The sequence below is a fragment of the Scomber scombrus genome, chromosome 7 (genome assembly GCF_963691925.1).
Source record: "Scomber scombrus chromosome 7, fScoSco1.1, whole genome shotgun sequence".
NCBI lineage: Eukaryota > Metazoa > Chordata > Actinopteri > Scombriformes > Scombridae > Scomber > Scomber scombrus.
In genome coordinates this window covers 2,482,616-2,550,451 of record NC_084976.1, presented here as the reverse complement: position 1 = coordinate 2,550,451, position 67,836 = coordinate 2,482,616, and the positions used below count along the sequence as shown (strand labels likewise).

Genomic DNA, 67,836 nt, shown 5'->3' with positions numbered 1-67,836 from the left:
ACCTGATAATCGTACTACAACAGTTATTTCTGAAAAACATGTTTTTGTTTATTTTTGGGGAATTTTATTGTGAAAAATCGTCAATAGCGTTGATATTATACCGTGTAGGATGACCAAAATCATGCTACACAACAAGGGTCACCTGATAATCGTACTACAACATTTTTTTTGGGGAAATTAGTTTTAATAAAATTTTGGAGATTTTTTATATTCAAAAATCGTCAATAGCGTTAATATTATAAAGTGTAATATTACCAAAATCATGCTACACAACAAGGGTCATCTGATAATCGTACTACAACAGTTATTTTTGAAAAATGTGTTTTTGCATATTTTTGGGGAATTTTAATGTGAAAAATCGTCAATAGCGTTAATATTATACAGTGTAGGATGACCAAAATCATGCTACACAACAAGGGTCACCTGATAATCGTAATACAACATTTTTTTGGGGGAAATTTGTTTTGATATAATTTTGGAGATTTTTTATATTCAAAAATCGTCAATAGCGTTAATATTATACAGTGTAATATGACCAAAATCATGATACACAACAAGGGTCACCTGATAATCATACTACAACAGTCATTTCAGAAAAAAAATCGTTTTGCATATTTTTGGGGAATTTTATTGTGAAAAATCGTCAATAGCGTTAATATTATACAGTGTAGAATTACCAAAATCATGCTACACAACAAGGGTCACCTGATAATCGTACTACAACAGTTATTTTTGAAAAATGTGTTTTTGCATTTTTTTGGGAAATTTTAATGTGAAAAATCGTCAATAGCGTTAATATTATACAGTGTAGGATGACCAAAATCATGCTACACAACAAGGGTCACCTGATAATCATACTACAACAGTCATTTCAGAAAAAAAATATTTTTGCATATTTTTGGGGAATTTTATCGTGAAATATCGTCAATAGCGTTAATATTATACAGTGTAGAATGACCAAAATCATGATACACAACAAGGGTCACCTGATAATCGTACTACAACAGTTATTTTTGAAAAATGTGTTTTTGCATATTTTTGGGGAATTTTAATGTGAAAAATTGTCAATAGCGTTAATATTATACAGTGTAGGATGACCAAAATCATGCTACACAACAAGGGTCACCTGATAATCGTAGTACAACAGTTATTTTTGAAAAATGTGTTTTTGCATATTTTTGGGGAATTTTAATGTGAAAAATCGTCAATAGCGTTAATATTATACAGTGTAGAATGACCAAAATCATGATACACAACAAAGGTCACCTGATAATCGTACTACAACAGTTATTTCTGAAAAATGTGTTTTTGCATTTTTTTGGGGAATTTTATTGTGAAAAATCGTCAATAGCGTTAATATTATACAGTGTAGGATGACCAAAATCATGATACACAACAAGGGTCACCTGATAATTGTACTGCAACAGTTTTTTTGGGGAAATTAGTTTTGATATAATTTTGGAGATTTTTTATATTCAAAAATCGTCAATAGCGTTAATATTATACCGTGTAGGATGACCAAAATCATGCTACACAACAATGGTCACCTGATAATCGTACTACAACAGTTATTTTTGAAAAATGTGTTTTTGCATATTTTTGGGGAATTTTAATGTGAAAAATCGTCAATAGCGTTAATATTATACAGTGTAGGATGACCAAAATCATGATACACAACAAGGGTCACCTGATAATCATACTACAACAGTCATTTCAGAAAAAAAATCGTTTTGCATATTTTTGGGCAATTTTATTGTGAAAAATCGTCAATAGCGTTAATATTATACAGTGTAGGATGACCAAAATCATGCTACACAACAATGGTCACCTGATAATCATACTACAACAGTTATTTCTGAAAAATGTGTTTTTGCATTTTTTTGGGGAATTTTATTGTGAAAAATCGTCAATAGCGTTAATATTATACAGTGTAGGATGACCAAAATCATGCTACACAACAAGGGTCACCTGATAATCGTACTACAACATTTTTTTTGGGGAAATTTGTTTTGATATAATTTTGGAGATTTTTTATATTCAAAAATCGTCAATAGCGTTAATATTATACAGTGTAATATGACCAAAATCATGATACACAACAAGGGTCACCTGATAATCATACTACAACAGTCATTTCAGAAAAAAAAATTGTTTTGCATATTTTTGGGGAATTTTATTGTGAAAAATCGTCAATAGCGTTAATATTATACAGTGTAGGATGACCAAAATCATGCTAAACAACAATGGTCACCTGATAATCATACTACAACAGTTATTTCTGAAAAATGTGTTTTTGCATTTTTTTGGGGAATTTTATTGTGAAAAATCGTCAATAGCGTTAATATTATACAGTGTAGGATGACCAAAATCATGCTACACAACAAGGGTCACCTGATAATCGTACTACAACATTTTTTTTGGGGAAATTAGTTTTAATAAAATTTTGGAGATTTTTTATATTCAAAAATCGTCAATAGCGTTAATATTATAAAGTGTAATATTACCAAAATCATGATACACAACAAGGGTCACCTGATAATCGTACTACAACAGTTATTTCTGAAAAACATGTTTTTGTTTATTTTTGGGGAATTTTATTGTGAAAAATCGTCAATAGCGTTGATATTATACAGTGTAGGATGACCAAAATCATGCTACACAACAAGGGTCACCTGATAATCATACTACAACAGTCATTTCAGAAAAAAAATATTTTTGCATTTTTTTGGGGAATTTTATCGTGAAAAATCGTCAATAGCGTTAATATTATACAGTGTAGGATGACCAAAATCATGATACACAACAAGGGTCACCTGATAATCATACTACAACAGTTATTTCTGAAAAATATGTTTTTGCATATTTTTGGCGAATTTTATTGTGAAAAATCGTCAATAGCGTTAATATTATACAGTGTAGGATGACCAAAATCATGCTACACAACAAGGGTCACCTAATAATCATACTACAACAGTTATTTCTGAAAAATGTGTTTTTGCATTTTTTTGGGGAATTTTATTGTGAAAAATCGTCAATAGCGTTAATATTATACAGTGTAGGATGACCAAAATCATGATACACAACAAGGGTCACCTGATAATCATACTACAACAGTTATTTCTGAAAAATGTGTTTTTGCATTTTTTTGGGGAATTTTATTGTGAAAAATCGTCAATAGCGTTGATATTATAGAGTGTAGGATGACCAAAATCATGCTACACAACAAGGGTCACCTGATAATCGTACTACAACATTTTTTTTGGGGAAATTAGTTTTGATATAATTTTGGAGATTTTTTATATTCAAAAATCGTCAATAGCGTTAATATTATAAAGTGTAATATTACCAAAATCATGATACACAACAAGGGTCACCTGATAATAGTACTACAACAGTTATTTCTGAAAAACATGTTTTTGTTTAATTTTGGGGAATTTTATTGTGAAAAATCGTCAATAGCGTTAATATTATACAGTGTAGGATGACCAAAATCATGATACACAACAAGGGTCATCTGATAATTATACTACAACATTTATTTTGGGGAAATTAGTTTTGATATAATTTTGGAGATTTTTTATATTCAAAAATCGTCAATAGCGTTAATATTATACAGTGTAGGATGACCAAAATCATGCTACACAACAAGGGTCACCTGATAATCGTACTGCAACAGTTTTTTTGGGGAAATTAGTTTTGATATAATTTTGAAGATTTTTTATATTCAAAAATCGTCATTAGCGTTAATATTATAAAGTGTAATATGACCAAAATCATGATACACAACAAGGGTCACCTGATAATCATACTACAACAGTCATTTCAGAAAAAAATTGTTTTGCATATTTTTGGGGAATTTTATTGTGAAAAATCATCAATAGCGTTAATATTATACAGTGTAGGATGACCAAAATCATGCTACACAACAAGGGTCACCTGATAATCATACTACAACAGTTATTTCTGAAAAATGTGTTTTTGCATTTTTTTGGGGAATTTTATTGTGAAAAATCGTGAATAGCGTTAATATTATACAGTGTAGGATGATCAAAATCATGCTACACAACAAGGGTCACCTGATAATCATACTATAACAGTCATTTCAGAAAAATGTGTTTTTGCATATTTTTGGGGAAATTTATTGTGAAAAATCGTCAATAGCGTTAATATTATACAGTGTAGGATGACCAAAATCATGATACACAACAAGGGTCACCTGATAATTGTACTGCAACAGTTTTTTTGGGGAAATTAGTTTTGATATAATTTTGGAGATTTTTTATATTCAAAAATCGTCAATAGCGTTGATATTATACAGTGTAGGATGACCAAAATCATGCTACACAACAAGGGTCACCTGATAATCGTACTACAACAGTTATTTTTGAAAAATTTGTTTTTGCATTTTTTTGGGGAATTTTATTGTGAAAAATCGTCAATAGCGTTAATATTATACAGTGTAGGATGACCAAAATCATGCTACACAACAAGGGTCACCTGATAATCATACTACAATAGTCATTTCAGAAAAAAAATATTTTTGCATATTTTTGGGGAATTTTATCGTGAAATATCGTCAATAGCGTTAATATTATACAGTGTAGAATGACCAAAATCATGATACACAACAAGGGTCACCTGATAATCGTACTACAACAGTTATTTTTGAAAAATGTGTTTTTGCATATTTTTGGGGAATTTTAATGTGAAAAATCGTCAATAGCGTTAATATTATACAGTGTAGGATGACCAAAATCATGCTACACAACAAGGGTCACCTGATAATTGTACTGCAACAGTTTTTTTGGGGAAATTGGTTTTGATATAATTTTGGAGATTTTTTATATTCAAAAATCGTCAATAGCGTTGATATTATACCGTGTAGGATGACCAAAATCATGCTACACAACAAGGGTCACCTGATAATCGTACTACAACAGTTATTTTTGAAAAATGTTTTTTTGCATATTTTTGGGGAATTTTAATGTGAAAAATCGTCAATAGCGTTAATATTATACAGTGTAGGATGACCAAAATCATGCTAAACAACAATGGTCACCTGATAATCATACTACAACAGTTATTTCTGAAAAATGTGTTTTTGCATTTTTTTGGGGAATTTTATTGTGAAAAATCGTCAATAGCGTTAATATTATACAGTGTAGGATGACCAAAATCATGCTACACAACAAGGGTCACCTGATAATCGTACTACAACATTTTTTTGGGGGAAATTAGTTTTAATATAATTTTGGAGATTTTTTATATTCAAAAATCGTCAATAGCGTTAATATTATAAAGTGTAATATTACCAAAATCATGATACACAACAAGGGTCACCTGATAATCGTACTACAACAGTTATTTCTGAAAAACATGTTTTTGTTTATTTTTGGGGAATTTTATTGTGAAAAATCGTCAATAGCGTTGATATTATACCGTGTAGGATGATCAAAATCATGCTACACAACAAGGGTCACCTGATAATCGTACTACAACAGTTATTTTTGAAAAATGTGTTTTTGCATATTTTTGGGGAATTTTAATGTGAAAAATCGTCAATAGCGTTAATATTATACAGTGTAGGATGACCAAAATCATGCTACACAACAAGGGTCACCTGATAATCGTACTACAACATTTTTTTTGGGGAAATTTGTTTTGATATAATTTTGGAGATTTTTTATATTCAAAAATCGTCAATAGCGTTATTATTATACAGTGTAATATGACCAAAATCATGATACACAACAAAGGTCACCTGATAATCATACTACAACAGTCATTTCAGAAAAAAAATCGTTTTGCATATTTTTGGGGAATTTTATTGTGAAAAATCGTCAATAGCGTTAATATTATACAGTGTAGGATGACCAAAATCATGCTACACAACAAGGGTCACCTTATAATCATACTACAACAGTCATTTCAGAAAAATATGTTTTTGCATATTTTTGGCGAATTTTATTGTGAAAAATCGTCAATAGCGTTAATATTATACAGTGTAGGATGACCAAAATCATGCTACACAACAAGGGTCATCTGATAATCGTACTACAAAATTTTTTTTGGGGAAATTAGTTTTGATATAATTTTGGAGATTTTTTATATTCAAAAATCGTCAATAGCGTTAATATTATACAGTGTAGGATGACCAAAATCATGCTACACAACAAGGGTCACCTGATAATCGTACTACAACATTTTTTTTGTGGAAATTAGTTTTAATATAATTTTGGAGATTTTTTATATTCAAAAATCGTCAATAGCGTTAATATTATAAAGTGTAATATTACCAAAATCATGATACACAACAAGGGTCACCTGATAATCGTACTACAACAGTTATTTCTGAAAAACATGTTTTTGTTTATTTTTGGGGAATTTTATTGTGAAAAATCGTCAATAGCGTTAATATTATACAGTGTAGGATGACCAAAATCATGATACACAACAAGGGTCACCTGATAATCATACTACAACAGTCATTTCAGAAAAAAAATCGTTTTGCATTTTTTTGGGGAATTTTATTGTGAAAAATCGTCAATAGCGTTAATATTATACAGTGTAGGATGACCAAGATCATGCTACACAACAAGGGTCACCTGATAATCATACTACAACAGTCATTTCAGAAAAAAAATCGTTTTGCATATTTTTGGGGAATTTTATTGTGAAAAATCGTCAATAGCGTTAATATTATACAGTGTAGAATTACCAAAATCATGCTACACAACAAGGGTCACCTGATAATCGTACTACAACAGTTATTTTTGAAAAACGTGTTTTTGCATTTTTTTGGGGAATTTTAATGTGAAAAATCGTCAATAGCGTTAATATTATACAGTGTAGGATGACCAAAATCATGCTACACAACAAGGGTCACCTGATAATCATACTACAACAGTCATTTCAGAAAAAAAATATTTTTGCATATTTTTGGGGAATTTTATCGTGAAATATCGTCAATAGCGTTAATATTATACAGTGTAGAATGACCAAAATCATGATACACAACAAGGGTCACCTGATAATCGTACTACAACAGTTATTTTTGAAAAATGTGTTTTTGCATATTTTTGGGGAATTTTAATGTGAAAAATCGTCAATAGCGTTAATATTATACAGTGTAGGATGACCAAAATCATGCTACACAACAAGGGTCACCTGATAATCGTAGTACAACAGTTATTTTTGAAAAATGTGTTTTTGCATATTTTTGGGGAATTTTAATGTGAAAAATCGTCAATAGCGTTAATATTATACAGTGTAGAATGACCAAAATCATGATACACAACAAAGGTCACCTGATAATCGTACTACAACAGTTATTTCTGAAAAATGTGTTTTTGCATTTTTTTGGGGAATTTTATTGTGAAAAATCGTCAATAGCGTTAATATTATACAGTGTAGGATGACCAAAATCATGATACACAACAAGGGTCACCTGATAATTGTACTGCAACAGTTTTTTTGGGGAAATTAGTTTTGATATAATTTTGGAGATTTTTTATATTCAAAAATCGTCAATAGCGTTAATATTATACCGTGTAGGATGACCAAAATCATGCTACACAACAAGGGTCACCTGATAATCGTACTACAACAGTTATTTTTGAAAAATGTGTTTTTGCATATTTTTGGGGAATTTTAATGTGAAAAATCGTCAATAGCGTTAATATTATACAGTGTAGGATGACCAAAATCATGATACACAACAAGGGTCACCTGATAATCATACTACAACAGTCATTTCAGAAAAAAAATCGTTTTGCATATTTTTGGGCAATTTTATTGTGAAAAATCGTCAATAGCGTTAATATTATACAGTGTAGGATGACCAAAATCATGCTACACAACAATGGTCACCTGATAATCATACTACAACAGTTATTTCTGAAAAATGTGTTTTTGCATTTTTTTGGGGAATTTTATTGTGAAAAATCGTCAATAGCGTTAATATTATACAGTGTAGGATGACCAAAATCATGCTACACAACAAGGGTCACCTGATAATCGTACTGCAACAGTTTTTTTGGGGAAATTAGTTTTGATATAATTTTGAAGATTTTTTATATTCAAAAATCGTCATTAGCGTTAATATTATAAAGTGTAATATGACCAAAATCATGATACACAACAAGGGTCACCTGATAATCATACTACAACAGTCATTTCAGAAAAAAATTGTTTTGCATATTTTTGGGGAATTTTATTGTGAAAAATCATCAATAGCGTTAATATTATACAGTGTAGGATGACCAAAATCATGCTACACAACAAGGGTCACCTGATAATCATACTACAACAGTTATTTCTGAAAAATGTGTTTTTGCATTTTTTTGGGGAATTTTATTGTGAAAAATCGTGAATAGCGTTAATATTATACAGTGTAGGATGATCAAAATCATGCTACACAACAAGGGTCACCTGATAATCATACTATAACAGTCATTTCAGAAAAATGTGTTTTTGCATATTTTTGGGGAAATTTATTGTGAAAAATCGTCAATAGCGTTAATATTATACAGTGTAGGATGACCAAAATCATGATACACAACAAGGGTCACCTGATAATTGTACTGCAACAGTTTTTTTGGGGAAATTAGTTTTGATATAATTTTGGAGATTTTTTATATTCAAAAATCGTCAATAGCGTTGATATTATACAGTGTAGGATGACCAAAATCATGCTACACAACAAGGGTCACCTGATAATCGTACTACAACAGTTATTTTTGAAAAATTTGTTTTTGCATATTTTTGGGGAATTTTATTGTGAAAAATCGTCAATAGCGTTAATATTATACAGTGTAGGATGACCAAAATCATGCTACACAACAAGGGTCACCTGATAATCATACTACAACAGTCATTTCAGAAAAAAAATATTTTTGCATATTTTTGGGGAATTTTATCGTGAAATATCGTCAATAGCGTTAATATTATACAGTGTAGAATGACCAAAATCATGATACACAACAAGGGTCACCTGATAATCGTACTACAACAGTTATTTTTGAAAAATGTGTTTTTGCATATTTTTGGGGAATTTTAATGTGAAAAATCGTCAATAGCGTTAATATTATACAGTGTAGGATGACCAAAATCATGCTACACAACAAGGGTCACCTGATAATCGTACTACAACAGTTATTTTTGAAAAATGTGTTTTTGCATATTTTTGGGGAATTTTAATGTGAAAAATCGTCAATAGCGTTAATATTATACAGTGTAGAATGACCAAAATCATGATACACAACAAGGGTCACCTGATAATCGTACTACAACAGTTATTTCTGAAAAATGTGTTTTTGCATTTTTTGGGGGAATTTTATTGTGAAAAATCGTCAATAGCGTTAATATTATACAGTGTAGGATGACCAAAATCATGATACACAACAAGGGTCACCTGATAATTGTACTGCAACAGTTTTTTTGGGGAAATTAGTTTTGATGTAATTTTGGAGATTTTTTATATTCAAAAATCGTCAATAGCGTTGATATTATACCGTGTAGGATGACCAAAATCATGCTACACAACAAGGGTCACCTGATAATCGTACTACAACAGTTATTTTTGAAAAATGTTTTTTTGCATATTTTTGGGGAATTTTAATGTGAAAAATCGTCAATAGCGTTAATATTATACAGTGTAGGATGACCAAAATCATGCTAAACAACAATGGTCACCTGATAATCATACTACAACAGTTATTTCTGAAAAATGTGTTTTTGCATTTTTTTGGGGAATTTTATTGTGAAAAATCGTCAATAGCGTTAATATTATACAGTGTAGGATGACCAAAATCATGCTACACAACAAGGGTCACCTGATAATCGTACTACAACATTTTTTTTGGGGAAATTAGTTTTAATATAATTTTGGAGATTTTTTATATTCAAAAATCGTCAATAGCGTTAATATTATAAAGTGTAATATTACCAAAATCATGATACACAACAAGGGTCACCTGATAATCGTACTACAACAGTTATTTCTGAAAAACATGTTTTTGTTTATTTTTGGGGAATTTTATTGTGAAAAATCGTCAATAGCGTTGATATTATACCATGTAGGATGATCAAAATCATGCTACACAACAAGGGTCACCTGATAATCGTACTACAACAGTTATTTTTGAAAAATGTGTTTTTGCATATTTTTGGGGAATTTTAATGTGAAAAATCGTCAATAGCGTTAATATTATACAGTGTAGGATGACCAAAATCATGCTACACAACAAGGGTCACCTGATAATCGTACTACAACATTTTTTTTGGGGAAATTTGTTTTGATATAATTTTGGAGATTTTTTATATTCAAAAATCGTCAATAGCGTTATTATTATACAGTGTAATATGACCAAAATCATGATACACAACAAGGGTCACCTGATAATCATACTACAACAGTCATTTCAGAAAAAAAATAGTTTTGCATATTTTTGGGGAATTTTATTGTGAAAAATCGTCAATAGCGTTAATATTATACAGTGTAGGATGACCAAAATCATGCTACACAACAAGGGTCACCTTATAATCATACTACAACAGTCATTTCAGAAAAATATGTTTTTGCATATTTTTGGCGAATTTTATTGTGAAAAATCGTCAATAGCGTTAATATTATACAGTGTAGGATGACCAAAATCATGCTACACACCAAGGGTCACCTGATAATCATACTACAACAGTCATTTCAGAAAAAGAATTGTTTTGCATATTTTTGGGGAATTTTATTGTGAAAAATCATCAATAGCGTTAATATTATACAGTGTAGGATGACCAAGATCATGCTACACAACAAGGGTCATCTGATAATCATACTACAACAGTCATTTCAGAAAAAAAATCGTTTTGCATATTTTTGGGGAAATTTATTGTGAAAAATCGTCAATAGCGTTAATATTATACAGTGTAGGATGACCAAAATCATGCTACACAACAAGGGTCACCTGATAATTGTACTGCAACAGTTTTTTTGGGGAAATTAGTTTTGATAAAATTTTGGAGATTTTTTATATTCAAAAATCGTCAATAGCGTTAATATTATACAGTGTAGGATGACCAAAATCATGATACACAACAAGGGTCATCTGATAATTATACTACAACAGTCATTTCAGAAAAAAAATTGTTTTGCATATTTTTGGGGAATTTTATTGTGAAAAATCGTCAATAGCGTTAATATTATGCAGTGTAGGATGACCAAAATCATGCTACACAACAAGGGTCATCTGATAATCGTACTACAAAATTTTTTTTGGGGAAATTAGTTTTGATATAATTTTGGAGATTTTTTATATTCAAAAATCGTCAATAGCGTTAATATTATACAGTGTAGGATGACCAAAATCATGCTACACAACAAGGGTCACCTGATAATCGTACTACAACATTTTTTTTGTGGAAATTAGTTTTAATATAATTTTGGAGATTTTTTATATTCAAAAATCGTCAATAGCGTTAATATTATAAAGTGTAATATTACCAAAATCATGATACACAACAAGGGTCACCTGATAATCGTACTACAACAGTTATTTCTGAAAAACATGTTTTTGTTTATTTTTGGGGAATTTTATTGTGAAAAATCGTCAATAGCGTTAATATTATACAGTGTAGGATGACCAAAATCATGATACACAACAAGGGTCACCTGATAATCGTACTACAACAGTCATTTCAGAAAAAAAATCGTTTTGCATTTTTTTGGGGAATTTTATTGTGAAAAATCGTCAATAGCGTTAATATTATACAGTGTAGGATGACCAAGATCATGCTACACAACAAGGGTCACCTGATAATCATACTACAACAGTCATTTCAGAAAAAAAATCGTTTTGCATATTTTTGGGGAAATTTATTGTGAAAAATCGTCAATAGCGTTAATATTATACAGTGTAGGATGACCAAAATCATGCTACACAACAAGGGTCACCTGATAATTGTACTGCAACAGTTTTTTTGGGGAAATTAGTTTTGATAAAATTTTGGAGATTTTTTATATTCAAAAATCGTCAATAGCGTTAATATTATACAGTGTAGGATGACCAAAATCATGATACACAACAAGGGTCATCTGATAATTATACTACAACAGTTATTTCTGAAAAACATGTTTTTGTTTAATTTTGGGGAATTTTATTGTGAAAAATCGTCAATAGCGTTAATATTATACAGTGTAGGATGACCAAAATCATGCTACACAACAAGGGTCACCTGATAATCGTACTACAACATTTTTTTGGGGGAAATTAGTTTTGATATAATTTTGGAGATTTTTTATATTCAAAAATCGTCAATAGCGTTAATATTATACAGTGTAATATGACAAAAATCATGATACACAACAAGGGTCACCTGAGAATCATACTACAACAGTCATTTCAGAAAAAAAATCGTTTTGCATTTTTTTGGGGAATTTTATTGTGAAAAATCGTCAATAGCGTTAATATTATACAGTGTAGGATGACCAAAATCATGCTACACAACAAGGGTCACCTGATAATCGTACTACAACAGTTATTTTTGAAAAATGTGTTTTTGCATATTTTTGGGGATTTTTAATGTGAAAAATCGTCAATAGCGTTAATATTATACAGTGTAGGATGACCAAAATCATGCTACACAACAAGGGTCATCTGATTATCGTACTACAAAATTTTTTTTGGGGAAATTAGTTTTGATATAATTTTGGAGATTTTTTATATTCAAAAATCGTCAATAGCGTTAATATTATACAGTGTAGGATGACCAAAATCATGCTACACAACAAGGGTCACCTGATAATCATACTACAACAGTCATTTCAGAAAAAAAATATTTTTGCATATTTTTGGGGAATTTTATCGTGAAATATCGTCAATAGCGTTAATATTATACAGTGTAGAATGACCAAAATCATGATACACAACAAGGGTCACCTGATAATCGTACTACAACAGTTATTTTTGAAAAATGTGTTTTTGCATATTTTTGGGGAATTTTAATGTGAAAAATCGTCAATAGCGTTAATATTATACAGTGTAGGATGACCAAAATCATGCTACACAACAAGGGTCACCTGATAATCGTACTACAACAGTTATTTTTGAAAAATGTGTTTTTGCATATTTTTGGGGAATTTTAATGTGAAAAATCGTCAATAGCGTTAATATTATACAGTGTAGAATGACCAAAATCATGATACACAACAAGGGTCACCTGATAATCGTACTACAACAGTTATTTTTGAAAAATGTGTTTTTGGATATTTCTGGGGAATTTTATTGTGAAAAATCGTCAATAGCGTTAATATTATACAGTGTAGGATGACCAAAATCATGCTACACAACAAGGGTCACCTGATAATTGTACTGCAACAGTTTTTTTGGGGAAATTAGTTTTGATAAAATTTTGGAGATTTTTTATATTCAAAAATCGTCAATAGCGTTAATATTATACAGTGTAGGATGACCAAAATCATGATACACAACAAGGGTCATCTGATAATTATACTACAACAGTCATTTCAGAAAAAAAATTGTTTTGCATATTTTTGGGGAATTTTATTGTGAAAAATCGTCAATAGCGTTAATATTATGCAGTGTAGGATGACCAAAATCATGCTACACAACAAGGGTCATCTGATAATCGTACTACAACATTTTTTTTGGGGAAATTAGTTTTGATATGATTTTGGAGATTTTTTATATTCAAAAATCGTCAATAGCGTTAATATTATACAGTGTAGGATGACCAAAATCATGCTACACAACAAGGGTCACCTGATAATCATACTACAACAGTCATTTCAGAAAAAAAATATTTTTGCATATTTTTGGGGAATTTTATCGTGAAAAATTGTCAATAGCGTTAATATTATACAGTGTAGAATTACCAAAATCATGCTACACAACAAGGGTCACCTGATAATCGTACTACAACAGTTATTTTTGAAAAATGTGTTTTTGCATTTTTTTGGGGAATTTTAATGTGAAAAATCATCAATAGAGTTAATATTATACAGTGTAGGATGACCAAAATCATGCTACACAACAAGGGTCACCTGATAATCGTACTACAACAGTTATTTTTGAAAAATGTGTTTTTGCATATTTTTGGGGAATTTTAATGTGAAAAATCGTCAATAGCGTTAATATTATACAGTGTAGGATGACCAAAATCATGCTACACAACAAGGGTCACCTGATAATCGTACTACAACAGTTATTTTTGAAAAATGTGTTTTTGCATATTTTTGGGGAATTTTAATGTGAAAAATCGTCAATAGCGTTAATATTATACAGTGTAGAATGACCAAAATCATGATACACAACAAGGGTCACCTGATAATCGTACTACAACAGTTATTTTTGAAAAATGTGTTTTTGCATATTTTTGGGGAATTTTATTGTGAAAAATCGTCAATAGCGTTAATATTATACAGTGTAGGATGACCAAAATCATGCTACACAACAAGGGTCACCTGATAATCGTACTACAACATTTTTTTTGGGGAAATTAGTTTTGATATAATTTTGGAGATTTTTTATATTCAAAAATCGTCAATAGCGTTAATATTATACAGTGTAATATGACCAAAATCATGATACACAACAAGGGTCACCTGATAATCATACTACAACAGTCATTTCAGAAAAAAAATCGTTTTGCATTTTTTTGGGGAATTTTATTGTGAAAAATCGTCAATAGCGTTAATATTATACAGTGTAGGATGACCAAGATCATGCTACACAACAAGGGTCACCTGATAATCATACTACAACAGTCATTTCAGAAAAAAAATCGTTTTGCATATTTTTGGGGAAATTTATTGTGAAAAATCGTCAATAGCGTTAATATTATACAGTGTAGGATGACCAAAATCATGCTACACAACAAGGGTCACCTGATAATTGTACTGCAACATTTTTTTTGGGGAAATTAGTTTTGATAAAATTTTGGAGATTTTTTATATTCAAAAATCGTCAATAGCGTTAATATTATACAGTGTAGGATGACCAAAATCATGATACACAACAAGGGTCATCTGATAATTATACTACAACAGTCATTTCAGAAAAAAAATCGTTTTGCATATTTTTGGGGAATTTTATTGTGAAAAATCGTCAATAGCGTTAATATTATACAGTGTAGGATGACCAAAATCATGATACACAACAAGGGTCATCTGATAATTATACTACAACAGTCATTTCAGAAAAAAAATCGTTTTGCATATTTTTGGGGAATTTTATTGTGAAAAATCGTCAATAGCGTTAATATTATACAGTGTAGGATGACCAAAATCATGATACACAACAAGGGTCACCTGATAATCATACTACAACAGTTATTTCTGAAAAATGTGTTTTTGCATTTTTTTGGGGAATTTTATTGTGAAAAATCGTCAATAGCGTTAATATTATACAGTGTAGGATGACCAAAATCATGCTACACAACAAGGGTCACCTGATAATCATACTACAACAGTCATTTCAGAAAAATATGTTTTTGCATATTTTTGGCGAATTTTATTGTGAAAAATCGTCAATAGCGTTAATATTATATAGTGTAGGATGACCATAATCATGCTACACAACAAGGGTCATCTGATAATCATACTACAACAGTCAGTTCAGAAAAAAAATCGTTTTGCATATTTTTGGGGAAATTTATTGTGAAAAATCGTCAATAGCGTTAATATTATACAGTGTAGGATGACCAAAATCATGCTACACAACAAGGGTCACCTGATAATTGTACTGCAACAGTTTTTTTGGGGAAATTAGTTTTGATAAAATTTTGGAGATTTTTTATATTCAAAAATCGTCAATAGCGTTAATATTATACAGTGTAGGATGACCAAAATCATGCTACACAACAAGGGTCACCTGATAATCGTACTACAACAGTCATTTCAGAAAAAAAATATTTTTGCATTTTTTTGGGGAATTTCATCGTGAAAAATCGTCAATAGCGTTAATATTATACAGTGTAGGATGACCAAAATCATGATACACAACAAGGGTCACCTGATAATCATACTACAACAGTTATTTCTGAAAAATATGTTTTTGCATATTTTTGGCGAATTTTATTGTGAAAAATCGTCAATAGCGTTAATATTATACAGTGCAGGATGACCAAAATCATGCTACACAACAAGGGTCACCTGATAATCATACTACAACAGTCATTTCAGAAAAAAAATCGTTTTGCATATTTTTGGGGAATTTTATTGTGAAAAATCATCAATAGCGTTAATATTATACAGTGCAGGATGACCAAAATCATGATACACAACAAGGGTCACCTGATAATCATACTACAACAGTTATTTCTGAAAAATGTGTTTTTGCATTTTTTTGGGGAATTTTATTGTGAAAAATCGTCAATAGCGTTGATATTATACAGTGTAGGATGACCAAAATCATGCTACACAACAAGGGTCACCTGATAATCGTACTACAACATTTTTTTTGGGGAAATTAGTTTTGATATAATTTTGGAGATTTTTTATATTCAAAAATCGTCAATAGCGTTAATATTATAAAGTGTAATATTACCAAAATCATGATACACAACAAGGGTCACCTGATAATCGTACTACAACAGTTATTTCTGAAAAACATGTTTTTGTTTAATTTTGGGGAATTTTATTGTGAAAAATCGTCAATAGCGTTAATATTATACAGTGTAGGATGACCAAAATCATGATACACAACAAGGGTCATCTGATAATTATACTACAACATTTATTTTGGGGAAATTAGTTTTGATATAATTTTGGAGATTTTTTATATTCAAAAATCGTCAATAGCGTTAATATTATACAGTGTAGGATGACCAAAATCATGCTACACAACAAGGGTCACCTGATAATCGTACTGCAACAGTTTTTTTGGGGAAATTAGTTTTGATATAATTTTGGAGATTTTTTATATTCAAAAATCGTCAATAGCGTTAATATTATACAGTGTAGGATGACCAAAATCATGCTACACAACAAGGGTCACCTGATAATCATACTACAACAGTTATTTCTGAAAAATGTGTTTTTGCATATTTTTGGGGAATGTTATTGTGAAAAATCGTCAATAGCGTTAATATTATACAGTGTAGGATGACCAAAATCATGATACACAACAAGGCTCACCTGATAATCATACTACAACAGTTATTTCAGAAAAACGTGTTTTTGTTTATTTTTGGGGAAGTTTATTGTGAAAAATCGTCAATAACGTTAATATTTTACAGTGTAGGATGACCAAAATCATGTTACACAACAAGGGTCACCTGATAATCATACTATAACATTTTTTTTGGGGAAATTAGTTTTGATATAATTTTGGAGATTTTTTATATTCAAAAATCGTCAATAGCGTTAATATTATACAGTGTAGAATGACCAAAATCATGCTACACAACAAGGGTCACCTGATAATCATACTACAACAGTTATTTCAGAAAAACGTGTTTTTGTTTATTTTTGGGAAATTTTATTGTGAAAAATCGCCAATAACGTTAATATTTTACAGTGTAGGATGACCAAAATCATGCTACACAACAAGGGTCACCTGATAATCGTACTATAACAGTTATTTCTGAAAAATGTGTTTTTGCATATTTTTGGGGGATTTTATTGTGAAAAATCGTCAATAGCGTTAATATTATACAGTGTAGGACAGTGGTCTCCAACCCTGCTCCTGGAGAGCTACTGCCCTGCATGTTTTAGGTATCTCCTCACTCTAACTCGTTATCAAGCAGCTGAGGCTCGTCAAAGGGCTTGATAACGAGTTGATTATTAGAATCAGGTGTGTTAGAGTGAGGAGATACCTAAAACATGCAGGGCAGTAGCTCTCCAGGAGCAGGGTTGGAGACCACTGGTGTAGGATGACCAAAATCATGCTACACAACAAGGGTCACCTGATAATCGTACTACAACATTTTTTTTGGGGAAATTTGTTTTGATATAATTTTGGAGATTTTTTATATTCAAAAATCGTCAATAGCGTTAATATTATACAGTGTAATATGACCAAAATCATGATACACAACAAGGGTCACCTGATAATCATACTACAACAGTCATTTCAGAAAAAAAATCGTTTTGCATATTTTTGGGGAATTTTATTGTGAAAAATCATCAATAGCGTTAATATTATACAGTGTAGGATGACCAAAATCATGCTACACAACAATGGTCACCTGATAATCATACTACAACAGTTATTTCTGAAAAATGTGTTTTTGCATTTTTTTGGGGAATTTTATTGTGAAAAATCGTCAATAGCGTTAATATTATACAGTGTAGGATGACCAAAACCATGCTACACAACAAGGGTCACCTGATAATCATACTACAACAGTTATTTCAGAAAAAAAATTGTTTTGCATATTTTTGGGGAATTTTATTGTGAAAAATCATCAATAGCGTTAATATTATGCAGTGTAGGATGACCAAAATCATGCTACACAACAAGGGTCATCTGATAATTATACTACAACAGTTATTTCAGAAAAATGTGTTTTTGCATTTTTTTGGGGAATTTTATTGTGAAAAATCGTCAATAGCGTTAATATTATACAGTGTAGGATGACCAAAATCATGATACACAACAAGGGTCACCTGATAATCATACTACAACAATAATATACAGTGTAGGATGACCAAAATCATGATACACAACAAGGGTCACGTGATAATCATACTACAACAGTTATTTCAGAAAAACGTGTCTTTGTTTTTTTTGGGGGAATTTTATTGTGAAATATCGTCAATAGCGTTAATATTATACAGTGTAGAATAACCAAAATCATGATACACAACAAGCGTCACCTGATAATCATACTACAACAGTTATTTCTGAAAAATGTGTTTTTGCATATTTTTGGGGAATTTTATTGTGAAAAATCATCAATAACGTTAATATTATACAGTGTAGGATGACCAAAATCATACTACACAACAAGGGTCACCTGATCATCGTACTACAACAGTTTTTTTGGGGAAATTAGTTTTGATATAATTTTGGAGATTTTTTATATTAAAAAATCTTCAATATCGTCAATATTATACAGTGTAGGATGACCAAAATCATGATACACAACAAGGGTCACCTGATAATCATACTACAACAGTTATTTCAGGAAAATGTGTTTTTGTTTATTTTTGGTGAATTTTATTATGAAAAATCGTCAATAGCGTTAATATTATACACTGTATACTCACCAAAATCATGCTACACAACAAGGGTCACCTGATAATCATACTACAAGACTTATTTCAGGGGGGAAAAAAATTGAATATTTTTGGGGAATTTTATTGTGAAAAATCATCAATAGCGTTAATATTATACACCGTATGCTCACCAAAATCATGCTACATTTGCACAACTGAAACATCTGTACATAGTTTTTCATCATTTGATAGGTGATGGCAATCTAACCATTTATTAAGCTTTTCAAAGGACTCTGACACAGGTGTGAGCTCCTTTTACAGTATTGACAGTATTGTCTGAAACAATAAACTTTTTTTTTTTTTCAGAACTGGTTATATATTTGAGCGATTTAAATATTTGCAACATGGGCATTGGTGTTCTCCTTAGGTGTACTATATTTTCTTATTGGTGGATAACATTTGACTTTGAATATAAAAAAATAGCTTGAGGAAAAATTATTGATATATATTCTAACATATGTTCTATATCGTGTCAAGACTATCTCTCTATCCTACATATTCCATATGCGTGCGGGGGGGGGGGGGGTGGTTAGACGGCTTGTGTGCACAATATCGACTTACTTTGAGTTTGGGAGAGCTGGTCTACGGGCCCCTCTCTGGATTGCTGCGACTGTCTTTGCTACCCGGGCTGGTGAAAGCGTGGCGGCTCGTGACACCGGTTTGCCGGTCACACAAGAGATGTCTGGTATGCTCCGGCGGGGCCGGTACCAGCCCCACAGCCAAGACCACCTCAATTAGGTTCTGCTGCTTCTAGTGATCTACAGGTCCTTTTGGAGGCCGGCCAACGTGTGTGCTCGCTCGGAGGGGCAGTGCCGCAGAGATGAGGCAGCACTTAGAGTACCTAGGCCTGCACCTCAACAGGAAGAAGAGCAGGCTCCAGCCCTCACAGTCCACGGAGTTCCTAGGCATGTGTTTGGATGCCAGGGCAGGGACTCTTTACTTGACTCCTGTGAGACAGGCCACCCTCAGGGCTTGCTTGTCCCAGTTCCGGCTTGGGGCCAGGGTGACCTGGAGGCTATGTCTCCGCCTCTTGGGGTTAATGGCAGCCACAGTGCATGTCATACCCCTGGCACTTCTGAACATGCCCCCAGTGCGGCGCTGCGTCCTGGGCCTTGGATTTTGGGGAGTGGCAGCTGCATCCAGAGGTTGTGAGCGGAATATGGGATCGCTACAGCACAGCCGTGGCAGATCTTTTTGCATCCAGGGAGAACACTCATTGTCCCCTCTTTTTCTCCATGGGGAGGGACAATCCTCCCTTAAGGACGGATTTGATGGCACATCAGTGGCCACTGGGCCTCCTGTATGCCTTCCCTCCCTTCCTCCTCCTGCACCAACTCCTACAGAGAGTCCAGTCCAACTCTTTTTCATCCTTTTCCCCACGGCCTCAGGCTTTGGGCCTGGCCCCTGAGAGGGCCTGTAGTGGGTACTTTGCAGGGGGCCCGGGCTCCCTCGACCAGGGTTGCTTATTCCTATCGTTGGGGGGTGTTTCAATCATGGTGTGCCTCACGACACGTGGATCCCCTCTCCTGTATGGCCCCTGGTATCCTTCAGTTCCTTCAGGAGCTGTTAGAGGCAGGCAAGTCTCCCTCGATGTTGAGGGGGGCGGTGGCTGCCATAAAGGCGGCCCATGTTGGGCCTTGTAAACTGGCACAGGGTTGTTGTGACCTTATTGCTCAGTTCTTTAGGGGGGCTTGTAGGGTTGCTCCCTCTCCCAGGAGGCCGGGTGTACCCCCATGGGATTCGGAGATGGTTTTGTCAGCCTTGCGGCATGGGCCGTTCGAGCCTCTGGAAACGGTTGAGCTGAAATGGCTTTCGCTCAAGACTACATTCTTGTTGGCTATTGTGTCGACAAAAAGGGTGGGTGAGCTTGCCCTTTCTGTGCATGAAGAGTGCTGCCGCTTCTTGCCTGGGAATGCTGGAGTGCTGCTGCGCCCTGATCCTGCATTCCATCCTAAGGTCTGGTCTGAGTCCCACGCCAACCAATCTCTTGAGCTGCGCCCTTTCCGCCCTCCTCAGGATGGGGTATACAGTGTATAATATTAACGCTATTGATGATTTTTCACAATAAAATTACCCAAAAATAAACAAACACATTTTTCTGAAATAACTGTTGTAGTATGATTATCAGGGGACCCTGCCAATCTCTTTCTACGATACATTCCTGAGATTATACAATATTAATTCATTTCTCTCTTAAGCGCTCCTCTAACGGTCCGCGCACCAATGTTGACAGGATCTTCTATGAATGGGCAGGCCATTTTCCAAGAGGACTGATTGGAGCAGGTTAGCCGTTCAGCATAAGTTACCATGGTGATTTACCCCGGTAAGAAGTGAACCAGCGTCGTAGGACAGAAAACCACAGAGTTAACCCTGAAGTTACCTCGATAAGAGAAAATCCAGCTTCGTGGTATGCTACAGGCCTCTGGAGTCTATCTATTGGAGAATTTCATAGTTTCATTACAGCCCTAACCAGAACAGCATGCAGATGAAGGAAGGAGCATACATCCTCATCACAGATGGTTCCAATGACACGGGTATCTCACTAACTGAATACTGAGCATGTTTTTCTCCTCCATCCACATCATTTATTTTTGTAACCATTTATTTATAGACATGTGGGTGGGAGGAAGGGGTGGGGGTTAAGCTAATGGCTTCATATGCTGTCATTGCAGGAAGAGAGAAGATGAACCCCATTATAATCCTGATCTTCAATAGAAATAAAGTAGCTCACTGTTTCCTCTGTCTGTGCACACCAAGCAGCCCAAAGTCTTCTTTAACATGATCAATGCCATCTTGCAAGAAAATGAAACAAATCATCCTTAAAAGTTTTAAAGATGTCCAAACAGCTGTGTTGGTCTCTCCATTGAAAATGCTTCTGTCAACACAGAAACACGAAATTCCACCGACTCCAGAATCCTGAATGAAAACCCAACTATTACATTCCTGGTTGCCCATGTCATGTAGTGTACAACACTGCAACTCAGTTTAACCTCTTACTGCAAGAGCTTCTTTTTAAAAAGCTTAATTGTAACTGCTATTAAATCTATTTGATTTCATGTTGAAATAAAAAGTTATTATTTACCCATCTAAATGTATTAGAAATCATAATTTTATACTTCTAAAGCCAAGAATACACTTGACAGTAAATAACTGAGTCTAACACAAAATCAGTTTGTTGCTTCTTTATAAATGTGCTGCAGGAAGTCATAATTCAAACATTTACCACATTTTAGCAAGAATAATATTAGTATAATAGAGGCTATTCATAAGGAAACAAATACACTCCTTTAATAACTTTACAGTATCTTTGCTACACATATTCAGTCGTTTAATGTTAAGTTACATTTTATTAACCCTTACATACTGTTCGGGTCAAATTTGACTCATTTTGACATTTGGCAGCTGTAAAAACACCCCAAAAGTCTTTTATTCTGAAATGTGATGACTTTTCCTAAAGTGGCCCAAAATGCACAACAATGAACATTTTTAAAAATGTTTTACTTTTGTATAGGTGCTACAAATGTTTTACCATTGAGGCTGTTCTGGGTCAAATTATCTCCGTATCTATTGACATGTGTTTTAGGTAAATGAATAGTTAATAGTTTTAATAAGATAGTAGTTTTTATGATGTAGCTCTAATGGTTATACAATAAACCCCACACTTCCATAAAGTTCTTGTTATTTTCACTTTACATAAAATACATTTCCATCATTATTGCTATGTTATATTTTCATGTCTTAGGTAAAATAGGACATGATATTGTGTGATAGTAGCTGTTAGTAAATGAGTGATGTAAAAGCTAAAACATACACTCTCTCTGCTCTATGAAACATGAATCAAGGTTTAATCACATTTATTGATCAGTCAGATCCACTATTGATGCTTTCTTAATAGATCTGTGGTTCAAAATGTATTTATTTTATTATGTATTTATTTATTTATGAGGGGATTCTTAGAAGGGGGTCAAAATTGGTGTAGAATATGAACAGTATGTAAGGGTTAACTGAATTCATTACTTCTGTCCTTTAGGCCATCAGGCAATGAGTCCAACCACTTCAAATACTACAAAATCCATTTCCATCTTTAACATGTTGGTCATTCAGACTAGCAATCATGTTCTCACAGTATGTTCTGGGTATAGAGTGCTGTGGCCTCGGTCTTTGTCAATGCTACTTCAGTCACAAAGCACCAACATAGGGACAGAGCAGGTTACATAATCAATACAAAGAAGAAAATGTTCTATTTCCATCTAAGTGGAATGAATATAGGCTGAACATGGAAAAAAAAAAAAAAAAATCTTCAAATGTCAGGAAAAAAACTCACAGCTATGGATGACGTCACATTATATTATTTCTTTTACAGTTTTTTACAAACCTGTGATTCTCAACCAGATGTCCTGATAGGCCAGAAGAAGTTGAAAGTGACGTTATTCTGGTGAGCACAGACTCCCTGGTTAGGTAATACGTGTATTTTGTGACCAGTCAGTGGATATTTTCATTGTTGTAGGTCTAAAACTTGTCATCCACTCTGGTTTTGTCAGAATGACCTGAGCCTACCTGCTCTCCTCTCTCCAGTCTCAGGTGAAGTCATCGTTGTCTTCGTGCTTCCTGATCATGCCTCTCTGATCCCTCTCTCTCAGCAGCAGGTCGTCCTCTCCTATTGTCAAACTCTGCTCTGAGTTCACAAAGTTAGGGATGTTGAAGTGAGCCAGCAGGATGGGTTCATTCTCCATCCTGTTAGCCGTCACTGCTAGTTCCTGCAGGAGTGTAGTGTCCACCTCCTCCTCCTCCTCATCCTCCTCTTCTTCTTCTTCCTGGCTGCTGCTGGGCCTCATGTGTCCTCCTGATGCTCCTCCACCTACACCTCCAGGTGTGGTCCACAGGGCCGTGCAGCTCCCCTGAACGTCCTTGGACACATAGCACTGGAAGAGAGAACGAGACGAGTCCAGACCACAAGGGTGGAAGGGAGGGGCTCCTTTGTCCAGGTTGGTATCCATGTAGCCAATCAGACGAGGACGTTTCTCACATGGCTGTCCACTGATGCACACACGGAGAGAGGAAAAGAGACAGAGATTACAGAAGAGACAGTGCTGCCTTTTTTTCTTGAGTTTAAGAAAAACACGTGCACACCAAGCATCGTGATACATGCTAAAACATCCTGTAGGAAGCATCAATGTCTCTATACAGTTTTATGGAAATATCAGTCTTATTCTAATAAAGTTATATTGTCCATCTGTGGTTAGCTGAGCCTGAAACAGACCTTAACTAGGCTCCAAAGGATCAATAATACCATCTAAAGATTCCATTTAACATGTTTTAACAATGCAAAGAATAAATGAATATATCTTATATATACAGTATAAGTTATTTGACTCATCACTGAATAACTGTCTTACAGTGTGGGACATACTTGAGACAGTTTGATCTATGCCAGGTTATTATTGAGAGCTGTTGTGTTTTCTGGGTTTTGGTTTACTGTGTGTGTTCCTTCACTCCTCCTGTGTTCATGCTCACCTCCTCACCTCCTCACACCTGCCCTGCATCAGGTTCATTAGCCCTGCTCTGCCTGCACACCTGTCCTGCTTCAGTCTCATCAGCCCTGCCGTGTCTTCAACGTCCTCCCAGCCGATCAACTCCCAGCTTGCCTTTGTCTAGTCACCTGTTCCCCCATCATTGCATTAGATCCGTCTTGGTTTTGCTCTTCACTTTTGTTGGATCCTTTGTCAAGTTTGTTCTCCTCAGCTCAGCCTACTTGTAGTTTATTTTACATGCAATGTCCAAGAATAAAGATTCTGCTTTTGCCTCCAGTCTCTGCATTTGGGTCCACCTGCTCTACTATCACTTACACTACGATGCATTCAAATGAAACAATGTATCTACAAAATATAAATGTGTCAAATATAAACTAGATTGTTTTTCACAAGTCTTTGATCACAAATTAAAGTATTGTAATAGTAGAAATTTTAAATTTGGACCTGATGGTGAATCTGGATGAAAATGATAGAAATAGTCTGATTTCATAGATATGACATTATGTTAATCTGATGACTGCTGAATTATATCCTGAACAAGTTACAGACAAAATACAAAAAATGGCATTGCAGTGTGCAGCTTTCTCCTCTTGTTGTTGTGTTCATAGACCAGGTACAGTATCAGTGGGATGTATGTGCAAACAGAACTTATCAAAGCCCAAACAAGTTCATCTAACATTAATGTTGTTCTATACTACAAGTGTTGCTGGAGCTTTGACTTTTTTTTCCCTTTCTCTGTGCACCTTAGGAGTAGGTGAAGTTGTGCCAGAATCCTCTTCAACAGTTATACTTCATCCATCCATTTTCCAAACCACTTATCCTACAGAGGGTCGTGGGGGGAGCTTGAGCCAATCCCAGCTGTCATTAGGAAAGAGGCGGGGCGGGGTACACCATGGACGGGTCACCAGTCAATCACAGGGCTCACATATAGAGACAAACAACCATTCACACTCACACTCACACTCACATTCACACCGACGGGCAATTTAGAGTGACCAGTTGATCTAACCTGCATGTAATTGGTCTGTGGGAGGAAGCTGTACCTAGACAGAACCCACGCAGGCACCAGGAGAACATGCAACTCCACACAGAAGGACCCCAGCTGGCCAGCTTGAAACCCAGAACCCTCTTGCTGCACCACTTTGCTGCCCTAATTATACTCAATTATACTCATTTCATCAAATACTCCAACACTTGAAGTCACTTTCCTTGAATGACAAATGGCAATTTTGTGTTGTGAATGATGAATAATGAATGTAAGATGGGAAAAATGATGAAACATGACTGTTTTCATTAAATCACTCAATCATGTATCACTATTTTTCATTTCACATCAATTTTTTCCCTCTATTTTAAGATTCACCCCCATTTTTGATCAGTTACTATTTCTTAGTTCCAGCCCTCACAGTCAGCAGCCAGCAGGCAGAGTCAATATTGACTCATTTTTTGTAGATGCTCTGGTAACCACAGCTCTTAATAAGCCAGCAGGATGATGTCATTCCTTCCAAATAACCCAACGTGCTGTTATTTCCACCACTAACACAAACACAGCACAGCAGTGTGTGTGGACCAACTGTATGAGCTCAGAATGAATATTATATGAACATTTCTGAGGTATAATATAAACCTATATATATATATATATATATATATATATATATATATATATATATATATATATATATGCAAAGGAGGCTGAGCTTATTGTTGTAGCTTAATATTTCTGTTGAATTTTTAACTCTTGGTTTATAGAACACAACATATCCAGAAATATGCTTACACATTCTTTTCATCAGGTTTATAGAGCTATACGTCTGCATGGTTCTGTTTTATAAATCTTAATCATTGAGGAATAGGAGGCACGTACACAAGCCTCATTTCCACTCCCACAGTGATCCAAAAATGGATGAAGACACCCTGAACCAGCTGCTTTCATATTAATTCAACACCTGCTCAACCTGTCGTACACCTGTCAATCAAACAAGATGACGCCATACAGTTCCACAGGTTGTGTTACACTGTTGATGTTCTCCAACAGCAGAACACTCATTACACACAGCTGTGGGGCTACTTATAGTATCCATATCATTAATTCATCACATGGACTGTAAACTATCATCAGCAGTGATATCTCAGTTTGTTGGGCTCATATCTAAACCAGCGTTATAGGTGTGACACAACTAAGGATCAAATAAAAAAAGATATTAACAGAAAAATGAAATATTGACTCCTGTGTACATTTAAAAAATAAGATAAGTAATGATTAATGTGACACATAGATCTTTGTCTGAATGCAAAAAGAAAGAATCGCATCACTCACCTTATAATTACCTCCACCTCATCACATCAGCCTCAGATCACTTTAATAAACATATACGGTGCACACCTGGTCTGTAGAATGTGTGAGGTGTGCACATTCTCTCTCACTCATTCTGTGTCTATATGTTTATGTGTGTACACATCATTTACGCATCTGGCCCCTGGGGCTCTGGAACTCCACAAAGTGTCTCAAGTTAAATCTAGGGGGTCACATGATGATTAAAGTTCTTCTAGTTCCTGCAGCTCGATGTTTGAGCTTCACTGTGCAGAATGATGTATGTTCACAGTTTGATCATAGAAAGCTGTTTTCACATTCAGGTGGAAAGCTCACTAAAAATCTGATTTTAAGCAGCAGGACTACGAGCGAGATTTGTGACATCACAACTAGTTTGAAAACCAATCCTGGTCCAATGTAGATAGACGTTGACATTTTAATGAGGGAGAAGAAGGAGATTTCATTTTCAAGATTTTGTGGAAAACTCATTAATTCCCATTCAGATTGAACTGCTCATAGATCATGTCCACACTAATAAGGGTCTGTTACATCATAAGTAGACATGACTTGTTTTAAAGATTAAGGCTGGTGTTATTCTAGTACCAAGGCTGTATTAGTACCCACAGGGGCCCCTGGGCATTGAAGCTCATGTCCCCCAAACCACTTTTATTTCATTCTGATTGGATAACGCTGCTGTGGAGTGGAAACCTTGTAACTCCATATTTAGCTTTGGACCTACTAGGCTTCTGACAGTGACCATAATTATCCACATCAAGAGAAATTTATTTTTGTAAATAAAAAAGATAAAATAAAATAGAATAAAATTGCATAATATTCTCCCATACTTGAGAGCTGCTTTCTGCTCAAGGGCCCCTGAGCACTTGCCCAGATTGCCTGTATGGTAGATCCAGCCATGACTAATACATGCATACAGTCATTAATATTTTCTTCCTGACTCAGCTCAAAGCCCATTGGTTCCTACTGATGATGTAAATCTTTAAAAACACCTTACAAATATATAGCTGCATGTTTTGTTTTTTTTAAAAGCATCAGTTTCCTAGTGTGAAGTGTTGTTGTGAAGAATTAATTTGAAGAATATATAATATATGATTTTGGTATTGGTTGGATGTTTTGTATGATTTGAATGGTGGTTCATGATTTAATGGATATATCCTTTATATTGTTATTTAAATTAGGAACTACTTCCTACTATGTAGTTTGTCCGTAGTGTTTAGTTTAGATTGGGCGGAGTGATACGCTGCTCAGTGAAGTGATGTATCAAGTTTGTTGTTGGGGTGCCACTTGTCTTGTTCTCAAGTGGACATTAAAAGTACACAAGTTGCTCTAAAGAAGCTGTCCTTGTGCTGTTTCTTACTCATAACCCAGAGTAGATTTAATAGAGGTGGCACTAACCTACACCCAGCGTTACATGTGTTGGGGACTATTTTCAGGCATATTAATCCACAGTAGGTTTTCTGGTGAGACATGTTCAATGACATGTTTCTAAATAGATCTTTGGACAACAGTGGACACAAAGGAATAAGAGACCTTGATACACACACAATACAGAACACTAAAAAGAGTAGTTATTGTTAACTACTGCAATGATACATCCTCATCTTGACTTCTCGACTGCTTCTGCCCGAGCTTCCGGGTTCTTGAAGCCATTCTTCTGAACATTCTTATCTAACTGTATTTAAGCACATTGAGCATAGTTGAATTGCAATGACTCACTCGGGATGTGGAGCTCCAGTCTTGGTCAGAAGAGTGAGCAGAAAGAACATAAAGATGACAAAGACAGCCAGGCCGACCCAGAAGCCGATCACTATAGAGTCTGCGAAATAAAATAAAAAATAAAAAAGATAGAGGAGATGATAAATGCTCTCAATATATTCTGCCAACACAGCCTCAGTATAGAATTCATAAGACTAGCAGGAATGATATATATTTTAAGACAAAGACTGTCCAAACATCAGATTATATTGGTGTGTCTTATCCTACAGCAGTATTACAATCTTATCATGAGAGGTAATAATACAACACACTTGTCCCCAAAGGATATGACAGTCATATTATACACACACACACACACACACACACACACACACACACACACACACACACACACACACACACACACACACACACACACACACACACACACACACACACACACACACACACACACACACACACACACACACAGTAGGAGACTTCCTTGGTTGGAATCCACCCCCACTTACTTGACTAAAGTGTGGAGTTTGACAGCTAGTCTGAAGGGTTTATAGGAAATCTGAGAAAATGTCAGGCCAGTCGGTGTATTGTATTAATAACTGTCCTCTGTTCTGCTAAAGCACAAAAAGGGAATTTCATACAAAAAAGGCAGGCAGAAGCTTCAGTTGAACTTTAGAAGGTATTTTATACAAAGAACAAAGTGTGAATTTGTCCTTCATCACTTCTATTCAAATTGGGGCCAATATAAACAGAACCAAATGTTGTTTCACTGTGGGCATTATTATAATAAGATAGACTTAACCCATACATACTGTTCAGAGTCTAATTTGACTTATTTTTACATTTGAGAGAAGGAAAAACACCTTTAGCCAGAAATGTGATGACTTATCCTCATGTGACCCTGAATATACAAAAATGGAAATATTTCAACCTTTTAAAAATGTTTTTTGTGGAGCTGATACACAGACTTGTACTGTGATGGAGTGTTTGACTCATATTTATTCAAAAATTCATAAACCACTGTAAAGAAGGATCAATGGTTGGTTTGAATAATTTTAATCTCAGATTGTGGATGTAGGATCACTGCTTTTGTCTCATCACTGTGTCTTTTGGAATGTATTGTTATCATTAGGAGGTACATTGCTTCTCCTTTGTTTGAGCTTATATCTAAGAGATAAAAGATGTTAGTTTGACTTTGTATAGCGAGATAGAAGAATGCTTTTCTTTGTGTGAGTTCTGCAAAGAAATCAAACATAACTATCACAGCCATATCACCTATCTTTGTCACAGCTCTTCGTCTCCCTTCCTCTTCTGTCTTCTACCTTTTAGTTTTTTCCCCACAGTGAATCTAGCCAGAGGCTTGTTGGATCTGCCTGTTTTTGTGCAAATAAATATTTATTAAACTGTGCTCTGCTTGCCTCTGATTTACTGTAACAGCACACACTATTAGAAAAACAAGCAATGTATGTGAAGTTGTCTGCTTAAGTAAAGACAGAGATCACACTAGGTTTTATTTAACCCTGTCATACATTCCACAACAAAAAAAATGCATTTCTCATGTACTCCCGGGACAGTTAATGTTGAACACATAAGTGATTTGGCTGTGATAGTTATATTTGATTTCAATAATAATAACAAAATGTTACTTGTATTTTTGAATTCTAGTATATTACGATCTGTGACTTTTTAAATGGCACAGATCAATCATCTATCTTTGTAATTTGTTGTGTAATTTAGTTCATTTAATGGATTCTTTTAAATTGCAGTTGGTTCATTTATGAGTTAAGCCTTGTATAGATTCCGCCACCAGGTGGTGCTGTAGAGTCAGAAAGTAACGAGCTGTGAAAGCGTAGAGAGAATAAAACTCAGTGTAGTGTTGAACACTGCATGAGAGTAACAGCTGCTGGTTATTTTCTGCTTTATGTGGTTGTAAAGAAATAAATACTCTTTAGCTGCAACAGAAACTATAGCTGCTGGAGTTTGAAGCTAATTTATTGAATGCTAGCCATATGCTCCTAATTTAACTTGTGCAAATCCTCCACCTAAACACATCTTTTACCTTGATGCATGTTCCTGTGTAACATCAGCCATCAATAAAGTCCAGCATAGCCAGCATCATCTGAGAAACACAGTGTTTCTTACTAGCAGCAGCCGTTACCAAGCAAGTTTAAAGGGCCTACATGCAAAATACAGCAACATTATCTTTCAGGAAGACAGAGGAGACCCTCTCCTTTATTGTTATGGGGTCATCATTATTTCACACCCCTCTTTCTTCATACCACAGCCCCAAAGCAATATCAGGGTCAAAAGTTTGAACTGAAAAAAAAGATTTGAAACTGTAAAAATATAAAAGATTTGTATGAAAATAAATAGTTTATTCAAAATTTTGTTTTTGAAATAAATTGTTTTATTTTCCAAATTTCAATATCAAAACTTGGACTTTCAGTTTCAAATCTCTTTTTCAAATGAAGAAAACATATGACCATGATTTAGCTCCATATAATAACTCAATTTAATCTTCAGATCAATCAGTGTCTGTGCTTTCTTTTATGTGTTTGTGTCCAGTGTTTTAGCAGAAATTCCACAACAACACCATTCCAAAATGCTGTTTATCCATCATCATCAGTCATTGAAAGTGTTATATTCTCCAGTGATATATAACATTAGACCATTATATAGTGTGATTGTACATATTTTTTCTCCAACAAAAAGCATAAAAACTAAAGATTACACTCTCTGCTCTCTGAAAGCTTCATTAAGGGCAAATGACCAGTTCATTAACGACTGATCAGGTACACATGAATGATTTGTGGTTCCCAAATTATGTATAGAGAGTAATTATGGGGGGATACTGTGAAATGCCCCAATCTGAACAGTACGTAAGGGTTAAAGTGCTAAAAAATAAAAAATAAAAATAATGTCCAATCTCTATCTAATAATCCAATGATGACTGAAAGTGGTGAGATCGGGTTATTATCCCAATCCTCACTCTTCAGTACCACTGGGACACACTTCTGATTATGATTAATGAGAACAACCAGTGAGTCACACAGATATAAAACAAACATGACTCAGTGGAACTATTTAATTTCCACAATATGAACAAATAAGATCATCCACAGTAACACAGTTAAATTCAGGTGCTGAGAGCAGTAATAAAGTCAATAAAATCAATCAATCTAAGCAGGTAGGTGTATTTACATAAGAGAGAAATGACATTATTTCATAGGTTTTCTATCGGATTACATTTTCAGAGAAAGTCATTTCTCAAAATCTATTATAAAAGGCTAATGTTATAATATTGTAAGCAGCCCCATAATCAATAATAGATCATATCTGATGCGATTCTGTCGCAACTGTTTAATATTCATGCTGAACCTGAAGCATCTCATTAACTTTAATCTCTTCATATCTGTTTATTTATTATTTTCTCCCCTTTGGGTTTGTCACTATATCTAAGGGAGATGAAGAAAACAAGGACATATTATTATTTACTTTATTTATACATGTGTATTTGAGTTTAATGACCGAAATAAAATAAAATAAAAACAACATTTGATTACACACCTCTACTGTTTGTTGGTATTTTACAGATGTGGGACACAGCTGTCTGCAACAGACTCATTCTACTGTATATTCCCCTTCTATCTATATCTTAAACAGCAGTTTTTAATGTTAATAATGAGCTGTCAGGGTAAGTGTTATACGACATAACAGAAGCACTGCATGTGGCATGTTTGACAAATCCTTTCCAAGTTTAAGGTGGTGAATTTTTGCTCAGAGCCACAGGAGATTTAAGTAGTTCTGTTTAATTATTCTAGAAGCTGAGGGATTGTGGTTCCTAACTGCTGGCATTACAGGCAGACACAAACTGGATCATTCTGATGAATTCCACTTGTTTCTCAGTAAAAAGTACACAAAGGAAATGTTACTCACAGCGGTGTGCCCTCAGTCCTTCAAAAGACACCGGCTCCTCCTCGTCATAGTATTCATATCTCCATTCATAGTCCAGGACCGGAGGCACACTGGTGCTGTTTGGACTGTCAGATCCTGACATGTCAGAGACAGAGAGGCACAGCTCTGAACCACACTGAGCTCCAGATGCTTTCCTGAGATTTCTTGAAGAATCCGACTCAAACCCTGCACATCATCTCATCGTCACATAGAAGGAACAACACACTGAGCAACACACACACACAAACATACGCACACACTAATCTGAGATGGGCTGTTTGATGCTGCTGCTCTCTCCTTCTCTCTCCCACACTGTGTCGACCTCCTCCTCTTCACCCTCCTCTTCCTCCTCTTCACCCTCCTCTTCCTCCTCTCTCTACCTACACTTGCTCTCTCTCCCTTCTTGCTCCTTTCTTGTACATTTTTGAAGCAGCTGGCTCTGTACAGCAAGAAGAGGAAATGGATTCCACTTTTTATTTCCCATGAGTGTGTCTTCACCCAGCATTCAATCTTCTGGTAACCTTTTTCTATTGAGATAAACAGAGGCTACACATACTTGTGGCTCCAATACATAGACACTCCTATAGAAACCAATCTGTTACAATGTTGTTTATGATTGTGTTAAGTCAGTGGATTTTAAATGTGTATTTTTATAGATACCGTGTGACAGAGAACTCTCTTTCTTGTAATTTGGAGGTGATTTTTGTCTCATTTATTCAGTTTTCAATATATATATATATATATATTTCAATCAGGAGAGACAAGTGAATAGAAAGATATTTATTGTAAATATGTAATGAACAAAATCTTAGTAATGATAAAGTCTTTGGCACTTGAACTCCATGAGTAATCATCCCTGAATGGCTGCATATATATGTAGATCCCCCATGAAGTCCAGACACTGGTGGTGGTGATTACTGATGAGACTGAAGAGAAGATGGAAGATGGGAATAGACTGCAGATCCTGTAGAGAATGGCAGAGATGGGGAGGTGGTGGGGCGCAGGAACAGCTGTATGACAGGACTGAAGCAAAGGGAGTGAAGCACATTTAAACGGGCCGCTACAGGATGATAGGCTAAGGCTGAAGTGTGGTGTTTTGCTATTGGTTGCTGAGATTGACAGGTGACTGGCAACAATTGAGATAACGCCCTAGACATAGAAATCTAGGTAATAGATGAGCATGCTTGAAGGAGGCAGAAGTTACCAGTTATGCCTGTATGTTTTAGAGTCTTCTGACTGAACTTTCACTAAGCTTCATAACTACTTCTTCCTGTCTGCTGTTTAACAGACTGTCTGTCTTCAGGTGTACTTTACGAGGTGATGGTTGAGCTGTTAACATTCAGGATCATAAAGTCCATGGTCATATTGGGTCAGGGATGAGGGCGGCATTTAACTTTAGGTTTAATTAATTTCCCATTATGACGTGGGAAACACAAACATCTACAAATATAATGGAAAACACTGAAGACCAAGACTAATTTACAGTGTTAACATTAACCTCCTTTTAGGGAGTTATGACTCAATAAATACTTGGTCACTTCAAAGATAAATACTTTAATTAAAAATGCCAGATTCAGTGATTATTATGACCAAATAATTACTTCAAATAACATAAAAGTGTGTTTCCTGGTAAAACTGTACTGTATTGTTTTTGGAATTAATATGGAATAGTCATTCATTTAAGAAAAATCATGTTTTTGTATCATTTTGGCAGCATTAAGAAAATATTACAACCAAGAGAACCAAGTCATCTGCATACATGTGAATGTTACTTTTCTGTTTTGTTAATCTAATCCAGGTCTGACTTCAGATTATTTATTAGTTTATTAGTTTCAGAATAAATAAAAAAGATTGCAGCAGCAGACAGAATATTTCTTCATCCAAATAGAAGAAGAGTCACTAGGGATTCTGGACATACACTCAAAACATTAGCCAGCTAGCAGTGTCCACAGGGTCCACAATGTCCCGCCGGTGTTTTGGTTTAACTGGTGACTGTGTTAACTGGTGATTTTCACGTTGGTGTTTTAGCCTAAAAACCTGTAATTGTAGTTTAAAACCTTTTTAAATACTGTAGTGACTATGCCCTGTACTTTTAGCTCTACTGGAGGTTAATGGATCAGATTCATCTGACGTGTACGCAGGTTTCAATTTTATTACCTTTACATAACTTTACAATAAACAAAACAGAAAACAGCCCTTTGCTCCTGAAATTGAAATTTGAATAGAGTCTGGTTTGTTGTCTGGTTTGTTGTCTGCTTCATTTTGCAGCCGATTTATTTAACAGTTGTGTAAATAAGGTAATGTTACAGTATCTTTACGTTCAATTGAAGTCAGCAGAATGTAACGTTATTAAAGTATCTCACCAATTACTGTGTGAAGATGTACTGTACTGTAGCTAACTTGAGTTTACTTGTGCTATTATAGATCTGACTGTACGATCACAAACGGGAAGGAGCGGGACCTGTAATCACTGAAGTGTCCGAGTGACAGTGAATGCAGCACAATCCGAGCAGAGATACAGATCAGCATCAAGCAGTAAAGTGATCAGTTCCATTAGGATTTATAGCAAAAAATATGTTATATTCTACGTTCATATATATACATTATATACTGTAATCCAATATACAGTATTATACTTTTAAAATAAATAACAATAGATTATGGAAGCGTATCTGCACCTTTATTCAAATGGCAATGCATTTTGCAAAATGGTGCAGATACGCTTCCATAATAGATACACTGTTATTTTACTGTCATATACTGTAATCCAATGTATAGTATTATACTGTTAAAATAAATGACAGCACTGTAAAATACTGGTGTCCCTGCTGCCAGTATTTTACAGTGTATGTCTTAGAGGAACCGACCATCTGTTTATTTGACAACACTTAGGGTTTAGGGAAGGATCATGGTTTGGGTTAAAATGACTACTTTGTTCAGTGTAGGGTATGTTTGTCGTCATGGTTACAAATGGTTAACCACTTGGCTAAGGTTAAACGACAGTCATGGCCATGGTTTTAAAAAAGAGAGTTAGTGTTACGGCGGCTGTTATTTCTCAGTACTTTTGTATTTCAAACATTTTATTTATCCAGACAAAAAGTCTACAGCCTAAAAGGTCATGTTTACCATATTCACAATCTCAGTTTAAAGTTTTAGCACAGTACTATTTGTTAATTACAACTAAATACTAAATACAGCTGAAGCTGCTGGTAATGTTATTAGTTTTGTAGGTTTTGTGGTCATAAACCAAAGTAATGAATGAATGAGATGATGGATGAAAATCTTGACCTAATGTTGCCAATAGAGGAACAAACATTCTAAATGAACCTCTATACTCTTGAATAAGAACAAGCTCGGCTTCTTACTGGTTTTAACAGACGACATCGCATCGCCCCAGTCTTGGCTTCGTGTTCATTTTAGAATTGAATTTAAGATTTTACTGATCACTTCTGGGTCTGGCTCCAAGCTACATAGCAGATATGTTGACTACATATGAGCTGTAGATCCTCAGTAGGGGCCATTCTTGCTGGTCCAAAGTTGAGGCTGAAATCTAGAAGGGGGGGCCGGGCTTTCACCATCAGGGCCCCTCGGTTTTTGAACAACCTGCCTGAGGAAATAAGGCTCACAGCATCGGTAACTTCTTTTAAGTCACTTCTTAAAACTCATTTCTACAGACTTGCTTTTATGTTATGTTGTTTATTATTTTATTAATTTATTTTTTAATTTTCATCATCTCCTTACTGTATTTCATTGTCTTCTACTTTCATCTTCTTAATATTGGCCTTCCTATTGCTCTCTATGTTGTGTGTCTTGTTTTGTATTGTACTGCCTTGCTTTGTGTCAAAGCACTTTGTAAACTCTGTTTTTGAAAGTCTCTATATAAAGTCTCTATATAGATACCGATATTTTTTATCCTTATTATTATGATTATATTAAATATTTTACTCTGAATCACAAATGTAAATCACAGGGTGTCTCTATAGGAAAAATCAGAGGATCAACAAAGTCAGTAGACTTCATACTCTGGAGACTGAATATCTGTATACAATGTTGTGGCAATCCAGCCAACTGTTGCTGAGATATTTCAGTCTGGACCAAAGGTGACTGACCAACACTGATGTCCTTAAAGCTACGCTGCTACCATGGCTAATGAATGGGAACTCTGTAATGAAACTCAAACATGAGTGCAGAAGTGAATTACATGTAAAGATTATAGATTTTAGATTTAAAACGTGAATAATGAAGCAACAGTGCCACAATTTAATTCCCATTTAAATGAAAGAATCAGAATCAGCCCACAGTCAGAATACAGAGAGCCCAGCTAATGTCTATAATGAGTGAATGTGTGTGTGTGTACTGAAAAACAGTCAATACTTATCTGTCCGGTACAGTTGGACCAGTGCAAACGGGGATCATGACTCTTGACATATTGAGTAGCTGCTGCTGAACTTGTTTATTCTATTTCAGTAACTTATGCACAGCAGCAGCTGGGTTTCATCTAATTGACTGCCTTAGAAAACACAGGTGCATCATATTAATTCCCTCTGAGATGCTTGTATCTGCTGCACCCAGTTTCAATGAATATTCAAAAGGCAGTCCAATACACATCTCATGAGTTCAGTAACTGCTTTTCTTTAGCCTTGCAAATTAAAGCTATAGGCTATAAAAGGGCTGAAGTGTTGAGCTTCAGAGGGCAAGTGATCTGTGTTCTGCTGTATGGTTCTGATATCTGCAAATTAAGAAGTCCAAGAAGAATTAAAATGTCTAGACCTGTATGATAAACTTTTTTTTCTAACAAATTGTCTCCACATCCAATTTTCTAAAGGTTTTACTAATCATGTCGGTGAATCACCAAAACAGAAACAAGGGAATGTATCGACCTCATTCAAAGCAATCAGACTGAGATTTTGTTCTGTAATAATACTTAACAGTTTATTGTGAGGTTTTGTTGAAGGGAAACATTAGGGCCATTTCCACTGCAGGAACTTTGGGGTAAATTTACAGGGCCGTGACCATTGGCACGTGGCTCCATAGCAGGAACCGCCCATGAAAGACAATCTCCTGGAACTTTTACAGGGGCAAAACGAGTCCCTGCCTCGGGGAATGTACTCTGTGCGCCCCGAAAAAATTCCTGGGTGGGGCTTGAGGTTGACTCGGTGCTGATTGGGTATACTCAAAGTGGGATGTGACAACAGAGAGCGCCAAAACAAGCGCCCTTTTTAAAACCCAGTAGAAGAACACAACGATTGAAATTGTAGATTAGGTCACCTCCAGAGTCAGGTGGGTCCTATCAGGGTCCTACTCTGCAATGGAGACACAACGGCTGAGAGGACAGAGGACCTGGAACTTCCTTAATGGAAACGGGACAATTGTAACTTCAAAGATGGAGCCCAGAACTAATCTATGATGAAAAAGACAGAACAAATGACAAAAAGAGGGAAAATTAACAAAAATAACAATAATAGTGATTTTAAAGACAAAACTGGAGACCAATGCACGCAAGAGAAAATGATAATGATAAAAATACTTAAATAAGTGCAAATAAATAATAATAAATAATTAAGTAAATTAGGATAAAATAGATTAAAAAGACAAAAGAAAAGTAAAATAGAAGATGAAGTTTAATAAAAGCTAGACTAAAACTAGGTTAAGAAAGAGGCTAAAAGACTAAAGAAATAGACAAATAAAAGTGATAAGGAGATAAAACTATAGAACAATAATAAGAAGATAGTGTAAAATAAAGTAGATAAATAAATAAAGTTAAATCATTTAAAAAAAAACAAAAAACAAGCACAATAGAATAAAATGAAAGGCTACAAACTATTACATTTTGAATCAAAAGCAGGCTGAACAGGTGGGTTTTGAGCTTCCTTTTAAAAATGTCCACACTTCCAGCTGTTCTCAGGTCTTCATGCAGTCTGTTCCAACCACTTGTAGCGTAAAAACCAAACGCTGACTCTCCATAGGTTTTAGTATTGACTTTTTGAACAGCTAAAAGATTCCCGCCTGAGGACCTGAGGAGCCGTACTGGTTCATACACTGTCAGCAATTGTGATAAATATGCTGGTGCTAAACCATGAAGTGCTTTAAAAAACAAGTCAAATCATTTTAAAATCAATACGAAAGCGAACAGGTAACCAATGTAAAGACTTTAAAATGGGCGTAATGTGTTCTCTCCTTCTGGTCCTGGTCACTCGGGCTGCAGAGTTCTGAATCAGTTGTAGCTGATTTAGGAGTTTTGGGTAGACCAGAAAGGAGAGGATTACAGTAGTCCAGCCTGCTTGTGATAAAAGCGTGCATCAGTCTCTCTGTGTCACTCAGAGAGAGAAATGGTCATTCTTTTGCAATATTTTTAAGGTGATAAAAAGCAGATTTGGTGATATACCCCACATGAGCTTTGAAGTTAAGGTCAGAGTCGAACACCACACCAAGGTTTCTTGTTTGTTGGCTTGTGGTGTGTCCCAGGGATCTTCATTTTGCGACCAGTTTCTCGCTCTGAGCTTTAGAACCAATTACTAAAAACTCAGTTTTATCCTGGTTGAGCTATAAAAATGTTTGTGCCATCCAGGCAATAATATCTACAATACAATTAAAAAGAGTCAATTGGTCCTGTGTCATCAGGAGACACAGCTACATAAAGTTGTGTGTCATCAGCGTAGCTGTGGAACAAGATGCCGTACCTCCTGATGACATCGCCATGGTGACATGTAGAGATTCTGTTCAAATTTCTTTATGGACATGGAACTTTGTTTTGCGCCATCTGCGCTCTGCAACCCGACAGTCCCTTTAATTTAGCTGTTTCGGTGTTCTTCCAGGTGCAGTTTCTTTTCCGAATTATTATTTTCTGTTTTCTAAGGTGCAACAACATCAAGGGCTGTAGCCAGTTTGTTGTTTAAAAATAGATGAGACTGAAAATAGAAGATGAGGTAGGTATGGATTATTCACTGGTAAAATGTGCTAAAAAGTTTGAGGTAGCTTCAGGGGTCAAACAGCGTTTTTTAATCACTTTATCAGTAAAAATTAGAAGAGCTAATTAAAAGACGTTAAAAAATACACAGTAATGGTCTGAGAGAGCCATGTCAATAAATGAAGAAACATCTGCGTGCAAGCCATAAGAAATGTCCAGAGTGTGACCCCAGTTGTGGGTTGGTTCGTTAACATGCTGTTTAAAATCCATACGCTCTAATAAGTTTAAAACGTCTTTCACTTTGTTGTCTTATTATCAACGTGTATATTAAAATCACCAGTTAAAATTACATGATCATATTTAGCATGAATGCAGGTCAGGAAATCTGAAAACTCGGCCATAAAAATAGGGAGACAGATTTTTGGAGGTCTATAAATTGATACTGCCAGCAAGGGTGGCTGACAGTTCAGAGTTCCAGGATCAGTGTCTCTGCCCCGAAGGGATTCAGAAAATATTGTAGCTGAGTGTTGCTGCTGCATTCATTAAAAATAGACAGTCTGATTATCTGTGATTAGGTCACTTATGCAAAATGATTTGTTGGAGAGTGCCCTACTATTAAAAACAGCCATATTTAATTTGGATGTACTTTGTTTTTAAGTGCAGTTTTAGGAGGTTGTGTAGCGATGTAAAGAGTGTCAATAACGAAGCTATTTGGTCCATTTACCTGACGAGGCAGGCATGCCTTTGGTCTGGTGGAGATTACATCTATACTGTAGTATACATCATTAGGCTTAGGATGATAAAATTCCTTAAAATGATAAGAACAACTAAAATCTAGTGAGGCGACACTATGAATCTCCGTAAAGGCTGCCGAGGGACACAACTCATACCTGTAGGGGGTGTCGGAGGTCAGGGAAGAAGTGGCCACAGTGGAACAGGTGTTCTCAGTGATGAGTCACTGGCGTGGAGAAACTGAAACACTGTGCAGAATGTTTGCGGTTAACATCCTTGATCCCACACGGGACATGACTGTTTCACTTTTTTGTGAAATGGTACACTATCAGCAGAGTCCAGTATGTCACTTCCATGAGGGGGACTGATCACCACGGTCAAAATCTAAGCAGGAAAGACATGGGTTAAGGTTTCAAAACTGGCTCCTACAAAACATTTAACTATATAGATTACAAGAATTTGTATTCGACAGAATTTTTCTTACTCGTACATAAAACCATCAAACCAACTGCCCAACCAAGCCATGTGATTTTATCTGCCAGGAGTTGCCTTTCTATTATTTTGCCTTTGAAATAAAAGATGTCTAAGTTAATTTCCTGGGAGCTTTTATCCTGCAGCTCCCTGCAGGTGTGTAGAATACTTGATGAACATTTCACAGGCTTGACAGGATTTCATGATCAGAACGCCTGACTGAAAGGTCACTTTGCTCTTACATCTGTTTAAACCAGAGGACTCTTCAGGGAAATAAAGAAAATCAGAAAATTGTAACTGACACCTTCAATGTATTTTTAATCTGGCCACACGGTTCCAATTATGGAGGTGCAGGAACAGCACCCCACAGGGTTGCAGGTCCAGATCTTAGATTGACTTTCAAAGCAGTTTTTTATCTCATGCAGTATTTGCATCTTTTGTAAGTCCCTTGCAACAAAGCCAGCAATGGTTTGCCTTCTAACTTGGGCTTAGGTAAACTGAGCTTGTTCTCTTTCCTACACTCATCAGGGAATTAAGAATATGGCAAACGACCTTTGTCCTCGAGTAGCATGCAAGTGAACACAGCTGGACTTGTATACTATTGTCTACTAATGTCTAAAGATGTTCATCAAAGTGTCAGGCCTTTCCTGGCTCAAAAAGGTGTAAGATACAGCACTGTGACAGATGCTACTTTTGAAGGACATATTTCAGACATGAAATAACCAGACATCGCAAATTCATTTTTGCAGCTGGAAAAGGCGATCGGAGGAACACATCTTCCTCAGCTCAATGTAAGGAATTTGAAAAATGGACAATCTGTTCCTTGGCTGTGATTTTGTATATATTTGATATTACTACTCACAATTTGTGTCTTATCAGGAAAGATCAAACTCATAATCAGGGAGGGATTTGTGTCTTCATTTGCTCAGATATCAACTTTACTGTTATATCTGACCTGGCGGATAAAAAAAAAAGAAATCTTTTTGATTGACAGTTGATTCATGAGCCAGCTGCTGTTTGTAATGAATGTCATACCACTATTGATTCGTTCTCTTGTGTCAGATAAAGTCAACACACTGTATGTCATAGGGGGCTAAATGGTAAATGGCCTGACCACCAGGAGCAATTTTCGACATGTGGATGAAAGAGTGGAGGATCAAACTGCCAACCATGTGACGAGCCCCAGCTGCCCAGTTCCACCTCAGTTAAGTTATACTTATAAAACTGCACAAAAAGCACTCTGTCACTTCAGCACATTCACCATCAGCTGCAGGTTGTGTACCTGAAAGGAACAAGCTTTGGCAAGGACTATTGTTAGAAACAGTGTTTTACATTGTCAATCACAAGCTAAATATGAGGTGGACAGCATTCACAGAAGGATACAAAGCTTTATTTTGATTTGCAAAGCCCATAGGATGACTTCAGTGTTTGCTTCTAGAAAGAACAAAAAAATCAGTTGCAAAAGAAAATGGTAGTAAGTACTGAGGTGTTCCAAACATGTTTTTAGTACAGCTACCAGAATCACGTGCCAATATTTAACAAAATCAGTTTTTACCTTTTTCATGCTATGTAAGTATTCAGTAATTACCCAAGGCTGTACTTTAGTCAGGGGGGGATGATGTAACACTATCTCTGAACTGCATAACATCTCTCATATAGAAGACTGGCAGATTTTATTTAATAAAAGGCTGATGACCATATATTGACATACTGTATATCAGTCTAGCCCTTGTAAGCACAACAATGCAAAATCATTTGGAGTCTATACATGAAATAAGAATGACACAAAGGTTAACAGAAGAAATACAGCATGTAGATCATGTTATATATAAATAACACCTCATAGACAGTCATCCACAGAGCAACCAGTATGTAACAGTAAAACCTTCCTCTAAGTCTGTGGTGTCTCACACTGTACCAGAACAATGGATCAGCTCATTTCTTCCTCCTTGATTGACACCGTGCTGATCAGTGAAATGAGCTGATGCCATGTTCGGGAGGACGTAAAAGTCAGGTCATGGCACAGGATCAGACACCACCGGCTTCAATAAAACTGGCTGTGACCTGAGAACAGGTGTCTGGACCTGATGTTGGATCGACTTTGTGCGTGATTCAGCATATCTGGCAGGAAGTGAATTTATATTTGAGCAGTGCACCACAAAAAGGTTCCATTACCTTTAAAAGATTTTTTTTTTTTTTTTTTAAACATAAGAGAGAATGTTTTGCTACTTTATCTCTGGCAGTGTCTTTACCAGGTGAGATGTGTGATTCATTCAGAATAAATTAAAGTGAGAAGCCAGTATGAGGCACAGCTGAAAACAGGAGAGTACCACCTTAAGAAACTCACATCGCTTTGGCAACCACAGCTGGCTTTTGTTACTTTACCCGGGAGAATATTTTAAGTATCAAGCTGTGACAAAAACCAGCCCTTTATAACAACAGCACAGCAGCACATCAGTTTGGCTGTGATGATGACAGCGAGACATGCGGAGCGGCACAAATCTCTGCATGCTGTCTTCATGCCTGCTTTCAATTGATTTCAGTGAGGCGCTTTTTGGAAATTGTAAGACCCAACAATTGAATTCATGATGTGTGCTATTAAGAGTTCCCCACTCATTCCAGGAAAAGTCACAGTGCGGACTAACAAGTCATTTCTGGGTACTGCAGCAATATGCCAATTTGTTTTGGCAAAAAAGCAGATTAACATTTAAAAGGTAACTACACACTGACATGAGCATGCATGTGTTGAAATCAAGTGTAGGATTTCTGACCACACCCAATGTAAGGGATAGTAATGTCAAGGTTTTACTGATACCTGCAGCACTGTGAAAATATTTTCAGCACTTTAAATGTTTAGATTCTTGTCTGTTATGTTATGTTATATCATCTGAATTTATTCTGCAGCACGACAACGAACCCAAGAACTATCTTCATCAACAAGAAGAACAAGGAGTCCTGCAGCAGATGGTTTGGCCCCCACAGAGCCCTGATCACACTGAGATTACATGAACAGAAAGAAGCAGCTGAGATGCCAAAATCCCCAGAAGAAGAAGAACTGTGGCGACTTCTCCAAGGTGCAGAAAAAACTGACCTGCTGAGTACCTGAAACTCTGTGTGCAGGTTTACCGAAGAGAACTGCTGCTGTTTTAAAGACAACAGTGCTGATGTCATTTAGGTTTCTGTAGTATTGAACATTGTATCAAGTTCAGCTGATAAAAACGTTGTAGCATTATTTTTGGAAGCATCCTCGCTTTACTTTTAATGCCTAAAACCTTTGCACAGTACTGTCCCTACTGTTTAACTCCAGGAACATCGCAGATTATTTTAGAGATTGTTTACTGTATACAGTATTTTATTTTATTTTATATCACTTATTACAAGTATACTGTTGTGTCAATTTTGAATTTCCCTCTAGGGGGATCAATAATATTTACCCTTACCTTATGTCTAATCATATACCAGTCTTGTTAAAAACTCTTGACATTATAGGATAACTTTCAATGGACCAACTTTAAAAAAACATTTTTAATAACTATTAACACCAGCTGATACAATACAAAACCATATAAACACATTAAATACATGTTGAGGTTTGACATTTTTCATCGAAGACTTTTGACTGATGAGGTTTTGTTATTTATCTGTAGTTGTTGTATAAACAATCAACACTTTCATTCCTCTATTTTTCTAGGTGGATTATTGTAAATGTGACAAAGGCAGCTAACAATGACTTTCACAAGACATTTGCAATTCTGACTTAATACTCTATTTTGCTGTTTGGCTGATTTTATGATGCACTGTTGTTTGTGTTTATGTCTTGTAAGGCGTCCTTTGAGTGCTTTGAAAATCGCTCATGAATAAAATAATTATCATTATTAATATCATTATTGTTGTTCAGGGCCTCCCGTATGAATGTTTTCTTATATTTCTCTTACATTTGTTATTGTACAAAGCAATAAGAAGAAAATAAGAAAATCCTACAAGGGGATTTGTGAGATGTGATCATCAGCATAATCCACACACTCTAAAAGTGCCATATAAACGTGTGTCCCGCTGTGTTTGCAGGTGAGTTTCAAAGAGTAAAAACCTGCTAATAAGAGACCTGAAATAATTAAAAAGTATGAATCCAGCTAACATGTCGACAAAGCAGATCTGCATTGGGACAGAAATAAGGGAGTAAGGAAGAAAATGATTTGACATTATTAGATGATAAAAAACAACTCTGTGACACATACATTTCCTGGCCAGCAGAACGCTTTTGTGGTCGGAAAAAACCCAAGTGCATCAAGTTCAAGATCCAGACTCTGTACCATGTGCTCTCATAGCCGGGGTGAGAGTGAAGTGAGAGGTGCCGACACGCCAGCTGTCATGTGACTCTGGATCAGAAGGAGTGATGTGTGTAATTCTGCAGGAACACGAGGTGAAGTCTGATCAACCACGGCTGGTTGGACAGGGTCTCACGGTGACGTCACTGATGCTGTGCCTGTGGTGCTACAGTGCCCTGTGGTATATTTCTCAGCATCATTAGAACATTATGCTGTTCTTCTGTGAAACAGGCCAGGAGGTGCTTGTCTGCTTTTAAACTGGGGGTTGCTTGCTGCGCATAAAGAACAGAAGGCAGCTCCTCTGCACTACTTCCAATTAACACCATGTGCATCTTCAATGTGTCTCCTGTTATTTCCTCCTTTACACGAGGTAATTCAGTGGACTAAGTTAGATTTCAACGTTGCACTAAAACTTTTAAGCAGCGAGAACAGTCAATAGATTGTCAATCTGGGTACTGCATTGTCCCATCAGTGTGTGATTACAGGTTGTCAGTCTGTGTGTAGTTACCCTTTAAAGGCTAAAAACAAATCAACATGATTACTCAACATTAACCTGGGGTGACTCAGGATCCTAATCAGACAAGTACTAATGAAAGTTGCCCCAGTCTTAATGATTTGAAGGCTAACCTTTCAAAGATTGGTTGCACTGTACTGCATTTCATTTGACTGCAGTGGCTCTCACTCTGCTCTCCTAACTGCATCCATGTGATGTCTGCAGAGGAAGCTCTGCTGCGCCAATGCAAGGCTTATATTCATTCTCTTTATATTGCACATAATTCATCAGTTGAATCTCTTTTCTTTTCCTCTCTATATATTTAACTGCTTTAAATATAAACACCTTTACAATGTTCCAGACACTGACGTAACCGTCTAGAGTTATGAGAATCTTACTGCACAAATTCTGGGTATGGAGATATATTTGTGCCACATTGCTGATACCATGATGGGAAATTTTAAGCACAAAAAAAACATTTTTTGCAAATATATAGATTATATTTTGTAGAGAAATTAATATTATGCAAAGGAAATTCCTAATTTGAGTGAGCAAAAAATTCAGTAAATGTATGTGTGTGTGTGTTTGCAAAGTACACAATAATAATCTATTTCACTCTGTTTCACTTATTTCCTCTCTCTCAGTGCTCTTGCTGTGTGCTCACAAATGAAAGAGAAACACAGACACCGAGCGAGTGTTTAAGGGCTTGCAGGCACACTGAGCAGGGACGTGAGAGGAGGAAATAAAAAAAAAAACTGAGTCAAAGAGGTTGTAAGAGGTGTAATTATGTTGGCATTATTAAAGAAATGTATTAAGCATAGATTATTTAAAATTAAATTATCCTTTGCATAATCATTTCTCTACAAAACATTTAATTTGCTTGCAAAAAAATCTTGTTCAGCACTTAAAATGTCCTGTTGCACACTGAGGAATGACTCATACCTGGGCTGTTTTTGTCTGCTGTCAGCATCATCGGGTCCTTGGTGCATAGAAATACAAAGTTCCTTTCATTTCTCACGAACACAAATTTATACATTAAAATGGACTCTCTCTTTCTCTCTCCCTCACTCACAGGCACACACAGTCTTTGCAGTTCGGGGGGTTGAGGGTGGGGGTGAAGGGTCGGCAGAACTCATCAGCCCTGGAAGGCGTGGAGCTCCTCTTCACTGAAGCCTTGCTGCTTCAACAACCTATAACATAAGCATAGAGGAAGTACTGTATGTCAAAGGTGAGAATCTGCTGACTACAAAAAAAGTATACACATTTTGAGGTTTTACAGTGCTGAAAGGATGGGGTCACATTTCTACCTTAAACAGGATGTGGTCACATTTTTACCTTAAAGGACCAGAGTGTAAGATTTAGTGAAATCTAGTGGTGTGGTTGCAGATTGCAACTAGTTGAATAGCCCTTCCTTCTCCTTCAAAGCATGTAAGAGAACCTACAGTGGCTGCAAAACACATGGAAAACGTGAAAGTCCCTCTCTAGAGCCAGTGTTTGGTTTGTCTGTTCTGGGCTACTGTAGAAGCATGGCGGGCTCTGTGAAAGAGGACCCACTCCCTATGTAGATACTAAGGGCTCATTGTAAGGTAACGGAAACACAATTCTTATTTTCATGTGATTATACACTAATTGAAACATGAATATTATATTCCATTACTGCTGCGTCTGTTTCAATAGATGCCACTAAATTCTACACACTGCTCCTTTAATACAATACACACATTGAAAGAGTTATTATGGCTATGAAAAGAGAAATACTGCACGTCAAATAAACTTCCCCACACACCTCCACTCAACCCTGCAGCTCAGCCTCAAACCTCTGAGTGTGAAACACCTGCGTGCTGTTTAAAACACAGCAGCAGCTTTATGCTGCTTTAGTTGCTTCAGTTTTTCTTTTTAAGTCTTAATGAGAGATCTTCTTTATTTCTATCTGTACAATAAATCAACTCTGATCCTGATCCACTTCTAAGACATCTGGAAGTTGAGTCTTTTACTGATAAGCAAAGACAGTTAGTTTAGTTAATTGAAGAAACACAATGTAGAAAAACCTCTTAATGTTGCTCTCAGAGTGCACCAGAATGATGCCTTAGACTTAAAAATGTACACATTTTTCAACACTGCATGTCTCTGATGTAAGTGATGGAGAACTAAATCCACAGTACAGATCTTTACAAAAATGCAGTCCAAAGTTCAGCTCACACTAATGAGACTCCAGTGATCTAAGTGAGACAGATCAAGGAGAGTTTTTTCTAAAATTTCAGTCTTTCTAGAACAAAGTGCTCTCTTTTTGTTACTCTGTACTATATTTACTTGCTGAGCTGCAGTGGAAGAGGTCTATTGATCCCAGGTGAACTCTGAAATCACTTTAAGAAGGTCTCTTTTCAGAACAGTTTGTGTAGAACATCACAGAACAGCTGAGTTTGTGTAGCTCTGTGAACTCGACCTTACATGACTACTTCTACTGTTGCTTATAAATAAAGTTTATTATGAAGACACATGTTTGCCTTAATTCATGGACAGTCCTGGTTTATTAGAACTTGTGTCATATTGTTGTAGTCTTAGCCATCATTCCTATCAGTAAGGATAACATTGACCTGTGATAGAAATTGTTGCTGAAGCTGTGGAAAAAAAAGGCCTAAATTATAAAAACAGAATGATCTTTTAAGATGCTCCCAAGCAACGAGGTCTTACCCTATTGTTAGCTCTGTAAATGCAGTGGGGCCACACACACACACATAACATTTGGACCCATCTGGCCTGTTGAGGAAATCCTTGAGCATGGATTCATCCACCCGGCCCCTCCTGCCGGTCCAGCCTTCACAGGGCTCAGAGAGGACGTACTCCACCTGAAACCTGACACACACACACACACATTCACAAAGATGTACATAGACACTGAGGTCCAGATGTAGCAGAAGAGTTTGTAAAGGTGAAACTTGTGCCTTATTCTCAAATGTGAATGTTTACAGCCTGTAAACTCAGACAACTTTCACACTGTAACTCGTAGTGTGACAAAGTAAAGGCTACAAACCCTTACATATTGCCACTTCTCATCTGGATGTGTTGTTAAAAATTGAGTCATGGATCTTGAGTTAAGAGTCATCACAGCTGTCATGATAAAAGCTTTATGGAACGGATTTTTCACAAAGAACGAGTTATAAATAAAGTCCTTTTAAATATCCTACTAATATACTGCACTCTACAGTGGCGTGAAAGTGGACTGTTACACACAAATGGATATGACTGTAATAAACGGAAAGTTCAATAAAGAAGCTCTTTAGTCTCTCATTCTGCCTTTATTCCTTTGGAAGTGAATATTTTTTCCCCACTCTAATATTGTCCATCACTTCAGCTTTCTCCTGTGTCTCCCAGTGTCTGCGTATGTTCTTTCCCGGTACTCCATCTTCCTCTCACACACCAAAAACATGCAGGTTAGGTTGGCTGTAGGTGTGAATGTAGGTGTGAATGTGAGTGTGAATGTTCGTCTACTCTGTTAGCCCTGTGATGTCATGGCAACCTGTCCATGGTGGACCCTGCCAAATGTTAGCTGGGATTGGCTCAAATTCATTTTATTTCAAGGGCCATATACAGCCAATTAGATCTCAAGTGGGTTGGACTAGTAAAACCATTGCATAATAACTTTACTATGATAAACCATCTATTTACTTTGCAAAATGAGTGCAATTTCAACTGCGGATTGACAACATTTTGCAAAATGTTCAATATATGAATGGTTTAAATATGACCACAATATATAATCATTGTTTTTTCAGAGGTTTGTATTCTGATCGGAGAGGAAATAAAGTTTACTTTGCAAACTTATCCAATGGGCCAGATTGGACCCCTTGGTGGGCCGGTTCTGGCCCACGGGCCAAATGTTTAACACCCCTGCTCTAGAGGATAAGCAGTTTGGAAAATGACTGAATGAATGAAAGTCACTAAGACCAGTGAGCATAACAGCCCTTACTCTCTGACTGGTGGTTGAGTTACACTGTGGCACTAGTGTAGGCACTGGATTTTGACAAGGAAGAAGAATGTGTGTAATAAAAAAAAAAAGTACATCTGCTCCTCCAGCATCAATTTTGATCCTATTTTTAATGCTGAGTCTGACAAAGTGAGACTCATTAATGACCACAATTTCAAGAGACTGAACAAAATTCTGCCTGTCAATTCAAAATGATTCTTCTAGTCTTTACTGAACACTGTAATACAATGCAGTTTTCCATTCCTCCTATCCCCTTCCCTTTAGCATTTTAATGCAATATAATTGATGCATCTAAATACAAGATAGACGTTTTCTCTCATCATTTTTTCCATTACAATATATCTTCCAAGCTGTAAACCATGATTAAAGCAGAGTACACTCACAATTATGGATTGTGTATAGCTGTTGCTCCTACATAGTTTTAATGTAAGTCACTACAAACAAAAGAATCTGCCAAACAAATGGATGTCAATATTATTAAATACTTATACTTACTTATTACTAAGATAATAATCAACATCAGCTTCCATTTTATCTTCAGCCCACATGCCCCTACTTTCAAACTCCTACTTCATTTCATTTACAATGCATACAATTAAAATGCCAGGTTGTGACATGGACACACACAAACCTTTCATCATTAGCAGCGAGTGCATCCAGTTGACAGCGCCACAGAATGTCCTCCTCTCGTCGGTTAAAAAAGAGCAGCTTGCTTTTTCTGAGGACAAAAAAACATGTTGTGATGATCAGACAAAGCCTCGTCAGCCTTCAAACAAACAGCTGAAAGGAACACACACTGCACTTGTTTACCTAGAAGTGTGGGTGGGAAAGGTTGATGACAAGGACAAGCAGAGTACAGGGAGTAAGGAAGTTAGAAAATAACTATTTATAGAGCACATTTAAAGAGCAGATATGTAAAACACTGTTGGAAGGAATTTCTGTGTGTATTTTTATATAAATGTGTTGGCTAATGTTAGCAAAACCCCGACCTTCTCATCTTGACCTCCCTGCATGTGGAAATTAAATGCTTTTGTCACGTCTGAACAAGAACGTTTTCTGAGTTTGAATCACGACCTCACGTTCAGAGCGCTAACTTAACGTCACAACAGAAATGGCAGAAAGTGAAGCGGATGCATCTATAGAGGTCACCACTGCTGATAACTTATGAGGTGCTGTGTGGAAGTGTTTGGGTTTCTAGCATCTCTTTTCTTAGTGACAACACTAAGGGTGCACTCACACTAGGCAACCGTACCGATTGTGCCCAAGCACGTTTGCCCCCTAAAGTCCGGATTATTTGGCAAGTGTGAGTGCAAGTGTACCGTGCATGAGTACAGTACACTTAATTTATAAATATTAATTAACATTAGACACATACCTTCTCATTTTAATTGTGCCAATGTGTTGAGACAATAAAGGATATTCAAGAACTTTAAATGTGACTATATTGTAATATGGAAGTATTTAAATGGACCCTGTAATAACCATATTGACTATGGATGTTAAAATGATAGATTTTGCGTCCTTAGCTGAGTCTGATAGTTCCCACCTGATGGTGTCGATATCCTGCAGGACCAGTCGGATGAGACGAGCCATGGGTGTGAAACCTGTGCCTGCTGCCAACAGGTAGAGGTCTGTGACATCACGAAGGGGGCGGAGGCTAAAGGTACCCTCTGGACCGCTGACAGATATATGGTCACCTAAAGAGTCCCAACAAACAATGAACAAGGACTGGTCAATAATCACATAATGGTGTCAAAAAATCATATGAAATACAACAGACAAGAGATTTGTGTTGATGGTATTCAGTATGACAAACGACATTGCATGTATAAATAAACAAAAACATATAACTCAAAAGAGAGAGAAGTGCCTTTCCATTTGACCTGTATATCAGGTCATCAGCCCCCGATGGAGAGAATAAGAAGGTGGAGCAGGAGATTAGTATTAGCTCCCGGAAAGCAGTAATGGAAAATGAATGTCATTAGATCATATAATGCTGAGTTCTGGTACTCATGTCATGTTTTAGGGTCAGAGCAAGCTGTCCTGTGTTATTTGGGAACTGATATAACTGTTTCAGCATGATGGAGGAAGAGGAAAAGAAAAACAGGAAGAAAACAGACAAAGGGAATGAAACCAACTAGAGGAACAATAGAAGATAAAAAACCTGCTGCATTTAGTTTCATTTGTACTCTCACCTGGACCTTGGACAAAAAACGGACTAAATGAAGAGCAGAATCAGGCCAAGACTGTTTACAGAATGCAGTCGGAGGGGGTCAAGATGACATTTTGTCATCTGAATGTAAGCAAGACTTCATGCCACGTGCAGCCCAATCTTTATGCTGACAGTAAGCGCAGGCAGCACACGCTCACAGTCATGTTAGAACATGATAAGCAGACACTGAATGTACTGATAACAGAAACAAGGGTTTGATTAAGATGGGCTGTGATATGTGGCTTAAAGCTCTGGAAAAGATATCTGAATTGATATTATTTTGTCAAACCTAAAATTCTATTTGTATGAGTTAAAAATGTTCTGTATGTCCTAAATGTTTGAGCTGCAATGATGTCGTGAATCAAAAATGAGCCGTGCTATGACGACCCCGCCCACGTTGAGGAGGAACTATAGTAATGGAAAAGGTCGTTCCTGGTACCAAACCCAGTCGAGTCTAGCAGTGCTAGAACTGTATAGTGGAAAAGCGCCATAAAACTAATGAGCCTTTTGTTTGTTATTGTTAAGAGCAGCAATAAATAGTGCAGGTGAATTAAAAAAAGAGGTTTGTACAAGGGAAGAAAACCTTGAAAAAAAGATACAAGAAGAAAACGATTCTTAATAAGAAAAAAAGAGCAATTCTACATCTCAACAGAACAATCAAGGAACGGGAATCATATATAAATAATGAACCATCAGATCATTTCACAGCAGCTGCAGCAGTTAGTTTTGCAGTGAATTCACCTTTTTAATCTGGTGGGTCGTCAGACACTTCATATTGTATATTTAATATTTGTTTAAAGGCTATAATTACTTCATGTGTCTTACATTATTCAATTTCTTTTTAATTCCCTTTCATTTAATGATGTAGATCACATGAATAATATAAACAGGCCTAAAGTTAAGGCTATTGGAGTCTAAGTGGACCCTCATTAAATGTGTTAAAATTGCATTACCTCATTAATTATTCTATGCAGCATTTCTACATTATTATAGATTTTCTGAGCTTGGGATATCAGACATCACTAAACTGTCTCGTTAGCTTTTCTTTGAGCTCCCACAATGCACCTGAAGGGGAGTCTCAGACACTGGGTGCTTTTCATTCTACTAATAATGCTTCTTCCCATCCGTGCTCCATCCGTCCTACAGGCCATGACCTGGGAAAAGATCAACGTCCTCCATCATCGAGGAAGCTCCCCTACATTTTGTTATTCCCATAAACATGATAGTTGACTTTTAAAACTTGATATTTGACTGTTGAAATGCTGTGGCGTGAGCTCCTAAAAACAACGTTGGAGTGAGAGAGAATGTGTCATTTGATGAGTTGAACTGCACTGTTTTCTTGTCTCTTCCTTGAATCTCTCTCTCATATTCCCCGCTGAGAGGAGCAAAGATGTGAGGGAGAGCCGAGAGCGAAGGAAGAAAGTAGCTACATCTGCCAAATGGAAATCCCCAAATGTCTACATAATGCTGCCTTACAAAATCAGCCACCAATTACACATAGTACTGTAAGAGAAAACTGAATGATCTTTCCATGTGTATCATGGCTGTGACTTACCGATGCTCAGACTGTTGAGATGTGGAGTGATGACTCCATCGGGGTAGACTTTGATCATGAGGTACAGGTCTGAATCTTGTGGTGACTGACAGGAGGCTGCTGCTAGATTCTGGTCTACTGGAGTGTATGGCCTCACAACCTCTGTGTCTGCATATGGACAAAAATAACAATACAGTAAAATCATTAGAAGAAGTGTCATTAAATCCACTTTTCATCTGTGTGGTATTTTGGTGCACAAGTGGAAGGAGAGCCTCAGAAAGGTGGGAGGATTATTCAAATAAAGCAGTGCAAAGACAGCTGCTGTATTTTGGTCGAAATGTGTTGTGACAGGTCTCAGAAACACGTTTATTTGTGGCACAACACTAACCCACTGCTGCTTTCATGATTTTATGAACAGAATCAAACTTAATACATGCTGCAAATGTGCTGTAACAACACATTAATGCTTAAAATATACATACTCTATTTCAATTAAACACTCTCCAACCAAAATCAGCACAGAAAATAACATTTAATGTGATTCCGGCAGGTAAGTCAGTAAATCAGTCTGCATTGAGCTATACATGAATGTAGGTGATTCTAATAGTATCTGCTGTCCACACACTGCTTTATACTGTATGAAAAGCTTCTCCTTCACTTCATTAAATCCATGCAGCATCTGAAGGCAGCAGAACTGATATGTTGATAAATCTGCAGCCTCTGAGATGCTGCATCAGACCACAGCGCTGTTATGCACGTGTTCACTGTGTTTACCTCCGAGAAACCATCTGATGACCACAGCTCAACAGGGAAACACTAAGAGGGAATGTGATGCTAAAAAGACTGTAAATGTGTCAGATATCACTTGATATGACTAACTCACACTGCTTGAAAGCTCATTACAGAGAAGAAAACCTCTTTCACTGTTCATATGGACACCTGACTGCTGCTTTAACACACACTTAAAAAATGGGAACATGTCCTTTATAGATGATGAGGAGACATGCTCACTGACGTAAAAGGTAGCCTTGGTACTGTAGACAGCTTAGCAAAACCATTTTTCCACTAACTCACTGTTGGAGTGTGTTTCCTCCTCAACAGAGAAGGTAGCAGCCCTTATTATTGTCCTAACTCGTCGGCAGAAGCTCATTTTTAAAACCGATAAGTGCAATATATTTAAAACACATCTGTTTGGGTGAAGAACTGAAGGTAACATTCAGAGTATTGGGTTCAGCGTCTTACCTTGAATAAGTGCTTTGAGGTAGACGTGTTTTCCAACAGGCACATGCATGACAGTCCCACGTGGTAGTTGCAATCTGAACACATGAGTGTTATGGTTCACTTCAGTCTTTGACACCAACACACAATCCCGATGATAGACAGCTGTAAGAGGGAGAGCCAATCAGTGATGCTGTCTTGCTAATATGATAATTATGACAGATGAAAAGGGATGAGAAAGAAGGTTCGGTTGAGATCAGCCCACAAAAGCTATGTATGTATGTGTATGTGACTGTAATTGCAGACATCTTTAAACCCAGGCTTTATGTTTTTATTCGTGTAATTTTGCTGTTTAATTTCTTAACATTCAAATTAAGTCAAAGGCAGTTAAGATAAATGCTTTCTGTGATGTTGGATCTCACCTCTGTCTTTATGGCGTAGAAATGTATTGTGGGATTCCAGCGGCTGACCTAGACTTGTCCATTTTCCTTTAGCCTGCTTGCGCATGGTGATCTGGATCTTTCCCACTGTGAACGCTGTGTGAACTGTTGTAGAAATTTCAGAATAAGAGCAGGACCATGAACATGAGTGCTGATTTTGCTGATGCTTTATTTTATTTTATTTTATTTTTTACATCAAATGAAGATGTTGTCTTACCAGCGACGTTTCCCTCAACGTCTTCAGCCAGACCTGAAAGAGCATGAAAATAACACATTTTGTGTACATCAGCATAATGATGTATGTGCAGTGTGTGCAGGTCTATAATATAACAGCTGACTCTATATTTCATGTGAAAAGTACACTGATTGAGCAGAAAAAAAGAATCACATGCATAATACAATAACTTTACAATAAATTCCTTACATATGAAACAGGAAGTGATGATGGAATATTCTACCTAAAGCTAGAAGAGATGTAGGCTCTGTGAACATTTTTAAACAACAGTTAAAAACATATTTATTTAATCTGGCTTTTAATTTGTGTCATTTTAACTTATTTTTTATTAAATGTCTAATTTTTAAAAATTATCCCATTTTATTTGTATTTGTTTATTTGCTTTTGTTTCATTGTATTGACATGTCCTTTGCAAAGTACTATGAGCTACATCCCTTATATAAAAGGTGCTGTATAAATAAAGTTGATCATTATTATAAAATATTCAGTATTCATTAAAACTACCATTTCAATTCGATCACTCTTTCTGTACATTTATAGTATTTTATGCTCCTCGCTTTAATATTTGAAGGAGTCCAAATATTATAAAGTGATTTAGAAGAAAGAAATAAGAGAAATGCACTGCATCTCAGTGTTTATCAGTTATGTATTTGCATATGTATATCAGTTAAAGGAGTACATTTGTGGAATACTTGAAAATGAATTGAAAATGTGTAAAACACTATATAGATTTCTTTATTTTTTAAAGATGATTAACAAATATAAAACTGAGGCATAAATATTATGGTTTTTGTAATAGATTTTGTTATATATATATGAATCGTGGTACTTTTGGGGATATATAACCATACATATATGTTCAAGGAAATATGTATATATATATATGTGTGTGTGTGTGTTTGTGTATTTTCAGTGTATTATTATATGTGCATCATGTAAAAAGGGTCGGTGTTAACAGCTAATTCTTCAGTTACAACTTTTCAGAAACTGCCCTTATTTGGTTTGTCACTGTTTCAAAAGGAGATGAAGAAAACAAGCACATATGATTATTCAATGTGTTTATTTGTGTTTATTTGAGTTGCATACATTTAAAAATGACCAAAATAAACTAAACCTAAACCAGTCGAAAGCTGAAATTTAAAAAGAGCTATCTTTACTCACGTAAATGAAGCATGTAGGACATTTTTCCCAGCAGCACTTGCAGTCGAAAGACGCCGGCCTCGAGGTCAACGACGGTACAGCCTGAGCCAGGTATCTGAGGAAGGAAAGAACACATACATACCTAAATATGTAATCTCCCACCAATGACACAGGCATCTCTTTGGCCAATCAGGGACAGGGTGCATCACTGTTCAAACTTTCTTTAAATGTAGATGGATGCACAGACGGATGCAGAACCCCACTCCATTGTCCCCACATCACTCTAACCATAACATGAGGGAACAAAAATGAAGCTGAAAAGGTGATCATGTATAACTTATTTGATTCCTCCTGAGTGTTTTTATGGTAGATGATTGGTTACCTTCCTTTTGGCATAAACAACCAGATGAACAGAAGCTTCAGTCTGGAACCAGTCGTACCTATAACAACAGGAAAATAACGATGTTAGTGATTATGTACCACTGTTACGTATGTTTATCATATCATATATCTGTGGATGCAGTGTGTTATACCGAGGTCGGGAGTCTTTGTCTGGGGGAGGAGCCAACGAGGTAGGTGGGGCGAGGCTAGTCGGTGGTGGAGGTGGATTCATAGCTGAGAAGAAAAACAGACATCAGGTTAGACTGACAGTAACACTTGCAAATAGTCTGCATATTCTTTTCCATTAAAGCAAAATCACAACCACTTCTGAGACATAACATTGCACAACACTCTTTAGACAGATTTCCAGGCAGTTATTTGGTTTCCACTCCTGTCAATATCATATGAAAGTTGCAGAGACTTGAAAAATGTTCTTATTGTTTGCAAATCCAGTTTGCATTTAGAGAATGCTCTGAAATCTCATCCTGGTAAAAAACCTGAGTGAGCTGCAGTGTAGAGCACAACTTTGAACCAGTTTTATCTTTCATTTCATATTCATCTTTTGTGCACAGGACTGTCAGAACTCAGAACAGTACAAAGGTCTATATTTATCAAGCAGGTCAGAGTGGGAAAGTAACTTAAAATCATTGTGTCCTGTATTTGTCACATATACAGTATTGCTTCTAAAGACTGAAAGTAAACATTTTATCGACTATCTTTACTTTATGTCTATCTCTGTTGATATTTAGGAGATTGTGTTCGAGCAGAAACATCACGTGGGAAGAGAGGTGTTTAGGGAACACATGAGGACATGGAGCTTATCAAAAGATCCCATTACGCTAAAATGAAAGCGTCTTTGTGAGCAGGGTGCATCATCAAGGTCACTGTAGCAATATGCTTTTTGGCAACAGGGAAATTGCATCTACAGCAGTGATGCAACAGTGACGATAAGACTCTGTCACAACCAACAATGTTTGTATTTACATGTGCTTTTTACTTTTAAAATTGAGATTTAAGCTATGTATTCATTTTGGAATCATGTTTACATATATTACTTACATCACTAATGCTGTGTCTGAAATTAGGGCCCGACCCATACTGGATATTTGGGGCCGATGCCAATACCGATATTAAGGAGTTAAAAAAATTCCAATATAGATCATTTTATATAAAAAAATATAAACATAAACATACATTTTTTGCAATGATCCCTTAAAAACACTTGTTATAAAGGTAAGTAAGAAAGGCATGAAATGATACCATTTAACAATAAACTTCATTGTTAATCTCTGGGAATTTAATAATTATAAATAACTAACCTAACTATAACTATATAACACAATAAATAAATAACACATATAACAAAAAAAAACACCTACATACATATTTAACTTGAATTAAGGAAAAGGATCAAGTATATATTAAATGCTATCTATATAACTTAAAAAGAAGCTATCAGCACACATTGGGAAACATACACACCAATACCTATAAATCTGTGATATGTCAATATGGGCTGATATATCGGTCGAGCTCTATCTGAAATCATTCACTACTCTCTGTATAATAAACACTAAATAGTTCACTCAATAGTCAGCGGCAAATCAAGATTTCGGACTAACTAATCATCATCATTTTGTGTCATCACCCTCAGCTGTAGAGTCATGTAACTGTAGTTTTCACATCTTTAAAATGTGAAGCATTGCATCGTGGGATTGTACTTTTTTTGTTCCATGGTGGAGTATTTGAGAGCAAAATAAAGTGGAGATATTTACACACTCAGCATTCAGATACTGAAATAAAATAGTGGAGAGTGTATTGTAGAGCACTATATAGTAAACAGGAAGTGATTTCAGACACAGCCTAACTTAGCTAGGTCATATATTACACAAACTGGTGGTTTTCACATTTCAAAAGTTTCTGTTGTGTTTTTCACTCTAACTGTGGCTGTCAGGAAAACTACAGTATGTCATCATAATGTGTACTTTGCTAAGTGAGGTAAAACAACATCACCACTCTGTGTCAGGATGCATCTGTCTCCTTGCTGAAGGTCAATGTAGGAACTTTAATAAATAACTCTAATGTCCTGCAGTAAAGCAGCAGTGTTGTTAGTCCTGGTAAAACTCTCAGCAGTCAGTTGCTGTTATTGCCACTCAGACACACAGTGTGCTCTTTGTAGATCAAACACTGCTACTGTCCATCACGTTCAGTGTGTGTGTGTGTGTGTGTGTGTGTGTGTGTGTGTGTGTGTGTGTGTGTGTGTGTGTGTGTGTACCTTTAATTGTCGTGGTGGGCAAAGTGGACATCCTGCCCACCAGGCATTCTTTCAACATAGACTCGTAGTTCACCCACCGATGGACCTGTGAACAAACATATTAATGTTCCCATAGCAACACATGTGATCCCAACAATACTCACAAAAGAACCAGTTCACAGAAGTACATTTAGAGCTAAAATCTACAGTCTTGCAAAACAAAGCCATCCTACCAGGCTCATGGAGCTGGTTGTGAGTCCTGCTGAGCTTTTACAAGACACTCTACATTCACTGTATCAGTCTTTGTCAGGTAAGAATGGCACAGAAATCTAGTCTTCATATTGTCTATAACACTAGTGTACATGAAAAGGATTTTTACTTTCTCGTTCTCCATCAGCTTCCACCCACCTGGTCAAAGAGTTCAGTGCCGTCTATCCCAGCTGCCTTCATCAGCTCCTCCTCTCCTCCAGGATGGTAGTCCATGTAGGGGGTAACATTGTAAACCAAGCCTGAAACGCATGGAAAGATGACATCAGTTCACTGCCCTCTAGTGGTAGATACATGTTTGAGTTGAAGAGGGTTTCTGAGCCTTCCACGAGACATTTTCTTATCACAAAACACCAGTAACTGCTGATTTTAGGTATGTTTACATTTACATTCTGTCATGTGGCTGATTCCTGAATCCAAAGTGACTTACAAGTGAAGCAAGACAGTTAAACATAAGAGGACAATGACTCAAACAGAAGCTACAGAAGTTTAATACAAGTTATGAGCCTTTTTTCCCCACAATTTTGAGATATTTTACAGATTGAAACATTCATCACTTAATCAAAAAATAAACAAAAATAAACAAAAAACTGCAATTTATTGTGGCAAAATAATAAGTAGCAGACCTACATATGTCAAAGACTCCCATCAACAGCATAAACCTTGGTTCACCATGGTGAGTCTGAACAATAGAAAGGTAAAACTAAGTGTTATGACAGTTGAGGTGGATATCATCCTGTCTTTATCTGTCAAACAAGGTGCAGGTGTTAGTGTTATAGCTTTGTCTATAAATGATGTGATTTTTTATTTAAAAATATCAAACACTTTATTGGTTAAAATATCAGGTGATATTTTATTGTCCACATTGGCCACATCAGATATGTGTGTTTTTCCTCTCAGCAGAGTTCAGTGTAACACTGACTCATGCACAGAGACACATTATAACTTGTTTGTACCCTTGGTGCTGCTAGTATGTTTACAGTCTATTCAGCCATTTAAGTGTTTACTTAACTTGACCAGTTAAACCAGTTTCTGATGACTCATGTAATGAATTTTGATGTCACAGAAACAATGAATGATGATTGAAAGTCACAAGTGTCTCCTGCGGTCTTTACTGCACAAACTAATTACTATATATTATGTAAGGGGGGAAAATGTCATGTCATGATGAGGAACTCAAAAAGATTGTCTAAAAATCCGTCTGACTGCTTCGAAGAGCCGGAGAGGAGAGTGTGTTATGTTGCTGAAAAGCTGCATAATTGTGGGATTAACATTCTGCTTTAATAGAAGTGTTTCATTGTGTACTTTGACATGGGAAAACACTACATTTTTGGTCTTACTGTATCCAGGGGATACTTTGCAACAGGACTAGTCCCAAAGTGTTCTGAATACTCAAAAAGTATTTTTTCCAACAACAGCTGTTTTGAGAAGCTGAGGTCATCCCATAATCAAGATAATCTTATTTTTGAGCCAATATGATACTTTATGATGACTTCAGTTTGTTTCTTTGTTCACTGATATTGGTCACCTGAGCTTCCAGACTCCATAGTTTACTATCACATGATGACTAAAAGGCGTGGTCAGTTCAGACATTAGGAGGGTAACAAAATAAACTGTTTATATGCATTATAGGAAATGTAGCATCCAGTGTTTTTGGAGCCTCTGGCTTTATGAAAGAGCAATATTGAATCAGTGAAGCTATCTCCTTAAACCACTTGTGCTGGTCTTCTGTAGAGAAAAAAAAGTGTCAGACACTTTTGACTTTTGAAAGTCAGGCTTTAACTGGCCAAATAAATGCTTCAGCCTGCAGGTAAAATTTAGTTATCCAAAGTTCTTCACCTTTCCTCTTCAAGCATTTTGATCTTCTGCACTCACACACGATCAATGAACACGCAGTGGATGTTAGTAAAGGTCTGTGAGGGTTCATTGCTTAAGTGTAGCAGACATTAGGACTGGGACACCCTGTCTGGTACACACCTCTATGAATTCCACTGTATTCATGAATGACCAGGAGGACAAGTGGGATCAAGTATCATCACGCTGACATCAAGCATCCTCCAAATCTACTAAATACTACAGCTGCCGTGCAGGTCATTCATCTATTCCTCTCATGTGTGAAGCATCCCCAGCCCCCTATCAGACTGAAGAGGCTCACCTCTTATACACGTCCAGCAGTCATCTCTCTTGTTGTGTTTCTTCAGCTCTTCTTGGGTCACTTCAATCAGACGCCCTCTGAGCCCGGTCAGATCTTTTCCACTCTTTGAAAACCGGATCCAGTCCATCAAACTGTGGCCTGGCTTCAAGGCCACCTAATTAAGCAACGACAGTGACATAACAGAGATAGATAGATAACTTTATTGTCATTCAGGTACACATGAAAAAACACAGTGCACTTTGAACAAAATTTCATTGCATTTGACTCTAGCAGCAAAAGTATACCACAATCAGTCGATCAGTAAAAGTTAGTTGTTGTTGTTGTTGTTACAAAGCATTGTATATTATGGATACCCAATATAAACATCTGAATATGACTTGAAGAAAACTTGAAACTGACATGTTTGGTGTGTTCTCTACAGAACTAACACTATACTATGAATAGCTTTCCATGTTTTGGGTGTGTTACCTTGTTCCTCCCGGACTGTCCGGACGGACCTACCCGCTGCTGGGAGCCCGGCGAAGGGAACGACAACATGTTGTGACCGCCTCGTAGAAAGCTCCAGTCTCGAAGAAAACCTACTCAACCAACTCAAGTTTAGCACAATATGACATGAACGGCAGCTCTGTAGTCTTGCTCGCTGCTAGGTGTCACTGGTACAGCCCCCTTCCTCTTTGTGACACATCTCTGTCCAAACTGTGTTGAGCAACGCTGCTTAGCAAGAAGGCTAGGCTATGCTAGGCTAGGCTAAGCTAGGCTAACAAGACAGCCTTAATGACTAGTAACGACTCATGATATGTCGTCACGTTCAATTTCTACCACAGTTATTAAACGCTGTGTTCATTCAATTGGTAACAACTAAAGTCATTAGTTGATATCGCTCCAGTCACAATTGCGAGTTGACTCCTGTCTGTTTCTGCCACCATGTAACTTTAGACTACAATAATTGTCGCACACTGTGACGACAACGTCAACAATACGTGTCATCAAATTGCGATGACCCTCCTTCACCCTCTAGTGTTAGGTATCTGACATTGCAAATAATGCTAATATTAACAGAAGCAGCAATACATAAATAATATGCCCTTATGAGAGAAAATAAGCTTCTATTCGCGGCAGACAAACAGGCCATAGCAGGAGAAGCACAGATGTATTTAATAACATTAATAATGGCTATGTAGCCTACTGTACATCTGAACAGGCTGTAGCCTAAGTCTCTCAGCAAAACATGCCTGTGAGGCAGAATGCAAAATGCTGGAGCAATGTAAGAATCAGAATAATCTTTATTGGCCAAGTATGTTCACAATACAAGAAATTTGACTCCAGTTTAGTGGCAGCTCTGACTAAATTTACACAAAATAACAACATGGCAATCCTCAGAAATATACACAAGGAATGACTGTATACAAGTCAAACTGTTTCTGTGAACTGTAGACAGGATACAAATAGTGCAAAGAAGTAACGAGTTCAGTGAGTGCTGAGACATATGAAATATTAAAATAAAAATACGTTACTGTATAGGTTTTATTTATGTAGGCCTAGCAGGCTATAGTAAGTGGTACAAAATCATCGTTGATAGGCCTACTGATTAATTCAGTCTTTTAATTAATTAATTACACCTTTTTAAATTAAACTGACCTAAAAAGAACGGGGGAAAGGACAATAACTGACCTGGGATTAAACTTTTGAAAAAAGTAGTGAAAGATGACAGACGTCCACTTGATCCACTCTCACTGTCGTCATCATCATCATCATCATCATCATCCTCTGAATCTCTGTGGTTTTCATCTGACATAGTGGAAACATGCTATCTATCACACAGCTTTGATACTGTATGTATTTACAGTGGAAGACAGTCCACCTCTGACTGCCACCATGGCAGCTGAAGGGTTTGCATCTGAAAGGCTAATCTGCTAAGAGGATTCAAGACAAGAGCTCTCTGACTTCAAAATAAAGGTCCAGGCTTGTTAAGTGAAGGTTTGGCAGAGTTTTTGTGCTGATGATCTGAAAGTTCTGTGTCCCAGTAAGTAATTCATTAAGCCAGCATGCACACAACCAGATCCCAGGAACTGCCTCACATAAATGTAATATTTTGGTTATTGATGTAATTACTCAGACCAGTGCTTTTCCTGTCAGGGATGGAGATTCATGCACAGTCAGACAGCAGTGGAAGTCCCTGTTACTGACTGGATGATCCATAAATTGTCTCATTAGTCTGCAAACACTCAATGTAAAATGATGCCCTTTTTGTAATATTGTGCACAATCATAATTCAAATTCAAATTCAAATGTTATACTTTAACATTAATTATAGAATTGCCAGTGTCTTTTATCGTTGCATAGTAAAGCATGTCTTAGTTTGGATTAGAGTGATGTGTTGTGGGGTGTGGAAAAGGGAACTAACATAAACTTATTTAATCAGAAATATCAGAAAAGACATGGAAAGTGAAAATTGTTCAGTTTATGACAAACATCCTAGCTTCCCCCAGTTTTTTCACCATTATAACAAATTAGTTATGTAATGCGTGATAGGGAAATTATTCACAGTATCCAGTTACTTTTAATTGGAGTTATATTATGTACTGCACTGTCATTTCCTTTTTAAGTGGGCAATGCACAGAATGACATACAGGACCAAATACTTGTGAATCACAGACTGAAGATCTGTTCTACATTTCTTCCCTATCGCCGCCTTTTCCAGAATCTACTTTTAGTGTTGCTGTCCTGTTTGTCTCCTCAATACTGATAGAAAAAAAGAAGCAACTTTGGGTCTCATAGGAAGTTCTGTGCACAAAAAAACAAACAAGCACACACAGAAAAACCTTTTCAATTCCATACTCATTAGTGTTTGATCACACAAACATCAGCTAGTGCTTTTTTAAAAACTGAATATCCTCACTGATCACCAACAGCAACCATGGTTTAAAAAAAGAAGGGAACTTTTCTACTTGGGACTGGTGTATATTTATATAACAATGAAGAAAGATGTGCAGAACATACCTTCAATCTTATTTTTTGTGCATCAGTTCTGAAACCAAATCTCTGGATATGGGCTGGATGCTCACCTTTTCCAGAGTCACCCAGGATGAGAGACACCAGATGGGTTTTGGTATACTCACAAGTACAGCTGCAACTAATGATTAATTTCATTTTCTATCAATCTGCCAATTATCTTCTCGATTTATCTGGTTATTGTTCAGTCTGAATGTCAGAAAACAACGACAAATGACGATCACTGTCTCCAAGGTTCTCAAATATCTTCTTTTGTCCCGACTGACCCAAATATTATATATATACTTCACTATCATAGCAAACATATATGGGGCATTATATCTAATTGGACGATCTGAACTTATTTATGAGGCAGCTGCTTAAAAACTGGTGATATCTGCAGTTGCAATACAAACCTAGCTGTAGGATGAATTCAATGATATTACAGAGAACGACTGCCAAGAGGTTTCTAGCAAACCCTTACAAAATTAATTAGTTTGTCCATTAACTGAAACCATGGCAGAATAGATAGAATAGATTACATTCTATAGACAATTTAGCAACTCCAAATAATTCCATGGCTATCTCAGAAGAAACAGCCATGTCCTCATTTTGACCAGATTTAGGATTTTACAGATTTCTTAAGACAAAGCATTATAGAGGTTTATTTATCGAGAGTAGTTTCTCACATCATCGCATCACTCAAATCACAGCTCTTAAATCAGTTTTTTCTCATTCTTAATTCATTATGTTTAGGTTTTATGCTCATATTCTGCTGGTTGTCTATCAAGGATCTGTTTACATGTAACTACATCATGCAGTACAGTGTTCCTCCTGCAGATGGCAGCAAAGATCAACATACTGATTCAGTGGCTGACAACCTTTTTCCTGGTTTGTTGGTTTTTAATTGTTGTTTGTTGTCTTCACAAACATGGCAACAAAAGCATTGAGTGGCAGTGAGGTGTGTCTTGTTACTGTTGTACAAGTGGAGGAAGCTAAGTTAATTTTACACATTGAATCTCGATGCTCTGTCAATCGTCAGTGCATCTAAAAGTGTCATGTTTGTTGGTTCCTATAGAGCTGTATGTAACAACTATATTCCTCCCATCATCTTTCTTCTTCCCTTTCCTTGCATTCTGCCTCTCTTTTGTCACTCCACCCATCTCTTCCTGTCTCCCTGTAGGACCGGCACAGGGGCAGATAATTACAATTTCAAAACCATTTGCCAGATCATTACCAGCTAATCCCATGTTTCGTCTGATGAGTCACGCGCCTCATTTGCCACGGTGCGGGGCAGCTTGGGGGCCCTTTCACTTACACCAAGCCAAGGACCACCGGCCTGCCCTGTGGGGCCACCAGCCTGCTGGGGGTGGGGGTGGTGGGGTGTTCCTCCGGGACAAGCAGGAATCACGGAACTCAGCAAAGTGGAAATTAGAGGACAGTGTTAAGTGTGAATCTAGATTTTAAATGATTACTTACGCTTGTGTTTGGCTGAAAAGACTGCATCCACTTACTGACATCATTATTATATCTGAATATCTGAAGTGTTGAGTTTAGCAATCATGCAGTGGTGAGTAAAAGCCCCTTCATTCTTTTTTCCCCTAGAAAGCCCTCTCTCTATTATGTAAACCTTTTGACGCAATTTATCAGATGTACACTGTAAAATTGCCTCTTTTACTTCTATTTTATCCCAGATGAGTAATAAAGTTTATTTAATCTATGATCAAACTCATAACAAATTAAAATATCTGATGCTATCTGATAATTTAACACGTGTCTAATAATATTACCTGGTGGGAAAAAGGTTTTTGCAGTCCTCTGCTTTATTGTGTCTTATTTAAAGATAGATTTAATTTAATTTACAAGTAGTTTTTTCTTTTTCTTTTTTTAATTCCGATTTGGAAGTGTACTGTGCAAGTAATTACCCAGTTCCTGAATGACCTCAGGCACTTTTTTGTGCGTAATGTCCTTAGTCTAATAGACCTTTCAATAGATTTTTGAAAATAGATATTTCAAGTAAAATATATAAGATGGAATGAAACTATAAAGTGATGTTTATAGTGCTAATTATACTTTTAGAGGCAAACAATATAAAAATGATCATGAAAGTTGCACTAACTTTTTTTTTTTAAACAAAGGATCAAATGACTGTGTGTAATGCTTAACCCACAGATAATTATCATGAACTCCACATTTCCCCTCAGTTTTACAGCTTATTTTAGTCCGTTTTAGGTAATGTTTTTTTGTTTATTGGTACATTCTCACCTCCAAACAGCAAAGAGACTAAATCAGCAACTAGTTGGTGAACATAGTGGAACATTTAACAGCTAACTGTCAGGAATTGGTGGGGACATAGAATGAGACTCTAAATGAATGCTAATGTTGCTGTGTGTCAGGTGGACTTATAAATAGACAATGGTTTGCTAATATGTTCATTATATAAGGTGATAGAAAATGTGCTACTGTTGTGTTTACAGCTTGTTCTGCTGCTCCTAAGAGGCCAAAATGAGTCACATGACACACATGAGTCAATTCTATCTTCATGACCTCAAATTGTACCTATAAGGTTTAAAAGCGTCATCATAGATAACATTGAAAAGCATATAATGTGATACAATACAATACAATTCACATTTCAGTTTTTTTCTATGTTTTCTACACTTCTGCTTTACCCAAGTACATAGGAATGAGTCATTCCTCCAAAGTTTGGTGACTACATTCTCTATATGTAAGGGTGGTATAATAAGAATAACTTTCTCCTAGTCCCAACTTCAGGGTCTGAAGTCATCCATCATTCTAAAGGTTCGAGAAATGATTAGTTGTGGTTAAAAAAAAGAAATAAAAAGTCTACTTTCACCTCCTTATTAATCTGAAACCTATTCTTCTCAAACCCATTGACATGCACCCTGGGCTAGCAACATTCTACAAGTGTTACAGCATTACAATCAATGCTACTGTTAGATTACATTTATGCAGATAGTACAAACCTGTATTGAAAATATATTCTACATGCACAAAATACATGTTGTGTTGGTTGTTTCACTAGTTCTTTTCCAGTCAAAGTCCTGTTCAACACATTTCTGTACGGTGTCCTCGTAAATTAACAATTGTTGCCTTTGACTTCCTGCAGGACTCTGCATCTGTGCCAGGACTCGTAGCTGTGACAACAGGCAGCATGAGAAACGCTTGGTTCTTACCTAAAGAAACCCATTAGACCGTAATGTCCATCTGTTTCTTCCTCTGTGTGTTCAAGTCTTATTGCCAGTCTTCTTGTAAACATTCACACCCAATAGACTGTTTGCTGTTGTTGTTGACAGTTATCTCCCTACGGT

General features: G+C 36.2%; 2 protein-coding genes across 6 annotated transcripts; both read right to left on the bottom strand.

Moving 5' to 3' along the window:
• Window positions 1–23,808: 23,808 nt before the first annotated feature.
• Window positions 23,809–32,925, bottom strand: LOC133983318 (melanocortin-2 receptor accessory protein 2A-like). The gene is made up of 3 exons (XM_062422369.1): window positions 32,747–32,925; window positions 28,811–28,910; window positions 23,809–24,268 (listed from the first exon to the last, which is right to left on the bottom strand). Exons 1-3 carry the CDS (start codon window positions 32,865–32,867, stop codon window positions 23,809–23,811), a joined length of 681 nt encoding a protein of 226 aa, XP_062278353.1. The 5' UTR covers window positions 32,868–32,925.
• Window positions 32,926–33,529: 604 nt separating this feature from the next.
• On the bottom strand, window positions 33,530–62,428 carry LOC133983551 (cytochrome b5 reductase 4). 5 transcript variants are annotated; one of them, XM_062422668.1, is made up of 20 exons: window positions 61,982–62,428; window positions 61,514–61,667; window positions 59,500–59,600; window positions 59,113–59,197; window positions 56,990–57,071; window positions 56,839–56,896; window positions 56,478–56,571; window positions 55,299–55,331; window positions 55,064–55,186; window positions 54,666–54,806; window positions 53,445–53,591; window positions 51,224–51,374; window positions 50,309–50,395; window positions 48,384–48,545; window positions 46,765–46,882; window positions 46,635–46,671; window positions 41,737–42,308; window positions 40,556–40,787; window positions 38,033–38,160; window positions 33,530–33,787 (listed from the first exon to the last, which is right to left on the bottom strand). In XM_062422668.1, the coding sequence occupies exons 1-15, from the start codon at window positions 62,048–62,050 to the stop codon at window positions 46,828–46,830; spliced, it is 1,542 nt and encodes a 513-aa protein (XP_062278652.1). In that variant the 5' UTR covers window positions 62,051–62,428; the 3' UTR covers window positions 33,530–33,787; window positions 38,033–38,160; window positions 40,556–40,787; window positions 41,737–42,308; window positions 46,635–46,671; window positions 46,765–46,827. The 5 variants fall into 5 exon arrangements, with proteins under 5 accessions (XP_062278652.1, XP_062278650.1, XP_062278654.1 ...); XM_062422666.1 differs by having other exon boundaries at window positions 42,258–42,308; window positions 46,635–46,882; XM_062422670.1 differs by having other exon boundaries at window positions 38,033–38,165; window positions 40,562–40,787; window positions 42,258–42,308; window positions 46,635–46,882.
• Window positions 62,429–67,836: the final 5,408 nt, after the last annotated feature.

Coding starts and splice junctions, on each gene's coding strand:
- LOC133983318 (XM_062422369.1), bottom strand. CDS start 32,867: ATGTCAGGATCTGACAGTCCAAACAGCACCAGTGTGCCTCCGGTCCTG. Junction 28,911..32,746: donor AGGACTGAGGGCACACCGCT/GTGAGTAACATT, acceptor TTTATTTCGCAG/ACTCTATAGTGATCGGCTTC. Junction 24,269..28,810: donor ACTGGAGCTCCACATCCCGA/GTGAGTCATTGC, acceptor TGTGTGCATCAG/TGGACAGCCATGTGAGAAAC.
- LOC133983551 (XM_062422666.1), bottom strand. CDS start 62,050: ATGTTGTCGTTCCCTTCGCCGGGCTCCCAGCAGCGGGTAGGTCCGTCC. Junction 59,198..59,499: donor GCACTGAACTCTTTGACCAG/GTGGGTGGAAGC, acceptor GTTTGTTCACAG/GTCCATCGGTGGGTGAACTA. Junction 57,072..59,112: donor GCCCACCACGACAATTAAAG/GTACACACACAC, acceptor TTTTCTTCTCAG/CTATGAATCCACCTCCACCA.